The sequence below is a fragment of the Chenopodium quinoa genome, unplaced genomic scaffold (assembly GCF_001683475.1).
Source record: "Chenopodium quinoa cultivar QQ74 unplaced genomic scaffold, ASM168347v1, whole genome shotgun sequence".
Taxonomy (NCBI): Eukaryota; Viridiplantae; Streptophyta; class Magnoliopsida; order Caryophyllales; family Amaranthaceae; genus Chenopodium; species Chenopodium quinoa.
The window spans coordinates 168,853-240,941 of record NW_018743906.1 but is presented as its reverse complement, the minus strand read 5'-3'; the positions used below and the strand labels follow the sequence as shown (position 1 = coordinate 240,941).

The following is a 72,089-nucleotide window of genomic DNA, read 5'->3' as shown; positions in this document are numbered from 1 at the left end:
TACAACAAAATATTATCACAAGGCTAAACATTTTTAAAAAAAAGGATATATGCAAAATAACAATACAACTTTATAAACTTCTATAAATTAAAAACAAACTTTATTAATAATATCAAACTATTATAATAATACTAATAAATCATCCACTACTAATATCCTTAAATATGTGATTAACACATTTATTTCACTCTAAAGTTCCTAATGACTTTTATTGCATTATATAAAATAATAAAACTATACTAATGCTATTACGTACTAAATTATTTTCTTAAGCACTAGGAGGATATGCAACACCACTAGAGCATGCTTGGTTATAGATACTCTTGACTAAAGGACTAGGGTTTTTTTCGAGTAACGAACAACATTCATCACTCAAGGAACCTTGTTGACGATTGATAAGATAATTTCCTACTTCATTCTTGCAATCAATGCCAGCAGGCAATGGTGGCAAATCGGACAATGGTGGCAATGACCACTTCCATCCCGGGAACATGTGGCGGTGATGAGGTGGCTTAAGGAGAGGGTGTAGGCGCGGGTGTAGGAACCCCTTCGGTTGCACTTCTTGGGCAAAGGAGCCTCCTATGAAAAGAGCTAGTAAACCAATGAATATAATTGTCTTCATTGTTTTTGTTTTGGTTTGTTTTTTTTCTTCTGAATAAAGGTTGTGAAAGTTGTTAAGTTGATTTGTGTAATTTTGAAGCTAAGGTATAAGGCCAATAAGAGGGTTTATATAGAGTATTTTTAGGATTTGTTACATAAACTTGGACTCTCTAGGACTGGATATTATTAGGCAATGATATTACGAGATAAATTCTTAAGAGTTAGTATTTGATTCAATCTCAAACTCTGTTTTTACAAGCGTTTAATCATATAAATTTTATCATGTACCAAACTGTTAGTTGAGACGATTAATACAAGAGGGGGGTGAATTGTATAGAGTTCCTAATGACAACTTTTGCGGATAAACAAACAATGCGTATAGGAACTTAAGAAAACACACAGATTTTACGAAAAAACCTTCCAGGGCCCAACTAGAAGTAAAACCTCGACCCTACCTTAGGGATTTCAAACACAAAACACTTCACTATAATAGGGCAAACACCACGTTACAACCTATTAGACACAGACCTTAATTTCACAAGTTCCTCACTGGACTTGCTACTTGATAGGACCCTATCCTACCCAATCTAAGCACCACACTTAGATTCACTTGTACCACCAAAGCACTACACGTACTGCCAAAGCATAAAACACTCGTACCACCCCAGTACAAAACTAACAGCCTCACCAAGAAGCTAACACAAAACTGTATGTAATACAAACTATAGATATCACCCAAATAACCCAACCAATACAAATATAAGACACCTATTATGATAGGTAAGCAATGCACGAAATCCGAAACTAATATAATAAGTTAAAAGCTTGGTAAACTTACTCAGTTAAAGCACTGTGATTTCTCCATGCATAAACTCACAAAAACCTAATTCATTTTGTTCTCTACTATCCATACAAGTAACACTTGTATAGAAAGTAGGTTTTCTAAAAATATAAATATGTAAACTTAACTTATCTTTTAAACACCGTTTTAGCAAATCAAGTGAAATAAAATCTTTTCCGAAAATAAGTATAAAAAGATATTTATTAAGAATACTTATCTTTCTTAATAAACCGACTTTAGAGAAAAATAATATTTTTAGAAAATCTTTTCCTAAAATCTATATTTTATTATTCTCCATATTTATTTTATTTACCAAGCAAACTTATCACGTTTCTAGTAAATTTCGTGCACTAACCTACTTACCATATTAACAATAATTTCTAAGAATAAAACCTTAACTATTATTGCTACGCCGCACTCTGATCAGGTAAATTACTTGGGCTCCAAGCATATCAAGTTCCACCAAAGAACTTAACTTCCAGTCTTCAAGTTCCTGTTAGGGAACGTTCCTGTTAGGGAACTTAGCTCTTGTTAGAGAACTCTTCCTCTGATTTGTTTAACTTCTTCAATAAAGATCTTCTTCATGTCTTCTTACACTAGTAGAAAATAAGTAATGAGAAGCCCCAAATGGCAAGCGATTTTAAAAATCCGCTTGCCATTTACCCAATTTTTTTAAAATAAACCTGTAATATTAAATGGCAAGCGGTTTTGGCGCGAGCCGCTTGCCAATATATATAATGACAAGCGGTTTGGGGTTGAACCGATTGCCATTAGATATATTGGCAAGCGGTTAAACCCCAAACCGCTTGCCATTTAGGAAAAAAAAAACCGGGATCACAAACCCTAGATGCGAGCCATGGGTTTTCGAGCAAATTCGTGTGGGTTTAAATCGTGGTAGTCCGGTGGTGGTGCGTGTGGGTTTTTATGGTCGAATTCGACAATAAAAACTCTAGATCTAGAGTTTTTATGGTCGAATTTGACCCATAAAACCCAAATTTAAAGCCAATTTCTATTTTTTGGTGGTATTCAAGGTATTTCCTTTTTTTAATCTTTTATTTTGTTTTTTCAGTGTTTTTTTTAATTTTATTGTGATGGGGGTTGAATCGGTTTGTTTCAGGTCAATTTGTTGTTGGTGGGGTGTCGTGGTGGGTGGTGGTGTTGGCCGGTGTTCTGGTGTTGGTGGGGGTCGTGGGTGGACGGGTGGTGGTGGGTGGTCGTGGCTGGTGGGTGTTCTGGTATTGGTGGGGGTCGTGGCTGACGGGTGTTCTGGTATTGGTGGGGGTCGTGGTGGGTGGACGTGGCTGGTGGGTGTTCTGGTATTGGTGGGTCGTGGTGGGCCGGTGGTGTTGGTGGTCGTGGCTGGTGGTACGAAGCAACATGAGCTTGGTTTTTTTTTTTTTTTTTAATAGAGCTGATTTTTTTTGTATTAATTGTATTAATTTTATTACGTGTATTTTTTTATGTAAATGTAATATTACAACAAATAATTAATAAAAATATTAATGTTTTTACATATGTTTGGTTTGTGTATCAATTTATGTGAAAAAATCCAAAAAAATTTTTTTTTTTTAATTTTTATACCCATAATGGGCAGCGGTTTGGCGCCAAAACCGCTGCCCTTTCTCTAGTAATGGCATCTGAACCGCTTGCCATTTAAATGGAAAATGGCAAGCCCCCTAAGCCCATGCGGTTCAAAACCGCTTGCCATTAGGGGGTTTGAACCGCTTGCCATTACGTTTATTCTACTAGTGTTAGTTTCAGATGGTTCTTCAATCACCAAGATTATTTTGCACCTTGACTAATCACACACTAGAGAATCTTTATTAGTTGAGTTTGCTTTTAGTTCAAGTTCCTCATCATCAAAACCATTATGCTTCAACAATTTCCACCTTTTTGATGATGACAAACTTAAGAAAACTCTTAAAACAAGTTAAACAAAATAGAAGGTCGTATTTTTTATTTTATTTTTTTTTATTAACAAAAAGTAAACTAAAAACAATAAAACAGAGAGAAACAAAAAAACAAACTAACTAAACTACTTAAGCATCATATCAGAGAGATTTCTGATACTTTATTAACTAAAACCCAGAACAACTATAGCCTCCAAGTTTGCTTCATCTTTTCCCCCTTTAGGCATTATCAAAAAGTCTTGTTTTTCAAGTTATTAAACATCTAGCCACAGCCCCACAAGCAATTCATCGAGTGTGGGAAACTGAAGGCAGTGCTGCTAAGCAACCTCAAGCAAGGTCTACCTTTCTGCATAAGTGTTCAATACATACATAAACACACAAGAATAAGCAAAGTTCCAACTAATCATTGAAAACCAAAAGATTTATCATCCAGTTGAACAATTTTAGAAAATTTACAATCAAAATTAATTGTTCAAACACTAAAAACAGAAATTAAAGATGTTCATGACTGAGACAGAGAAAATAGGCTAGGCTAAACAAAGATTGAAAAGGAATAGGGTAGGCTAGGTTTCAAGAAACTCCAGAATTTTCTTGTAGTCTTCATTTGTCTGTTGTGCAGAAGCTTCCAGATTATCTTCAAGACTATTGAGTTTCACCAGGAACTCCTCCTTTTGTTCCTGTAGAGCCTTGTTCAGTTCTTGCTCTTGAAACTTCTTTTGCTCTTGAAGTTCCTTGTCCTGTTTAAGCACCAGCTTCTTGAGTTCCTTTAAATCCTTCCCCTGCTCCTGCACCAGCTTTTCCAGGGTCAGCATCTGAAGTTTTCCAGCAGAATCCTTCACTTGATTCTCAACCCTTTCCATCCTGTCCACCAATTCAGCAACTTGCCCATTGAGGATGCTTTCCTCAACATCCAACTCCGGTGGTTGTTCCATACTGGTTTGAGGAACAGCACTGGCAGAAATTCTCCTGCTCTTTCTCACAGGCTGCTCAGACACGGCCTTTTCCTTCCTCTTCCCAGTCACTTTCTCTTTCTTTTTCTCTCCCTTCTCAATTTTTTGAATTTTTCCTTTCACAACCTCCAAACTCAGTCCAGCCAGAGTTTCCTCATTTATCACATTTTCAGGCTTCTCATCCAAAGCACCATACTTACCCTTCAGAACTACTCCAGCATTCTCAAACACGGTAGACAAAATGGCTCCATACCCAACTTTTGTCCTACTAGGAACACAGTGTGCTAAATGCTGGTACATTAAGGAGGGAAAGTTAACCTTAATCTTCTTAGAGATGCAGAAGATTACTGCCATATCCATCAAACAAGCTTCCCCTTTCTTAGCAGTTCGAGGCAGAATAGTTTTCTTAACAAGATTAAACAACAATTTATTCATGGGACTTAGATCATTATGACTCATGACCTTCTTCCCCCTTTGACCACCTAGAGCTTCAACAATATCACCTGTTAAGTAGTTTCCTACATTGACACTGCCCTTCCCTTTGATATATGACTCACAACCCTCAGTAGGCGTTTTCAGAATTTTACCTAGGGTTTCAATATTTAATTAAATTTTTACCCCATCAACTACACTCGAAATTACCCCTAATTTTGCTTGAAAGTTTTGACAAAACTCAGTCATAGCAACAGGATACAGATAATTTGCTGAAACTCTTGATAGCAAAAATTCCCAGCCTTGGAACTTAATTAAATCAAGAAATTCTAAAAACCTTGCTTTCCTACACCAAACTAGATCAATGCGGTGTCCTACAACATACCTTCCTGCCTATGACTCAAGTTCCGCTTGACCAGTTACCTCCTCTTCTTCATCTTCCTTTTCTAAATTGTTCTCATCTTCTTTATCTTCTTCTCCCTCACTCATCTCTTCTTCCTCTTCGTTCTCCTCTTTTGTCTCTTCTGAATTTTTACCTTGAGCAAAATCGTCAACTTCCTCGATTTGCTCTTCAAGAGACTTCCCACTTTGTTTCTTCTCTTTCCACTCTTTTAGTCATAGAAAAATACTTGAGAAAGAGGATTCTCCTTGATCACTCTTACTTTCAACTTCTTTAGGTTTCGGAGGTGAGTTTTTAAGGTTTGCAGGAGTTTTGGAAGTAGAAGATGACTTGTAGTTCACCATGGCTAAAGGAGATGTTTCTTCTTGAATGGTATTTTCGGATTGTTGAGAGTTTTCTGAGGAGATAATTTCAGCAATGATGACCATTGTTGATCTGGAGAAGGTTTTAAAGTTCAAGAGGGTTTTTTTCTTTTTTTGTTTTTTTTTACTGAGAAGAAGTTAATTGATTTGACAGTGAGGTGAAAGAAGTGGATGAAATTAGCTTTTATAATTAATGAAGCGGTGTGAAGGAATTTAAGGGGTTTCACTGTTTCAGTCATTAATTGAACAAATTCAATTAATTTTCCAATTTCGAAATTACTGGATGAATCTATCTAAAAATTTTATTTTCAAATTCATTAATTTAAAAGAAACTTTCTATAAATACACAATTGGAACACGCTTTTTACATATTTGCAGTGTATATATTTAATAACTAACACAGTTAAGCAATTTAATGAACTTACCTTTGGTAGTTAACAACGGTGACACTTCAGCTATGCTTATCACACCAAGATTGTGTTAAATGCTCTTTTTGCTCTATATCCATTATTTTGACTTTTCCATATCTAGGAACTTCAGAAGCAATCAATTCAGCTTGATCATTCCAAGTTCCAGTCTCAATTTCTCAAATCTTTCTCTGTTCAAGGGTTTGGTCAAAATATCTGTAAGTTGATATTCCGTATTACAAAATTCTAATTTAATATTCCCTTGCTCCACATTATCTTTTAGAAAGTGATGCCTAATGTGGATGTGTTTTACCTTAGAGTGCTGAACTGGATCTTTAAAAATACATATGGCACTTGTGTTGTCACAGTAGATAGGTACACATTCAAAAATAAGACCAAAATCTCTAACCTGTTGTTTTATCCAAAGTACTTGTGAGCAACATGCTGCTGCCACGTATTCAGCTTCCGTTGTAGATAAAGCAACTGTGTTTTGCTTCTTGGAACCCCAAGAAACTAAACAAGGTCCTAAGAATTGTACCATTCCTGAAGTGCTTTTTCTATTCACCAAATCACCTGCATAGTCAGCATCAGTAAAGCCATGTAAATCAAATGAGTCACTTCTAGGATAGAAGAGACACAAGTCATCAGTTCCTTTCAAGTATCTAAGGATTCTCTTTACTGCTTTCAGGTGAGACTCCTTTGGGTTTGCTTCGAACCTGGCACACAAACCTACACTAAAAGATATGTCAGGTCTACTAGCTGTTAAGTAAAGTAAAGATCCTATCATACCTCTGTACATAGGTTGATCAACACAAGTTCCAGATGGATCATCATCCAATCTGGTTGCAATACCCATTGGAGTATCATTTGTCTTAGCATATTCAAGTTTGTATTTCTTGATCAGTTCCTTGATATACTTTTGTTGATGGATCATGATTCCTTTCTCATATTGCTTTATTTGCAGTCCGAGGAAGAAATTTAATTCTCCCATCATGCTCATTTCAAATTCTCCACTCATAAGGTCAGCAAAATACTTGCACAAGGATTCATTAGTTACACCAAACAAAATATCATCAACATAAATTTGTACAACTAAAATGTCAGTTCCATTTGATTTTAAAAACAAAGTTTTATCTATTTTGCCACGTTTAAAACCATTTTGTAATAGGAACTTTGACAATCTTTCATACCATGCTCTAGGAGCTTGCTTCAGCCCATAAAGAGCTTTGTCAAGCTTGTAAACATGGTTTGGGAACTCTGGGTTTTCAAATCCAGGAGGTTGTTCCACATAGACTTCTTCATTTAGAAAACCATTTAGAAATGCACATTTTACATCCATCTGGAACAACGTGAATCCCAGCAAAAGCAATAAGTAAACAAATAGCCTCTAACCTGGCTACTGGAGCAAATGTTTCTTCATAATATATTCCTTCTTGTTGATTGAAACCTTGTACAACCAGTCTTGCTTTATTTCTGACAATAATACCAAGCTCATCTAGCTTGTTCCTAAACACCCACTTTAGACCTATTGTCTTCTTATCTTTGGGTCTAGGTTCCAGATGCCATACTTTATTCCTTTCAAACTCATTTAGTTCAGCTTGCATAGCATTAATCCAGTCTGCGTCAGTTAAAGCTTCAACATAATTCTTAGGTTTCATAGAAGAAAGGAATGCATAGAATGCACAGAAGTTCCTAAGTTGAGATTTAGTCTGAGTTCCTTTTGTAATATCACTCATGATTGCATCAACACGATGTGATTTCTGATGTTTCCATCATTTGGGTGTAAAGTCCTTCACTGGATACAATCTTTCCTGATCATTGTTGACTGGTTCTTCTGTAGGAACTTGTTCTTGAGTCTCAGTTGGAACCTCAACAGGATTCTCCTCATTCTGATTTTGATCTTGTTCTTGAGAAGGAGTTCCTGGAGCATTCTCTGTTTCTGTTTCTTCATTTGCTTCCAGATTCGTTTGCTCACCAATTTCCACTTGTTACTTCTGCAATGATGTTGATTTTTCATCTGAATCTGTCTTGCGAACAAGTCCAATTTTGAAATCATTATCACACTCATGTACATCATTTAAAGACTGTTCAGTTTCACCAAATATAATATGTACAGATTCTTCAACACACATTGGCCTTTTATTATAAACTCTATATGCTTTACTATTAGAGGCATATCCTAAGAATACAGCCTCATCACTACGTTCATCAAACTTTCCCAAGTTCCTTTTACCATTATTATGAACAAAACATTTACAACCAAAAGATATAAAGTAAGAAATATTAGGTTTTCTCCCTTAGATCAGCTCATAAGGAGTTTTGTTGGTAATGGCTCTAACTGATACTCTATTAAGAATATAGCATGTTGTATTCACTGCTTCTGCCCAGAAGTTCCTAGGCAAGCTACTTGAGATCAGCATTGTTCTAGCCATATCTTCAAGGCTTCTGTTCTTGCGTTCCACCACTCCATTTTGTTGAGGGGTCCTAGGGGCAGAGAAGTTGTGATCCATTCCATGTCCAATGCAGAATTCATCAAATTTTAAATTTTCGAATTCTGTGCCATGATCTGATCTGAGGGGTATCAATAGATTGCTTGTTCTTCTCTGTTCTTTATTTACAAAAGCTACAAATTCATCAAACGTTTCATATTTACTCACAAGAAAGAAAACCCAAGTAAACCTTGAAAAGTCATCAACAATCACCATAACATATCTCTTACCACTTCTACTTTGGATTCTCATAGGACCACATAGATCCATATGAACAAGTTCCAAAGGTCTTTTGGTACTTACCATTTTCTTAGACTTAAAAGAAACTCGAGTCTGTTTTCCTCTAACACAAGCATCACACACTTTGTCATACAGGAACTTGATACATGGAAGTCCTTCCACTAGTTCCTTAGATCTCAGTTTATCTAGTAGAGTAAAGCTTGCATGTCCAAATCTTTTGTGCCATAATAAAAGATCATTCTCAATGACACTAAGACATGTTAAGCTGCTATTAGGAACTTCGTTAAGATCAACAACATATGTGTTTCCTTTACGAGTTCCTTCTAAGATGATGTTCCCAGTGTCATTGTGAATGATTCTGCACTTATTAGAAGTAAAGCTTACGGAGTTACCTTTGTCACAAAATTGTGAAATACTCAACAAGTTGTGTTTGAGACCCTCGACCCAAAATACATTATCAATTGCATGGGAACTTGACCTTCCTACCTTGCCAATAGGAACTATATCTCCTGTCATGTTATCACCAAAGGTCACAGTTCCTCCATAGTAGGCATCCAGTGAGACAAATCTAGATTTGTCTCCAGTCATGTGCTTAGAACAACCACTGTTGAGGTACCAAGTGTTATTCCCCCTCACTGGAACCTGCATGAGGTAAATCAAGCATTAGGTTTAGGAACCCAGGTTTCCTTGGGTTCTTGTGTAACAACAGTAGGTTTATTCTTTTCGATCCAAATCTGTTCTACATGCTTTTTGTTTTTCTGTGTACTCTTTTCTTTCTTAGGACACTTAACTTGTTTGTGTCCAGTATTCCCACAGAAATAACAAATTATACTACTAGGCAGGTCAACATACTTCTTTTCCTTTTAGAACTTCTTTTTGAAACCCAAACCTTCTGTTCTTTTGGTTTGAGCTTTGGTGATCCAGTCAGGAACTCTGTAATCTACAGGTTGTTTGCCTTTCCTGGCTTTCTCAAGTTCCCCCTCAAGTCTTGCTTTCTCCGCTTTTATATTTTCTAAGTCGGATTTTAGTTTTTCAAAATTCGGATATTGAGCAAGTGGAGGAACTTCATAATCAGGGGCATTAAGACAGAGTTTCATCAAGGATAGTTCCACATTCAACATTATGTTATCATGTTTTAACCTGTCTATAGTTTCTTTTAAATAATTATTATCATCAAACAGACTAAAGAATCTATATTGAATATCAAATTTCAGATTATCAACCCACTGATTGTTTTCTTTAAAAGTAACCAAAGCTTCATCACTTTTATGTTTAGCTTTATGCAAATCTTTAAGTTCTTATTGAATTTCCAAGACAGCTAATATTAAGTTTTCTTTAGAGAAATGTCTAAGTTCTTTTCGAGAAAACCATACCTCAGACTCTAGTTCCTTCAGTTTTGCATTCTCATCAATTTTGGCCATCAAACATAGATGGGCAGTTTCCTCTGGTGGTTGTTCTTCCTCTTCCTCAGAATCTGAATCTCCCCAAACAACTAACATGGCTTTCTTCACGTTGTCCTTGGTGAAGTAAGGCTTGTAGACTCTTGACTCTTTGGATTGCTCCTTGCTCTTAGTCTTTCCTTTCTCACCGTCTGGTAGTGGACAATCTTTAATGAAGTGATCTTTTAAGCCGCACTTGAAACAAGTTGTGTTTCTGGAACTTGCATATTTCTTGTTCCTATCAAACTTCTTGTAGTTCATCATCCTTTTGAACTTTCTGACTAGCATTGCCATTTCTTCCTCATCAGCATCTGATTTCTCTGAGTCTTGAGCCTTAAAACCAGACTCTTGTTTTTGGAACTTTCATAATTGGAACTCATATGTAGTTCATGAGTCATCAATGATCCAGCTAGTTGTTCCATATTGAACTTTGTGAAGTCCTTAGCTTCCTACATAGCAGTCACCTTTGATCTCCATCGTTCATCTTGTGGTAGACTCCTCAAGATCTTCCTAGCATGTTCATCAATCGGAATGTGCCTGCCAAGGGAATTCAGTTCATTAATAATATCATTGAACCTAGTAAACATTTCCTCTATAGTTTCCTTTGATTGCATTTCAAACCTTTCATATCTAGACATCAACAGATCAATCTTAGAACGTTTTACCTCATTTGTACCTTCATGAGTTACTTCTAGTAGATCCCAAATTTGTTTAGCAGGCTTGCATCCCATGATACGATTATGTTCATGAGGTCCAAGTCCACAATACAAACACTTTATGGCTAAAGCATTTAATTCAAGTTTCTGATAATCTTCTTTATCATAATCAGAAATAGGTTTAGGAACTATCTCTTTCTTTTCATTTGTTATGGTTATTTCAAAATCACCAGCTTCAATAACACGCCAAACCTGGTAATTTTCTGCCTTAATAAAGATCTCCATCCTGTTCTTCCAGTAGGTGTAGAACTTACCATTGAACATGAGTGGACATTGGGTAGAATGCCCTTCTTCAAGTTTCTCTTTGTAATTCATCTCTCCAGGACCTTACTCAGCAAAGTTATTCGCTTATACGAGAGTACCTTGCTCTGATACCAATTGTTAGTTGAGACGATTAATACAAGAGGGGGGTGAATTGTATAGAGTTCCTAATGACAACTTTTCCGGATAAATAAACAATACGTATAGGAACTTAAGAAAACACACAGATTTTACGAGAAAACCTTCCAGGGCCCAACTGGAAGTAAAACCTCGACCCTACCTTAGGGATTTCAAACACAAAACACTTCACTATAATAGGAAAAACACCAAGTTACAACCTATTAGACACAGACCTTAATTTCACAAGTTCCTCACTGGACTTGCTACTTCATAGGACCCTATCCTACCCAATCTAAGCACCACACTTAGATTCACTCGTACCACCAAAGCACTACACGTACTGCTAAAGCACAAAACACTCGTACCACCCCAGTACAAAACTCACAGCCTCACCAAGAAGCTAACACAAAACTGTATGTAATACAAACTATAGATATCACCCAAATAACCCAACCAATACAAATATAAGACACCTATTATGATAGGTAAGCAATGCACGAAATCTGTGTTGAATTATTTTGAGAATTGGAGACAAAATTCATGTAATTAATTAGATTACTTAGGATATGGTGTTGTAGATTAATTAAACAAGATTATTAAAGCAAATAACAAGAATAATTAACCTTGGTAAAAAGGTTGAAAGAAGGTAGAACACTTCACGGTTTAGAGAAGTAATAGCTGTTGGCCCGGTTCACCGCCCGATCTGGGTGGTGCTCGCCCGATCGGGCGCGAGGGTTAGTTCTGGAATCATCTCTGCCGCCCGGTCGGGCGGTGGCCGGCCCGATCGGGCGCGAGAGGAAGATAAATTCTGACGTTCCAGTTAGCCCGATCGGGCGGCGGTAGGCCCGATCGGGTGTGCGAGTCAGGGAGGACGTTTGAGGCTGTCAGTTTTCTGACAGTTTTGCTTGGCTTTTGACAGTTACATTCGTGGCTGTTGGGATGTTTTTGCTTTAATATATATATGTTCAACGAACATATGTTGGAGAGAACTTGAGAAAAATAATTAGAAATTTATTTTTCTTGAAACCTTTTTGCAACTTATTATCATCATCATAAATCCAAAGGCTTATCTACATTGAATTGTAATCATCCTACTTGTGATTGCAATTGTTCTTCGTTGTATCTCCTAAGTAAATTTCCGTGAAACCCGGTTATAGTATAGGGTCGGAATTATACTTTTGGGAAAGTGATTCCGTTCACGCCTCGAAGATTTTACCAGTTTATTTTATTTGCTTTCTTTGTGACCCTTGTTAAACACAAAATCCCCAAAAATCCAAAAGTATAATTTCTACAAAGATGGCAAATATGAAGGGTATAATGACGAATTTCCAGAAATTGAACAAGTTCGAGGGTGAAGATCTTGGTATGGAGATGGAAACGAAGATGGTGATATTTCTTGTGGAATTACAAGGAAAAAGGTTTGATGGAAGGTTTTCTCTAGTCAGTTATATGATTAAAGTCACTCCATTCAAGTAAGAGGTTTCTTATTTGTGATTAATATATATTTATATGTTTGATTATTTATCTCTATGGTTAATTCTTGACATGTTTAATTTATCTAAGTTTATTGATTGTGTCTCGATTATTATTAGAGATATGTTGTAATGTAATTATGCCCATCAAAGATGATTGGTAAAAATCATGATGGTTGGTTAAGACCATGTAATTTAACATTGTTAATGGATGAACTAAGTATTATTATAGTTCATGAAATGGGTGTGAATTACGGTTTGTTAAGACCATGTAATTTAACATTGTTAATGGATGGTATTGTATATCATGGCAAGTATAGTCTTGTGATTAATATGTTTTAATTATTAGGTTTATTAATGCCTTGTTGTCTTGATATAAAAGTAATAATGACATATGTTAAATTGATGATTAATTTGATTCAAGTTATTATTCTATGGTATAATAGAATAATGAAACTGCAATGATAAATTATGTTGTAGTTATAGTGAATTAATCATGAATTTATAGTTCCTTGGTTTTGAGGGTTATGAGTTATATGTCAAGAATGGTTGATCAATTAATAATAATGAATATTCTATGGTGAAATAGAATAAAGGTATGCAATGTGTGTCATGGTCTATGACATGAGGATTTTGTATTGAATTATTGTAATTGATCTGATTAAATCAATGTTTAATTTAATTATTGATGTTATCTTATGCCTCTATGATGATAACAGTATAATGAAGTGTTTGTTGATATTTTTGTGAGTTTATTCAAGTTATATGGATAATGATAATCTCTTTGTGATTATAAGTTTATACTCTTGGTTACAAAAGGGTATATATGCATGTATCAGACAAAAGCTATGTAAGTAGGCGAATATCACTTATGTGATTGGTCAATTGAATAGGTTCACTAGTAATTCTAGAATGCTATGTTAATGTTATGTTGGCAAACGGTTTATTGTTTGTTGTAGTATTTGTTTAAAATCATGGATTATGGCTAGTGGTTTAGTGGGTTTCCTTCGGTTATTGAAGGATATTCGGATGCAAGTTGGATCTCAAATAGAGATTGTTCATTCACAAGTGGATGGGTATTCCCATATGGGGGAGGTGTCATGTAATGGGCATCAAAGAAGAAAATTAACTTGCATTGTGCATTCTATAAGACATTGAAGGTCATTGCATTACATTCCGCTGGTAAAGAAGCAAAATGGTTAAGGGTTTTAATGCATGATGATATTTCTTTGTTGCAAAAGCCAATATCACTAATAGTAATGAATTATTGGGATAGCAATGTAAATTTGGCCAAGGAATATAGCCAAGTGTAAAATTATAAAATAATGAGTTAAGGTATATTGGTGTAAGGTATAGTTACATCAAGGACTTAATAAGGATAGTGTAAAAACTATTGTTTATTTTCGTACGAAGTTTTATCTCGCCAGTTGCTTTAAAAAGCATGGGTTAGAGATGTTAATAAAAGGATGGCAATCGGTTTAGGATTGGAGCCCCAATGTAATCACAATTAGGAGAGTCTCAACTTAACGCCCAATAAGACATTGGGTCTTAAGTTCAATGAGATCAATTCTCTTATTTGATGATTGGGTACTTGTTTATTCATCCAAGGTTAAGTTCCGGTTTTACTGTGATGAAAAGAGGTTGTTTTAACTTAATAGAATTCCTGATAGACTGCTCGGTCACAGGAGCATGTTTGGAAGTCTACCTATATAAGTACGAAGTTTAGCCGCTTCAAGAAGCTATTGGGGCATAGCTTTGATGTGCTTATGAATAGATATGGACACATGGCTTATAGTGTCAAGCTAATATGTATTTAAGTAATTAATCTTGTGTGTGTAACATCTTCAAGTTTCCAATATGTGTCGTTTTGGTTCAAATGTTTTACGATACCAAATGGATACGTATTCTTGAATTGTATGTTGCACTAAGTGGAAGTTCAAGTCTTAGTACACTTTCATTTATGCACGAGATTTTTTTGTGATGATGATGTTATTTTTGCAATGAGTCTAGTTTAATTCTCAAAATGGGGGAGGATTGTTGAATTATTTTGAGAATTTGAGACAAAATTCATGTAATTAATTAATTTACTTAGGATATGGTGTTGTAGATTAATTAAACAAGATTATTAAAGAAATAACAAGAATAATTAACCTTGGTAAAAAGGTTTAAAGAAGGCTGAACACTTCACGGTTTAGAGAAGTAATAGTTGCTGGCCCGGTTCACCGCCCGATCTGGGTGGTGCTCGCCCGATCGGGCGCGAGGGTTAGTTCTGGAATCATCTCTGCCGCCCGGTCCGGCGGTGGCCGGCCCGATCGGGCGCGAGAGGAAGATAAATTCTGACGTTCCAGTTAGCCCGATCGGGCGGCGGCAGGCTTGATCGGGTGCGCGAGTCAGGGAGGACGTTTGAGGCTGTCAGTTTTCTGACAGTTTTGCTTGGCTTTTGAAAGTTACATTCGTGGCTGTTGGGATGTTTTTGCTTTAATATATATATGTTCAAAGAACATATGTTGGAGAGAACATGAGAAAAATAATTATAAATTTACTTTTATTGAAACCTTTTTGCAACTTATTATCATCATCATAAATCCAAAGGCGTATCTACATTGAATTGTAATCATCCTACTTGTGATTGCAATTGTTCTTCGTTGTATCTCCTAAGTAAATTTTCGTGAAACCCGGTTGTAGTATAGGGTCGGAATTATACTTTTGGGAAAGTGATTCCGTTCACGCCTCGAAGATTTTACCAGTTTATTTTATTTGCTTTCTTTGTGACCCTTGTTAAACACAAAATCCCCAACAATCCGAAACTAATATAATAAGTTAAAAGCTTGGTAAACTTACTCAATTAAAGCACTGTGATTTCTCCACGCATAAACTCACAAAAACCTAATTCATTTTGTTCTCTACTATTTATACAAGTAACACTTGTATAGAAAGTAGGTTTTCTAAAAAGATAAATATGTTAACTTAACTTATCTTTTAAACACGGTTTTAGCAAATCAGGTGAAATAAAATCTTTTTTCCGAAAATAAGTATAAAAAGATATTTATTAAGAATACTTATCTTTCTTAATAAACCGACTTTAGAGAAAAGTAATATTTTTAGAAAATCTTTTCCTAAAATCTATCTTTTATTATTCTCCATATTTATTTTATTTACCAAGCAAACTTATCACGTTTCTAATAAATTTCGTGCACTAACCTACTTACCATATTAACGATAATTTCTAAGAATAAAACCTTAACTATTATTGCTGCGCCGCACTCTGATCAGATAAATTACTTGGGCTCCAAGCATATCAAGTTCCACCAAAGAACTTAACTACCAGTCTTCAAGTTCCTGTTAGGGAACGTTCCTGTTAGGGAACTTAGCTCTTGTTAGAGAACTCTTCCTCTGATTTGTTTAACTTCTTCAATAAAGATCTTCTTCATGTCTTCTTAGATTCAGATGGTTCTTCAATCACCAAGATTATTCTGCACCTTGACTAATCACACACTAGAGAATCTTTATTAGTTGAGTTTGCTTTTAGTTCAAGTTCCTCATCATCAAAACCATTATGCTTCAACACAAACTATAATTCATGTACCAAACTATAAATCATACAAAGTATAATCTTTCTTGTTACGTTTTCGCTTCTTAATTAACTTTATAATTCATTTTCAGTTTCATAATATAGTTTTGGGGTAAATAATAACACACTCCCTCCATCTCTAAATATTTGCCCCATTAATAATATTGGGGTCACATTTTTTTTACCCTTAATTGTCATTAATCTGTAACTCTATAAGAGATAGTATAATCATGTGGGATATTTATCTAATTATATATTTTATTAATATCGTGTTTTCATAATTTTTACATTTATGAAAATAGAGATAAACTAGATTAGGTCCCGTGTCATGCACGGTAATTTTTAATAACTATTTTTAAATAAATAATGAATTTTTCTAAAATATTATACGGAGTAAAAAATTTATTATAAAGGACCCTATAATTAATTATTATAAAAAAGCCTATTAGCCAGATAACTATTTTTAAAACGCATTTTGACAATATGTGTATTATTATATATTTAATTTCATCAAAAATTGGTTTAATTTTCTTGTTGTTAACCAAATGGATTTCTTAAAATGTTGTACATTACACTCTGTAGTAACTAATTCACTATATATGTCACAAGTTATGTAAAAAACCTGATTTTTTTTCTCTTAAATTTATAGTTGTTAATATTTATTTGTAGAAGGATACATCAAATCTTTTATTTTATCTATTTTTTAATATTTGAAATTCAAATTACTCTCTTAGAGCTTTTTAACATATAATAAATAATTAAATAAAAATAAATATAATTATTGTTGTAATTATGGCACAATTATGTTAAAATCTGATTTACTATTTTTATTTACTTAAGTTTATATATCTGTCAATGTACTCCACTACCCCATATATATTATGGAAAGACATATCAATTCTTTTACTTATATATTATTTTGCTATCTTTTTATTTATTTACTACGTATAAGATTTGTCAAATCTTTTCTTTATGTATTATTTTGCTATCTTTTTTATTTATGTATAAGACTTGTTTACTAAAGATTATTTTTAAAAAAATAATAATAAAGGACACACCAGAAAAATGACACATGTCATTGCTGGTGTGTCTTTTAGTATATATTATTGAATTATTGATGATGATTCGATTTGAGATGCATTTTTAAATGGGCAAAAAGAAATATTATTCATCCACTTTACATTTATTTTTTCACAAACTTTAAAAAAAATCGGGTGTACAATAATTATTGTACATCCACTATAAAGATAGACTAATTTGATCAAAAGTTACCCCTGAAATAAATAAAAGTTACCCTAATATGCATAAAAGTAATCCAATACAAATAAAAATTATTAATAAAGAATCACATTTTAAATGACTAAAAATCAATTATTAGTGATTGAATGTAATTAAATTACCATTATAAAACTTTTCTTATTGTCTATATATATAAAAATTGTATTATGTTAAAATTTACCCAAAAATAGGCAAAAAGTTACCCTAAAATTAGGTAAAAGTTACCCTTATACTACTCGATGTACAGTAATATTAGTGTAAACCGGGTGTATACAAAAGTTTTTGTTATTTTTTTAGGTAAGAAGAATTCTCTTACAAGTAAGGGGGGGAAATTGGGGATCCTACTTGCTTGGGGTGAGAATCAAACTCCTCTCACAGGGATGGAAGGAGAGCCTCCAACCAATTAGACTAACCCTCATTTATAGGTCATATTTTGTACACGTGGTAAAAAATGAGCGAGAGAAAAAAAAAAGTTCAAATTGAAATTAAAACCAATTGAATTAGAATCTTGATGTTTCCATGAAGCTTGGATAAATGGTAATCCTAAAAAATGCTTGACGAATTGTTTTATTTATTTTTCTCAAGTTTGTTTCTTATTGAAGTTCTCTCTCACCCTCTCAGAATAAACCTTGACAAAATCATTATACATTTATACCTAAGTTAAGATTCAAAAATACACTTACAAATTGTCATCAATTTTTTTTTTTTTTTTTTGATGAAATAGAGAAGTAGAGCTCCAAAACAAAGAGGAAAAAGCAACAAAAAAAAAAAGAAACAAAACAAAAGCAAAGGAAAACAACAAAACTACTAGCCTACGCAACACCTCAAGCTCCTTCCAAAACTAAGGAATTGGAACAAGCCTAGCCCTTTCCACCCCACTTAAATCCTCCAATAAAACGGTCTGAAGATCCCTTGGGACCGCCTCAAAAATCACTATCTTTTGATTGGAGCTTACTCCGAAATTAGCTAACCAATCAGCTGCTCGATTAGCTTCCCGATAGCAATGGTCGACACTAACCTCCCATCCCTGCCTCGAGATAAGAGCCTTACATCGACGGATAATATGAATAAAAGGGGAGTTAGATGGGCAATCATCTAACAAAAGTCGAACTACCACCTCCGAATCTACAGAAAGTTGAACCTTCTTATGTCCGCCATTCCAAGCTATTGCAAGTCCTCTCATCACACCAAGAAGATCTGCCTTCGTGTTAGAGCACGACCCACAATTCACAGCAAAGACCTCGAACAATTCACCATTCTGTCCTCGGACTAAACCACCAGCTCCTGCTCTTCCCGGATTGCCTTTCGAGGCTCCATCCGTGTTCAAACGCACCCATCCCACACTTGGAAATTGCCACCTGATGAAACGTTCCTCCTTTCTCTTTTTACCTTTTCCCAACTGTAAAGGGGACTTATCCAAAGCTCTAACAATGTCTCCCACTCGAGTTTTAATAAAAGTAACTTGATCAATTGGAATGTTAGGAGCCCTATTGAAGCATCGCTCATTTCTCCGCCTCCACAACCACACCTCCACAACCACCAACAAGTGACAGCAAAGATAATTGGCCACTGATCCTCTAACTTAGTCTCATCCTCGTCCAGATTAAAAAGCAACCAATCTTGGAGAGTTTGTTCTCGCAGCAAATCTTCATCCCTCCACCCCAGATCTCGCCACACCACCCTTGCAGCCGGACATCTCCGAATAATGTGCTCCGAATTCTCTTCGACCTCCCCACAAATATAACAACGAGGATCATCCGTAATCTTGCGTAAAAACCTATTAGCATTGGACATTAGCCTGTCTTGAATTGCAAGCCACAAAAAGAGCCTAATACGCTGAGGCACACTAGCTCTCCATATTAATTTCCACCCACGAACTTGTTTAACAGTAGGAGACGAAGCATTTCTCACAATATTTAGTGCAGATTTAATTGAGAACCCCCCTGATTGGGATCCATTCCAATAAATCTCATCAAATTCCTCTGCATCCATCGATAATTCATGAGAAGCTATATCACTAAGAACTTGTTCTGGAAGATAATCAGCAAACACTTCATATCTCCAACCTCTATTGTGATCCCATAACTCCTTGACAGTAAAATCCAAAATTTCAGGAAGTGGCTCAAGTAAGACCTTCGATATCAAAGGTTCTTTATCCACCCAACGATGATGCCAGAATGACGTTTGGCTACCATGACCTACAGCCATTCCAATCCCTTTCTTTAAAGTATCAATGTTCTCAATGATTCCCCGCCAGGCATTGGACGCATCACAATTCTCTTTGAACATTTTAATGTCACACCGACCTTCACAATATTTATATCATAGCACACGAGCCCACAAAGAGTTAGGCTCAGCCAACACTCTCCACCCCAACTTAGTGAGGAAAGCAGCACTTTTCGATCAATTTCATCGCAAGTGGTTCTAGGAATCTTGGTTATTTGCATCGTGTAACAAGGAATCAAAGCAAGACAAGCTTGAGCAAGTGTGTTCCTCCCAGCCATAGACAAAGTTTTTGCTTTCCATCCTGCTAGTTTAGCGTCAATTCTATCCAGCAAATATTGATATTTTTCCTTAGACGCCCTACCATTAATAGTAGGAACGCCAAGGTAAACACCCAAATCCTCTGTCTCCTCAATGCCCACTGCAGAACAAATTGCGCCCCTGATATCTCCATGAGTATTTCCAGAGAAGAAAACTCGAGATTTATCATAGCTGACCTTACTGCCAGAAGCATTACAGAACCTATCTAAGCAAGATTTCATCAGATGCGCCTGCTCAACACTCGCTTCACATAATAGGATTAAGTCATCAGCAAAAGCAAGGTTAGAAATAGCTGGCCCATTTCGACTTGCTCTCACAGGCTTCCAACCTCCAAAGCGCACTTCATGTTCAATTAAATGCGCAAGTCTTTCCATGCATACTACATATAAATATGGTGAAAGGGGATCTCCTTGTCTGATTCCACGGGTGGGGGAAAATTTTTCTGTTGGCTCACCATTCCACAAGATCTGCAAATTAGCCGAAGTAATACATTTCACAACTATTTCGACCATGTATTGAGGTAACCTCAACTCCATCAATGATTCCCTGATAAAACTCCATCTAAGCCTATCATAGGCTTTTTCGAAATCAATTTTGACCGCCATATATCCTTGCTTTCCTTGTTTTCTCCTCATCGTATGCAACATTTCTTGGACAATGATAACATTGTCTGTAATTTAACGCTTCGGAACAAAGCTGCATTGGGTGGGAGAAATTACCTTTGGTAAAATCGACTTCCATCTATTGACAATAACCTTGGTAACAATTTTGTAAATTATATTACAAAGGCCAATCGGACGAAATTGTTTCGGAGTTTGTGGAATATCAGTTTTCGGGATTAGGACCAGAAACGCGTCATTCAAACCCTCAGGGAAATTATTTCCTTCAAGCACATCCCTTACTAATCGAATCACACTCAGGGCAACTAAACTCCAATAATTCTGGAAGAAAAGCGGCTGGAAACCATCTGGTCAGGGAGCCTTAAAGGCCTTCATACTCATCAAGGCCTTTTTAATCTCACACGCAGCAAAAGGCCTGGTAAGGCAATCTCTATCAACAGCCTCAATTTCAGGAAAATAATCTACAAGCAGTCGATCCCCTGTAAACTGATTCTGTTCCTCTTAGAATAAACTACTCCAGTAATTCACTACCAAGTCTTTCACTTCACTCGGATCACTTATCCACTACCCATTAGGATCTTGCAAAGTCGAAACCTTATTCCTCTGCCTTCTAATAACTGTTACCAAGTGGAAATATCTCGTATTTCTATCTCCATCCTTAATGGCATCCATCCTGGATTTCTGGAACCACAAAAGCTCCTCTTGATCTAGAACTTCCTCTAACTCCTTTCTCAATCGACTTTCAAGCTTTAATAGGTGTCGATCTCTTCCTGTAGCCAAAATTTTCTGGATTCCTTCTATCCTAGCCCACAACTCTGATTTTTTGCGGAAAATATTATGGAAGGATTCTCTATTCCATTTCACCAGGTCTTCAGCAAGCTTCTTTAATCCTGGAATTAGAGGAACCGAATTACTCCAAGACGAATTAAGCAATTCCTCAAAACTAGCATTATTAGAGCTGTTCACAATTCCTCAAAACTGAATCAATTAAAGACCTGTTTACATTTACTGAACTGATTGGAGCTAAATTGAATTGAACTGGATTGAATAGAGCTGAAATGAATATTTAATGAGAGAAGGAAATTAGGGGCTGAACTGAACAGAAATAAACTGATTGGATCTGAACTGAACTGAACTGAACTAAACTAATTAGAGCTGAACCGAACTAAACTAAAATTAAGCTGAAGTGAACAACCCTAACTTTGTGACTCTTTAAGCTTAAAATTAGATCAAGGAGTTTGGTGGTACGGTAACCACAATACTACTACACTCGTTTTTACTTTTTGGCTTCCTTTTGAACCAACAATCAAGTATGCTTACATACAATCACAGTGAAATTAGAACTTGCACCAATATCCGGCAACCGAACTTATCATTAATCAGTCTTTTGTGTTCAACTCAACTACCTTTGGATTCGGATTCTGCATACACCTCAAAGTAATGATTTTTTTTTTTTTTTTTTTTTTTTTTTTGAGGGGAAGTAATGATATTATTTTACTTTAATTTTTTTTTTTCTAATAATTAATTAAGTTGATCTGCGATGTTTGCATCAATTGCATTGTTGATTTATTGTCAACAAAGACGGTGTCACGCCAGGACAAGTGAGATTTATGACATGCTTAAACTTGTAATATTAATCTTTTTTGTAAAAATTCTAGAAAATTCCTTTGAGTTCTAATAAGATATTAGTCATATTACAGATTATTAATATACAAATTTTTAAAACAAAAAAAAAACATATATATATATATATCAAGATGAGATGATATACTGCAGTTTCAATTTAGGAAACATATAATTAGATACCTACTTGAAAACAAACTCTACTCCAAATCAAATTTGCTTCGGTCTTGTATATAATAAATATATAAATAGTTACATGAATAATTATTATATACATACATTATAAAGTGTAAGGTGAAGCGAGAGAAAGTAATTAAATTAAATCAACGAACAAAGATGAATATAAATTTCTCGAAGCTCTATGAATGGCCTATTTCGGATGTTGAATTTTTAAAGGAAATAACTCAAAGAGAAGAGAGAAGTCGCGACAACGAAAAACATTACTCTAAATTTTCCATACCATCACTACCATCGCCGTCACAATCGTTGTTGTTGAAATTGCAATATGCTTCTAGACAAAGGTATCTAAGAAGCTACACTTTCACCAAAGAAAACGGGAATACAAAGAGCAGAAGCATGAATAAGAGGTGGTTAAAGGTTGATAATATGAAGAATAAATGGAATAAGTATTTACAAATAATTAATGGTAAACCATTCTTTAAAAAGAATGGTAACAAGGGATGTTTATGTGGGTTAGATACAATTTTACGTATGAATTTTTAAGCTTTGATCTTGATTGTTTAATTAGTGTTCAATTTTCTTTTTTTATACTCGAGTAGATTATATATCAAGAGTGTATTTTTCAATTGCATTAAAATTAATAAAGTTATAGAAAACATTAAATCAATTATATTATAGTACTATTTTTTACGACGTATAGAGAATAACAACTCGCACGTAACATAGGCATTCAGTCCTAACCCTAAAGATATTAATAAAATTTACGGACTTCTAATATGAATCCAAGTCGCAATTTACTATTGTTCTTAGATAAGATGGCCCTAAACTATCCACGGCTCCACCGGTAGAGTTCTTGCTGAATTCAATTTGGATTATTGTAGTTTCTAAATCAGGCAGTCCAAAACATACCACTTAGAATAGAGTTTGATTGGCCATGCACCGTTGATTCAAAATTGTCAGCAATCAAGAAATTGGATAAAATATACGGAGTAAAGTTTCTGTTCAGCCTTTTTTTTTCTTACTAGCTAGGGGCTACTATCTTTATCTTTACTTGTATAAAGGGCGTAACCGGCTGTCGAGTAGGGGTGAGTAAAAATTCTGGGTACCCAGAGTTAAAACTGGAATCGGTTAGGAAATTGGTGGGTTCGGATCTGAAATTGGACCCGATGGTTTCAATTCCGGGTGATAAATTTAGGAACCGGTTGCAACCGGTTTCATTCCAATTTTCAATTATGTGGACCCGAAACCGATTGGGTACCCGCTTACTCAATATATATTAAACTAAATATATTTTTTTAAGAAAAAAAAATGTTAAATGTATCTAGTTAGTAAAATAAAAATATATATATTATTAATATCTAACCTAAATGAAATAGCTCATGCAATCATTCATATATAAATATAAGTATTAAACGCTAAAAATGAAAATGGATCAAAATAAGTATTAAATTTGTATTAAAATTTAATAATTATGTATATAAGTGGGTACCCGGAACCGAACCCGGTACCCGGCACTTCTAATTCCAATACATAAAGTTTAGAACCCGGTTGAAGTGGTTCCAATTCCAATTCCGAATTTTAGGACCCGGTATCAACCAATTTCGGGTCTGGTCCTAAAAATTTGATCGGATACCTGGTTTGCTCACTCCTAGCGTTTAGTGGCTTGACTTGTCTAAACCATTAATTAGTAAAAAAAAAAAAAAAATAGGAATATTTATTAATAATGTACAGTTTTTGTCAACATTTAATATTATATTAGCTTCTATGAAAACATAATATGATTAGCCTTTGTGAAAGCTATGTAGCTGTTTGAATTTTCTATTGTAATCGTATTTTTTTAAAATAAATTGTGATCTTCCTCTCATTTGTTATATATTTTGATAATATTCCTAATCTCAAAAGATAAAATTTAATATTTAATTACACTTGAAAATCTCATTCGCCAATTATGCTTATGGGACATTTGAATTATTTAATTCTAAAAGAAATTATAAATTTGTTATATAATTGGTTATAACTAATATTTATAATCCTACATGGTGTGTTGAAAATTTTTTACCCTACGTGACTCTATAAAAACTCAGGAAACAACTCCCCTTTATTTCTTTAAACAAGACACAGCTTGTACCTGGCTTGCTACAACATGTTACGCCTAGGTTACAAACTCTTAAATGGACCTAGCCCACCCTAATTTATTATGGACTATTAGTATTAGAGACACTATGATTATTTAATTAATTAAAAAAAAGTCACTATATTAAAATAAAGGTTATTAGGTTGAAATAAAAGTGACAATGACTTTTTTTTACAAGTTATTAGGGAATTATAAAGGCTCTAAGAGGTATTTTATTCAATGAAATATTTTATATACTGGTCAATATGTATAATAAAGGTCGCCATGTTAAAATTAGGGTCATTATGTTCAACATAACGTCACGTTTTAGGTTCACAATAATATTAAAGGTCGCACAAGTTTTAATAAAGGTTACTATGTTAAAAATAAGGTTGATATATATGTTCATATTAGTGTTACTATGTCAAATATAACGTGAACTGCGTGCATATAAACCTCAAGTCCATAATAATATTATTGTGGATAAGGTCCACGCAAGTTTTTTCCCATATAGGTTATGTGTATTGTAATAAATAATCATCCTAATTAGCTGACTAACTAATACACAATTTTACCTAATGTTTTAAATAAAGTTTAATTAAATCCTTAATAAAACCTAACTAACACAACTAATCAAACTATTTTAAAATAAATAAATAAATCTAAAATTACTCATGAATAATAGAAAGTATGCTAAAGGTACACTTGGTGTAAAAAAAAAACTATGTACACCAAGCTCCCAATTAGTTAAAAGAGAATTTTATTTTGAAGTGGATCATCCTTCTATTCCTTTCCTTCTTGTACATCAAGTGTACCCCTATATTTTCTTGTAAATTTTTCCTATTCGAAATTAAACTTAAATTCAATTGAAATTGGAATCATCGATGTTCCCATGAGGCCATGAAGCTTGGATTAATAGAAACCTGTTAGAGGACCAACTCAACCAAAAGCTTAAGCTGATGGTTGAGGCCCAGAAATATGTTTTATACTCTATCACTCCCCCTCACACGAGAGCCCGTTTGGGCTAGAAGTGTGGATGCAGCATGGGCCCTCCTCATACCCAACGCTTAATATTCCACTTGAAAGTGGGGGTGGATGAGATTCGAACCTGTGACCTTTGTGTCACCCTCCTCTATCCATGGCCGACACTAGCAAAATTCACCCAGCCACCATTGTGACAAATATCAAAGCTTGCATTCCTGTCACGCTTGATTATGAAGGCAAACAATACAATAGCTGGTCTACCCTCTTTCAACTGCATTGCCCCGCCAATTTGGTGATTGACCATATTCTTCCTCCGACAGTTGATCCCTCAGCCAAGGTTTCCGCTCCGACGGAAGCCGACAAAGCCTTCACTCAGCGCCTTGATGATATTGTCCGTCAATGGATTTATGGGACTATCTCCTATGACCTACTCAATTCTATTCTCGACCCTGATGACTCGGCCGCTGATGCGTGGAACCGGTTGAAGAATTTCTTCCTCAACAACAAATCTGCGCGAGCCCTTCAATTTGATGCGTAATTTACAAACACTCGGCTTGATCATTTTGATGGAGTCAAGTCTTATTGCACACATTTAAAACCCCTAGCTGATAATTTGAGAAATGTTGGTGATAAGGTCTCCGACAATCGGATGGCTCTACAACTTTTGAAAGGTCTTTCGGAGGAGTATAAACCCTTTCGTACGTCCGTCCGTCATCTCAATCCTCTGCCCTCTTTTGATGCACTTCATTCCATGCTTGAATTAGAAGAACAAGGGAATGCCACTGATCTCTCTCTTGAGTCTCAAGCCGAGGCTCACATCACGCAAACCCATACTGCATCGCAAAACCATGCTGAAATTACCCAACAATCTTCTCGTGGGTCAAATCAGCGCGGTGGAGGAAATGGCCGGAAATCCACCAAGGGTAAAGGTGGCTCCGGCAAGGGCAAGGGAAGCGGTGGTTCCGGGCAGCAGCGCGGTGGCTCAGGGCAGCAGCCACCCCAGCACAGACCACCGTCGCAGCAACAGCAGCAGACAGGGTGGATGTATCCTCCGCCTTGGGTGTACTGCAGCAGCAGCAGGGCCCTTGGGCTCTTCCTCCCTGCCCCTATCCGTCAGCAGGTTCGGGCTCCTCTCCTTGGGCAACTCGACCACAGCAGCAGCAAGGCAACCAAGCCGGTGTTCTTAGACCACGACCACCTCAAGCCTATTATATGTCGGATCCGACTTCCTCGGGGTACACGCCTACTAACATTGATCAGGCGATGCACGCTATGAGTTTGACTGATCCGAACTACTACATGGATACGGGTGCTACTTCTCACATGACAAACTCTCAAGGTAATCTGTCTTCCTATTTTCCTTTGAGCAATGGTCCTCATAATTCAATTATTGTTGGTGATGGTAGGAAAATTCCAATTTATGGTTATGGTCACAAATCCTTAAACCAAAACACACTCCACCTCAAAAACGTTCTTCATGTTCCCAAATTAGTCAAAAATCTCATTTCTGTTAGGAAATTCACTATTGACAATAATGTTTCCATTGAGTTTGATCCTTTTGGGTTTTCTGTGAAGGACTTGCAGACGGGGAGCAAGCTAGTGAGATTTAATAGCAGTGGTGATCTTTATCCCTTCTTCACTGATCGTCAAGTCCTCTCAAACTCCATTCCGTCAACTTTTACAGTCATATCTCATAGTGTGTGGCATTCCCGTCTAGGTCATCCGGGACATGCGGTTCTTAGTTCATTGCGTAGTAGTAATTTCATTCAATGTAATAAGGCTAAACATGTCTATCATTCTTGCCCTTTGGGTAAATTAATAAAATCGCCTTTTTACGATTCGATGTCTCATACTACTATGCCTTTTGATATTATACATAGTGATTTGTGGACCTCTCCCGTTCTTAGTTCTCTTGGACATAAATACTATGTCCTCTTTCTTGATGACTACACAAATTTTTTGTGGACTTTTCCGATCTCTTCTAAATCTCAAGTCTTCGATCTTTTTAATCGTGTTCGCACATATATTCGAACTCAATTTGAAAGAGAAATTAAATCTTTTCAATGTGACAATGGTACAGAATTTAAAAATGCTCCATTTCAAAAATTGGTCACCAACATGGCATGGTTTTCCGTCTCTCTTGTCCTCACACCTCTCCTCAAAATGGCAAAGCGGAAATAAAAATCAAAACGATCAATAATATTGTTCGTACTCTTCTTTGTCATACATCCATGCCACCCTCTTTTTGGCATCATGCTCTCGAAATGGCCACTTACCTTCACAATATCTTACCTACAAAGCTCCTTGGTTATTATTCTCCGACACAAATTTTGTATCAAAAACAACCCGATTACTGTCACCTTCGAGTTTTTGGTTGTTTATGTTATCCTCTATTTCCTTCATCCAAAATTCACAAGCTTCAATCTCGTTCATCTCCTTGTGTCTTTTTGGAATATCCATCTAATCATAGGGGATATAAGTGTTTTGATATGTCAACAAGGAAGATTATTATAGCCAAGCATGTATGGTTTGATGAGTCGGTCTTTCCTTTTGCTAATATTCACACTACGAAATCTCATTCTTATGATTTTTTAAGTTATGATTCGGACAACCTTGACAACCCTCATTTTTTGAGTCAAATTATTGCGCAACAAGAGCTGCAGCAGCACCCCGATGCTTCTGGTCAGCCCAATGGCTTTCCAGCGGCCGAGGGAGAGCTACGGCCTGCTGCTACTGCTCCTTTACAGCCCACACCGCAGGCTGGTTGTGGTGGGACTGCTCAAGCCGCAGCCACCCTGCGGTCTTCTCTGCCTCCCCCTAATCTCGAGCAGCGCACTCCCCCGCTCTCTCTCATTCCTTCCCACTCACCTACGCAAGGGTGTGACACCCCCCCTAGCACTCGGCAGCCTGGTAATTTTTCATCAACTGCCATCCCAGCTGGGTCACACGCGGGTGATGGCGTGGGGGGTGAACCCTTTGCCGAGGTTGAGTTGCCTATCCCTCCTCCTCCTCTCAATCCCGTGCCCTCTCATCCCATGGATACTCGTAGTCACCATGGGATTGTAAAACCAAATCCGAAATATACCAATCATTCCCTGCTTACTACCACCTCCATATCTCTAATTCCAAAAAATCCCGTACATGCCTTACGTGACCATAATTGGAAAGTTGCTATGCAGGAAGAATTTGATGCTCTTATTGATAATGGTACTTGGGAATTGGTCCCGCGACCATCCAATGTGAATGTGATTCCTTCGCTCTGGATTTTTCGGCATAAAACGAAGTCTGATGGCTCCTTTGAGAGACATAAGGCTCGTCTGGTTGGTGATGGGAAAACTCAAAGAGAGGGGATTGATTGTGATGAGACTTTTAGTCCGGTTGTGAAACCGGCAACTATACAGACGGTTCTTAGTATTGCTTTGGCTAAGGATTGGTCTATTCATCAACTTGATGTGAAAAATGCTTTCTTACATGGTAACTTGAATGAGAGTGTACATGTATCAACCTTTGGGGTTCAAGGATCCGACTCGACCTGATCATGTGTGTCTTTTGCGTAAGTCTCTCTATGGTTTGAAGCAGGCACCCCGGGCTTGTTATCAACGTTTTGCTGATTTTGTTGCCTCCTTTGGTTTTGTTCACAGTAAATCGGATACTTCTCTGTTCATTTATCGCCGTGGTAAAGACACTGCTTATATTCTTCTTTATGTTGATGATATTGTGCTCACGGCCTCTTCAAAGTCCCTTCGGAAATATGTCATTTTTTGAGTTTGCCATGAAGGATTTGGGTCCTTTGAGTTATTTCTTGGGTATTGCTGTCACTCGGAGCAAAAGTGGTCTATTTTTGTCTCAAAAGAAATATACTCATGACATTATTCACAAAGCAGGTATGACAAACTGCAATCCCTTTTAGACTACGGTAGATTCAAAAGGGAAAATGAGCACTCAATCCGGCACTCCCTATTCTGATCCTACTACTTATCGCTCATTGTGTGGGGCGTTACAGTACTTGACATTCACTCGTCCGGATATCTCTTATGCTGTGCAACAGGTTTGCTTATTTATGCATGCTCCTCAGGTTGCTCACATGAATGCTTTGAAACGAATTATTCGTTATCTTCGAGGTACTTCTGATTATGGTTTAACTTTATATAAGTCATCCGTAGCTTCTCTTGTCTCTTATACGGATGCCGATTGGGGCGGGTGTCCTAATACTCGTCGCTCTACATCAGGTTATTGTGTTTTTCTTGGTGATAACTTGATTTCTTGGTCCTTTAAAAGACAACCCACTTTGTCGAAGTCTAGCGCCGAAGCAGAATACAGGGGGTTGCAAATGTTGTCTCGGAGTCATGTTGGATTCGTAACTTATTGTTAGAACTTCTATGTCCGATTAAGAAGGCAACCTTGGTTTATTGCGACAATGTTAGTGTCGTTCACCTCTCTAATAATCCGGTACAACATCAACGCACTAAGCATATTGAAATGGACATTCACTTCGTTCGTGAAAAGGTTCAACGAGGCGAAGTTCGTGTCTTACATGTCCCATCCCGATATCAGATTGCAGATATTTTCACTAAAGGCCTTCCTAAGGTCTTATTTGATGATTTTCGGGCCAGTCTCAGCGTTCGCAAAGCTCACGTATCGACTGAGGGGGTGTGTTAGATTATGTAAATAATCTATAGTATTTAGTTTGTAATTATCTTGTAATTTATATAGTTAAAGGGCTGTCAATTAGTTCCTATTTTGTAGCCTACAACTATGCCTAAGTTAAGGCTTATAGCTTGTATATATTTGACAGAGGTGATCAATACTAATCACGGCAAATATTCTTATAAAACCCTAATAAATGCTTAACCAATTTTTATTTATTTTTCTCAAGTTTGTTTCTTATTAATTTGATTATACCTTATTAAATACAACCAGCTATATGGTACGAGTACATGACATTATACTCATGTTGTCTTTTTTTTTCGTTTTTTTTGGAAACATGGCTGGTATCTTAATATCCAACTAAATTGATTTACTTTGTGACATCTTAAGCTTTACACACCTTAAAATTAGATCAAGGAGTTAGGGGTATGTAGCCCGATAATTTATAGCAATGTTGACAGTTGACACCAGCAAACACATGAAACAACCACGGACCACACAATTCCACCATACTGATGCATTCAAACCAGGCTCCACCTCTAAAAACTATCTTAAATTACTGCTTAACCATTGTTACTATCTTTATTCTTTAGTAGTTTCGAATTTGTGGAAGGCATTATCAAAAAAAGGCTCTTCCTTTTTCTTATTTCCCCTTCTGAGAAGGGTTAAGGAACACAACTTTCGGAAATCAAATAACTACTATGTACGACATGAGGGGAAGGAGGTGTAAGGAAGCATAAAGTTCATGCTGAAATTGACTGACACAAGACGTACAGTAACCACAATACTACTACATTCGTTTATACTTTTAATTTCCTTTCGAACCAACAATCAAGTAAGCTTGCATACAATCACAGTGAAAATAGAACTTGCAGATGGATGTCTGCCACTAAAGAAACTGAAGTTTAATCAGTCTTCTGGCTGTGCAACTCAACTGGCTTTGGATTCGGATCTGTCGTTGAAGATTCGGATTCTACATTCACCTGTTAAGTTCAAAGTAATGAGATAACCTATAGTCCAACTGAATAAAGTTGATAAACTCAAAAGCAGCATGCTCCAAACAGCACTAGATGATAACAGAAGATTCACATATAAAACAAAACTTAATTTAAGATTGCAACTAAATTTAGTCTTCCTACAGTGCACATGATCTCATATAGGTAAGACCATAACAGCATAAGCCCAACCAACCAAACACAAAACGAAAACTTAGCAGCCATTTAAAAGTAAGCATCACCATTAACTTTGTAAAACATATCCAACTTCGAAAAAACTTTATACTTAGAAATTTAATTTGCCTCCTAAAGTAAACTTTTGTAATCTATATTTATAGCCTGTGTATCTTGTTGAAGACTAAATCTCACCGGCCAGAACGTAAAATTGCTACTCCAGTACCTCAAGGCACATTATCAAGAATATCAAAGCTTCTTCCTGCATGAGCTTGAAAGCTTCGTCATCACAATTTTCATGAATAATTCATTTTGTGTTGCTATTGCCTCCAAGGAGGGAAACATCAACTCATTCAAGGACACTAGCTCATATGACCTCTATAATAGAAATTCAAAGGAAAGCTACAAACTACAGTAGATCAGTTTACTTATCTATGAGGAAAGTTATAGTAGGAGATTTTCTTCCATAGGTAAAGAAAGTATATAACGATAAGTTCAACTTATTCATAGTAACAGATATGGCCAGCATTGCAAAGGAAGATACATTAGATACTAAGAGAAATTCAGGTTTAAAATCTAAGCCACACCTTACAAACTAAAGTGGAGAAGCTTCACTTTTGCATACATCTGATTATGTGAAAATATGTGGGTTATCAAGCATGAAACCTTGAATAATTTCACACTCTGGGCATCAAGCGGCACAGGGATTGATAAGATAGGATGCCATCTTTTTTTTAAGCTACTGCCTACCTCTTTCAAAAGCATACTTCAAAAACCCCTAGTCACAATAGACTATTTTCTTGACATCACAATGTCATTCATAGCGCCCTTATCAATTTCACCATCTCCCAAGCAAACAAACATATTTTTTTATTACTGATTAGCTTTATGCTCTAACTACTGGCATTACCACAACAAATAAAATGATGGTAGCATCACATCAGAAGTATTGACAGCCTATGTTTCTGGCATGATGCTACACTATAATCCAATAAAATGGTGTCATATGCAGATTATATGCATCAAAACAGAGATTAAAGGCAGCAAACAAGTTACTCATAGGCCATATACAAAGTACGAGGTAAAAAATTAAAAACTTGGGCAGTCACGTAAGTTGGTACAGTTTGAGAAACCAGTCAACTCTAATTCACATTTAAAATACCAAATTTTAAATCCAATTGGTTCTTATGTCATAGCTCATTACATCTCATTAAAGCTATTCCACCAAGTCACCAACCTTTTGTAATAGTTTAAACAAAATTTTGTAACTTGCATGCATAAAAGGCTTCAAAACCAGATATCTCTCCAACATCCAAATAACTGAATAAACGCAGACATAATTAATGGATAAATTGGTGCAAATATTTTCTTGATTAATTAGCCTTAAAACTACAGCAGAACAAGGGTAAGAAAGGAAGGATTCATGTAATTGTAATTTCTCTTTTGGAATAAGTACACCATTTGCCATAAATGATCCCACCTTTTGAATGCATATAAATCATCTCAACTTTTTAATCATTCCAAAAAGCAGGGCATCAATCCTCCCTAATGCCAAAATCTCAACATTTTTTTCTAAATTTTTTTTTAAAAAAAGTATTGATAGCAAAAACAAATCAATTAAAGCCTCTATGGAGGAATTACTCGATTTTGTTGAAGAAATGCAGTCAATGGAGTACATAGCCAACTAAGTATCAGTAATTACATATTTACATGTACAAAAAAAAGTGTTTTAAGCCCAAGAAGATAGGGGTCAGGCACTAAGGCACTTTTAGAGAGGTGCGAGGGAGGCACACAACAGCATTAATTACACCAATTGTTTTAATTAAAATAATTGTGCCTCAAATCTGTGAGGCAAGTACCACACTGGCACACCCTCCGCTTTGCACAATGACTCTTAGACTCTAATCTCCTAAAATTAATAAACTAATATGTTCCAACAAATTAGTTTAATTTAGCAAAAATAAGTAAAGTTCACCAAAAAGATTGAGTCTAGATAAGTCAACAGTTGAACTTCTCAACAAACTGTGATATACTCAATATCTAGCTTATAATATTAAGTGAGCGACTTCTTAATCCTATCATTCAATCTAAAACTTCAAAATGGATTAATATGATTCACTTATATTACCAAAAGGGTATAAACTTTACACAGCTATTTGGTCAATTGGCTTTCTAACGCCAAATAAACTGTATACATAATACATGTATTGAAGAAGCTAGCTCCCAAACCACCCCGCCGCAATCAAGAGGCTAAGATTTTGCAAACAATTCGACATTGGAACAGCCCAGAAGTTAAGTAATCCTCAAAACACCTTCCACAGTTCTTTCCTAAATATAAGCATATACCAATAATACCATCATCATCATACAATTCTACAAATAAAGAATTCACACCAAAAGATCACAAATTTATAGACAACCATCATCATTGGTATATTGGTTTACAAACAATCATCACTCATAACTTGATTTTAAGATCCAAAAACAACAAGATTATTAATTCATACAGCAAAAAAAATCATAAAAATTACTTAAAAAATGTAACTTACCCCAGATTTATTAGTGTTGTTGGACATTCCTGGCTTGAAAGGGCATGCTGGAGGAACCCTCTCAGGTTTCCTATATTCCCAGCCTAATAATCGATACACTCTTGCCTGAAATCCCCAAAATTAATCAATTAACACAATCAAATTAACCTAAATTCAGATTAAATTCATAAAAAAAACAATTTTTACAAAAACCCAGAAAAATCAAGAACAGGAGAAAGGCTTACCATGAGAATATGATACAGAAGAGGAAGAGCATTAACAACTGGGATCAGAAAAAGAGGCAACAAACATGCCAAACAAACCTACAAATTATATTCAAAAAATCACAAATTAAATTAGAAAAAAATCAAAGAAGATACAAAATTCAACCAAGTATGATAAATTAAAAGGGGTTAAGATAAATTTACCATTTTTTTCAAATTGTGTAAAGTTGATAGAAGTGAACAAGTTGGATTGTTCTGGTTTTTAGGAAGAAAAAATATGAAGGAGATGGAAATGGTGCGATGCGAGGCTGTTTTTTTTAAAGTATTATTTGGATGAAATCACACGATTGCGCACTCGTTGAATTTTATTGATGTCGTTAGAGTTAGTACCTTCGGGTAATTGGATCTGGTCTATTCTAAGGGTGATAAAAAAAAATCAATCCGTGTCGGACCTTAACATCATATCTCGTGTCTAAATCCGTAAAAAAGTAACGGCCTTGTTACGCAAAAATTTAATTTTATTTTTATTGAGTTCAGATTTTTAACTAAAAATGCGTTTTATGCATGCCCAAACTTGACCTATTTTCGAGCCGGGCTAACGGGACGGACCGATATTGATCACCTCTAATCATTTTCAAATTTAAGTCACTCACTTCATATTTTTTTTAAGTGTTACATTTTTTATCGGCATATAATTTTTGGCATTTTTTTAAACAATAGTGTTAGACAATTTTCTCCTTAAAGCATCTCCAAAGTTGGGTTAGTTTTTTACACCTTTATAGCATCTCTAATGGTTGCAGAGACTTGCTATAAATTAGCTTAGTGTTAGCTATTTTGACTTGATGATCATAATTAGTTGTGTTGTGTTAAAGTGTTATGTAAATATTTGCTAATATTGTTTTAGTGTATAAACAACCAAAAGAGTAAAAGGCATTGTCTGGCAATTAGCTTATATTGTTAGTTGTTTTGACTAATTGCTAGCCGGTAAATGTTTGCATTAACTGTTTTGACAAGATGATTGTAATTAGTTGTTTGTGAAAAAGTGTTTGGTAAATAGTTGTCAACTACTCCATATTAATTATTTCAGTATATAAGCAACCAATAGCAAACACTTCAAGCTTTTTGATATGTTCGAACAACATTTTTTTTACTCCTAAAAGCTCTTAACCAAAAACCATCTGTATTACTCCCTCCGTGTTTTAATAAGTGTTACACTTACCAAATCTGGCCGTATTCTAATAAGTGTTACACTTCTTTTTTTTTTGGCAAAAAGCTATATTAAAAATTTATATATCTCTCCTCTCATGGTCCCCACCTAAACCGACTACTATTTTTTTTATTATATCTTTCTTCTCACATTCATTGTTTTTCAATAAATTATTAACCCCAGCATCTTTCTTGTACAATTTTTAATACTCCAACCACCCCACTTACCTCTTAATTTATTTAAGTCAATTAAATTGTCTAAAACTATGTGTCGGTCAAACTATGACACTTAAAAAAACACGGAGGGAGTACAAATTTTTTTTTATTACCAAAACCAAACAATAATTTAATAATAAAACCTTTTTGACGCAGTCTTACAAAGAGAGTGTTTGATTAAGAGTTTGGAGCAAAAAGGGCTTTTTAGATTAAAAAGAGTCATTTGTCCTTTCTAAAAAAACTCTAAGATACTTAGTAAAGAGTTATAAAGTATTTGAAAACACTTTTTTGGTCTAATAAGCTCTTTTTTCAAATGAGAAAATACATGTTCGCAAGCCTGATATACTAACAAGGGTATATAAGATATTTCACTTATTTATCTTGAGGCAAACTAGTACTTTCTTCCTTTTCTTACTCCCTTATTCAATTATCCCTCCTCCATCACAGTCCATCCCAATTTCTTCCTCCTCCATCACAGCAATGCCATCACCACCTATGGTGATTAAAAATTCTGTTGCGGAGAAGATGCTTCTCCATAGGGAATGATATGGTCCTATTTGACACTCTTTTTACTAGGGTTTTGTTCCGTCACAAATCAGCTTTGAGGCCATTATTGTCGGGGAAGGAAGATAAAGAGGACGACAAGGGTTAGAAGAAGAGGACGACGAGAAAACAAATAGATTGATGGGAAGACGAAGAGAGGATTTCGGCTTGATATGGTTGTGATGATATTTATGGCTGTGACGATGATTGAAGAAATGGTTTATTTTCATTTTTTTTTTCAAAAAAAGAATAATAAAAAAGTATTACCCCCCGTTTCATAATACAATGTCACTATTTCTTTTTTGGTAAACCAAAATACAATACCACTTTTTATTTATTTATTTATGAATAGGATGCCTCTTTTTATTTAAAGTTTGTACTTTTTAACCTTATTACTCTTATTTTTGATGAGTTTAATTTTTTTTTTTTTTGTACTTTTAACATTAATTTTCAACCCTTTTTATCTCTATCTGTTCAATTATTTTCAAAGGAATTTTCAACTTTCTTAATTTTTGCATAAAAACCTAAAGAACATCGTATAATGACGGAGAGAGTATAAAATAATTTAGTGATCAAGGCCCACAAGAGTATTGGTTTGATCATATGGGCACTACCGTTTCAAATTGGTAATTTCTTAAAGGGATTTTTAATAAAAAGGCTAAAATAATAATAATACTACCTAATAAAAAAAAAAAAAAAAAACACACATTAAAAAATCCTTTTTTGTTTTGATGCAATCTACATCTAACAAGAGTGACAAATATCAACATAAATAACCCCACCTTTCTTCTATCGCCTCCCCCATTTCATTTTCGACTCTTTCTTCCTTGCTTCCTTCCATTTTCTCTCTCATCCATTTTTAACCTGCAACAATGAGGTCCCAAATCCTGAGATCCGTCCAATCAGTTGCTCGCAAATCCAACTACACCCGCAATTATGCCTCCGCCGCTAGTCCCGAGCGCAAAGTCACCATCCTCGGCGCCGCCGGTGGCATCGGCCAGTCTCTCTCCATGCTTATGAAGCTCAACCCTCTTGTTTCCACCCTTTCTCTTTACGATCTTGCTGGTACTCCTGGTGTTGCCGCCGATGTCAGCCATATCAATACTCGTGCTCAGGTTTACCCCTCTTTCTCCGTCATTTTTTGATTTTGGATTCTGGGTCGTGTTTGTTATGGTGAATTTGTTCTTGTTTGTATCTGATCTTGTACATTTTGATGGTTTTGATTGTAGATTGATGCATTTTCAGGGTTTTTTATTTTTGATTTTTCTGGGTTTATGTGATTCAGTTTTAGGGTTTTGGTTTAATTACTTATTTGCTTGATATTTATGGAATTTTTTAGTGTTGTGGTTTATTGCATTATACGAATTTAATGGGGTTTTAAGGGTCATTGTTATATTTCTAGGGTTTTTGTAAAAAATATTTTCTGGGTTTATGTGATTCATTTCTAGGGTTTTGGTTTAGTTGCTTACTTAATTGCTAATGTTTTGGATTATTGGTGTCATATTTTTTTATAACGGTTGTTGTTTTGAAATTGGGGTTTTGTCAAAAACTCAAAAACCATTTCATTTTGTTTGTTCAATTTTGGATGAATAGGGATTTTGGTGCTTGTATTTTTTAATTTTAGTTGTAGTTAGAAATGATTCTGGTAGCTAGGTGGTGAGGTTGTGTATTATCATTGGGTACCATTAATACCGGTACAATGTGTGCATGAATTGTTTTATTGAAAGTTTGATACTTTTTATTTCTATTACATGGAAAGAATGATACTTTGATTAGCTTGAATCTTAGCTTCTCACTTCACTGATACAGCGGAATGTAATGGTACAATGTGTGCATGAATTATTTTATTGAAAGTTTGATACTTTTTATTTCTATTACATGGAATGAATGATACTTTGATTAGCTTGAATCTTTGCTAAAGCTTCTCACATCACTGATACGGCGGAATGTAATGTGATAGATAGTTTTGACATGGTAGCTTTACATATTATCTGTTAATACCATATTTGTTCCTAATTAATGGTTCTGCAGTGTAGGATGTGTAATGGAAATTTAATTTGTAGATGTGATTTATATTTTGCACAGGTTTTTGGTTATGCAGAGGACAAAGAATTGGGCAAGGCACTTGAAGGATCAGATGTTGTTATAATTCCTGCCGGTGTGCCTAGGAAGCCTGGTATGACTCGCGATGACCTCTTTAAAATCAATGCTGGTATCGTGAAAAATCTCTGCAAATCTGTTGCCAAGTACTGTCCTAATGTGAGTTCAAACTTGCTTTTCATTTTTTTTTTTCATGTTTAGTGTATTCTGTAATCTGCTGAACGAATTATGCATCCTATATCTTACGTAGTGATCTTTCTGGTGACTGTCTGAATTAGGCTCTTGTCAACATGATTAGCAATCCCGTGAACTCAACAGTTCCTATTGCATCTGAGGTTTTCAAGAATGCTGGAACTTATGACCCCAAAAGGTTGTTTGGTGTGACAACCCTGGATGTCGTTAGGGCTAAGACTTTCTATGCTACAAAGGCTGGCCTTCCAGTTGAAGGTATGCCATTAAAGTCACATTGTAACATTGCTTGAGGGTCCATGTCCATGTGTGCTGATTTACATTGTAACATGTTATGCTGGCCTTTTCAATTGTCTCATATCCATGTAGAGGTAGTTGGCAATATATTGATTGTTTGTCAAGTGGCCTTTTGTTCAAGTGATATGATTTTGCTAATTTATATTGTCTGCTTACTTGCAGAGGTCAATGTGCCTGTTGTTGGAGGTCATGCTGGCATAACCATTCTTCCATTGTTTTCTCAAGTATGTACATGGACTGTGTTCATCCTTTCCGCTTAACCTCACTTTTTTAACAATGTTGTTTACAGGGCAGTAATTGGCTCATTTAATATGTCTTTAAACTTCATTGGTTCTAAGTTTTCTTGTTGCCCTGTTAGGCTCACCCACAAGCCAATCTTTCCAACGCTGACATTCAGTATCTTACAAAGCGAACACAAGATGGAGGAACAGAGGTGGTTGAGGCTAAGGCTGGAAAGGGTTCAGCAACATTGTCTATGGCGTAAGTCTGATCTTCTAAGAAACCTCTTATGCTTAATTACTGAGGATTTAGGAACAATATATCGCTAGTTTTCATTCTAGAGATAGGTTTTACTTGAAATATCAATGTCAAATCTAGTTGTCCCTTTTTATTGCAAATGGAGTGAAAGTTATGGCAACTTGACACAAGTATGATTTCATGTGAAATCAGTTGAGGTCAGGCAGAAGTCGCAGAACATTTCTGACCCTTCATATTAGATACACAGAATATTTGGAGGCCAATATGTGGCCACTTTGTTAATAATAATTCTGATTTAATATTCTTCTTTTCTCAAAATATTACAATGACAGCTGTTCTTTTCGTCTATATGATTGCTGATGCTCCTGGCTTAAATTCTTATCCTCTGTAGTTATGCTGGAGCCATATTTGCCGATGCCTGCTTGAAGGGACTTAATGGTGTGCCAGATGTTGTGGAGTGTTCTTACGTAGCATCAACTGTCACTGATTTGCCCTTCTTTGCTTCTAAGGTATTAAATGTTACTGGTTGAATATCCAGCAGTGGTAGCTTCAATTCTGTTTTCCCTCTTTGCGTACTTGTAATTTTTCGTAGCTGTCTTTGCTCTTTCTTGTTACTGGTCTGGTCTGGTCTGGTCTGGTCACTCAACAAATCTACTTGTAGAGTTCTAGTAATAGCGTGTGTCACCCTCTATTTGGTTCCACTAAACTACTCAAATCCCTTTATTTCTATTTTAGAATGTACTGACTGTTGTAATGAGCAAGATATGCCTAGCTGTTTACGTATCGTCTTTGTAATTTATGTTCTCTACTGCATAGTTCCAAGTTAAGGCTGATGAAATTGGCAAATAAAATTCTTGTGTGATACATATTATGTATGTTTAAGTGATGAAGTGGCTGCTGATTGTCATTGATAAAAAATAATATGTAGACTTGTTACTGGCAGAAAATCAGAAACCTTTGCCATGTAGGGATTGGATGGTGTTCTGTTACATTTGTGTTTCCTTACCTGTGTCGGGATTGGATTACTGTACACTTGACTAAATAGCTGATACATTTGGAACTTGTCTGTTTGCTTTATAATAAGATTTGATTATTTTTTGTTTAATTGGTAACAAGAAAATGCCATTGCAAACTATTCTCGCACTATTTTTTCCAGTCAATTACAAATGTTAAGTTTAAGGCTCAAAAATGGATAATGTGTGGTTGTATTGGTTTCGGTGGTTAGATGATCCTGTATTTTTCGCATTTCTTTGCTGTGGTTATTTTGGTGTCGTTTTCAGTCTTGTGATTGGATGATTCCTTCAAAGTCGACTTCCTCTGAATGATTAGCATTCCCATTTTGTTTTTTTTCTTTAGTCTATAATTTTACTAGTGGGGTGGTAAAAGGTATCTTTGTGAGTTGTGATGTTGAGTACATGTAACTCCTCTGTTATTTAATTTTGGTTGAAAAATACATGGAATCATGAAGTGCTGATACATCATTCTAGTGGCTTTCCTTTTGCTATATACATAGTCACATAGATCTAGGTTATGTATATGTTTATATACAATTTTTCCTAACATTGCTCTACTTGCAGGTAAGATTGGGGAAGAATGGAGTGGAAGAAATATATGGATTGGGCACTCTATCCCAGTATGAGCAAGAAAGTCTAGAAAAACTCAAGGCTGAACTTAAATCATCCATTGATAAGGGAATTGAGTTCGCCAGCAACGAATGAGAGTTGCGAGAACATCCCTCTTTTGTGTAGAGGTGAATATAAGTCCTTGTTTTAGGAATTGAACCATTTAAGATTTTTAGTTGGTTCCGGCTCTTTAAACTATATAATTTTGCTCGCTGCCATGTTGTATTGAGTGTGGCACTATTTGAAAATCTCCCAAATGCTCGCCGTTTTTTGTTTCGGCTGGATTCAAATGTCAATAAAGAATCGTGAACCTTGCCATTTGTTGGGTTTAGTTCTACTATCAATAACCTTCTAACAAAATCATTTTGATCAACAAACTTTATTTCTAGACCTGTGAAAATCTTTCATGCTTACCAATGCATATTTTAAATACAATTGTACATGGCTAATTTATAAAAGTTAAAAAAAACATAGTAAGTATGGGTAAGACAGGGTAAAATTTCCAGATTAAAACAGAACGAAGATCATTATTATTTTGTATAGTTGAAATTTTATATCAACTACCGTACAGTTTGACAGCAAGTCCAGAAAGAACAGGAGGCCACAAACCCAAAACAGAAAGAGTTCCACTCTTTCACGAATTGAAAAGGCGAATTGAACTACAGATAACACCCCTAATATAGCTAAACAAGATGGATGAATGGATCTTTAAACTGAGAATGAACATAACTGCGAACAATCTAGTCACTGAAAGAATTCCATCTATCCTCATACAACAAAATTAAACTGTACAACAGCTAAAGCTAATTCAAAGATAGAAATTCAACTCCAAGCCTAACCACCTACACGCTACAGCGAAATCCTGAACTTACCACCCTATATGTACGCCAGTGACAATCAAGTATAGTCATTTGCTTGCCTATCACATACTTAGGCAGAAATGTGAGTAACAAAATCTAGGGAAAAATATACAATTGCTACACCAGCATCTTGAAACTGCCAATGTATAGATTATGATACAGATACAGGTATTATAGAGCCATCAAATAAAAAAAGTTCTATTTATGAGGGGCAAGCTGAAATCCCCCAGGATGGGCAGCAACTTCAAAAGGAAGGCTTCATAATGCAAAGGCAATTCGGCTATCCATCAACTGCAGCATGCACCATTTGCATCTAACTACCTAACACTGTCAAGTAACAAAAGAAAGTTCATATAAGAATCACATACATGTATCACTATTAATAATTTATATAAAACCTAAGCGAAACATGCTAGACAACTTGTCAGTTGTCACAAAAAATTTCAAACTAACACCTATACTGGAAGTATTCCTTCAAGAATATCAATCTCAGATGATTGCCATGAACTACTCTCACTTCCACAAAGGGAAATATCACATCAAAACAGATAAAATGACCCTCAGAAATTCAAAAGACAAAGCCAAGCAACTTAACAAGATGCCAAAAAAGTTCTACATGCATTATGTTTTACTTCATCACTCTAGATGTCAAAAAATTCAAAATTACATATGCACAACAATTCCAATACTGACATCAGTCTATTTAGTAGAGGCTTAATTCAAGAAATTGAATGCATAGGCAGTGCTGTAAAAAAGCACAAGAAATACAAAGATCATTAAGGCCCCTGTAACTAAGCAAAAGTAAAAGTACAGTGACACCTTTTTAATAATTAAAAAGCTTATAGCATGGAGTACAATATAAGCTAAATAAAACTCACTAAACTTTCAAAAAGAGGCACCAAATTATGCATTACAATATCATGTAAAGTAAAAAGGATTTGTGGTTTTCATTATTATGGAAAACATTAATTAATAAATACTCTAAAGATAACCAATTAGGTTGAAGTGCCTTAAGACACCTTACAGGCAATCATCTCCAATTAATTCAGTGCCTTAAGCTAGGCCGAGGCATGCTTTCATATAAACAGGGTCCAGATTGAACTGTGTGCCAGGATCACAACTTAATTACGTGGATTTAAGCCAGATGCTAAAACATAGTTTATACAAAATATACTAGTTACAACAGAGACCCCAAAGGTAATTGTGTCAGTAAATAGATGAATGCAAAGTAGGGTGAGCCCCTACAAATCATTCCCTTTACAAGAATGGCGAGGCCAATAGAATTTTACTTGGGGTAGGTCTTACACATATTTGGCATGCAGGTTATCAAACTATCACAATAAGCAAGTAAAATATACAAAGTACAAGCTAGCAAACCAAAATTAGCTTCTCAAATGCTAAAAACTCGAATTATATGAAGAAAGGAAGAGGAAATTACTCAAAAGTAGTTGCTACCCACCTTAACAAACATTAGATCCTATGTTAATGGCCTCCATCTGAATCAGAGCCAGAAGAGCTATCACTATCTGAATCTGCAAGAAAATAATCAGGGTAAGATTGAATGTTTTTTTATTTTTTTTCTAAAGAAAGGAGGGTGGTTTGGCACTAGAAGTTTACCACTTGAAGATCCCGAATCACTACTAGAACTGCTTGAGCTACTTGAACCACTTTCATTATCACTGCGCCTCTCTTGCTGAGCAGGAGGAGAAGCGGCAACATTTCCTTTATCTAGGAGACATTCATTTAAACCAATTATTCATAAGAAAAAATAATAATCAAACTAGTGAAACATCCTGATCCAAATCTTTTAGCTAGTTACCTGCTGTGGTTTCTCTAGGCACTTCAACAGTGGCAGGAACTTGAATCTGTAACAAGCGAACATACAATTCATTTAGCATACAAAGATCCACATGATAATTATCGATCTAAGACTGCAAGCTGAGGATTTAAAAAAAAAAAAAACTCACTGTTTCTTGAACAGCCTGCGCTGCTGCTGCTCTAGCCTGAGCAAGTTCAGCTCTCCTCTTATGCTTGCTTAGGCTCTTCTTGTAATTAGTCACAAATCTATCCAGCTCCCAAAGTGTCTCTGCATCAACACTGTCAATATCCACTTCAATCTCATCATCATGTTGTGATAGAGCTGAATTCCTCTTCTTAATGATCTGCACTATAGCATCAAGCTTCTCTGAAGGCAAGCTCTGAAGATGAGTGCTAAGCTTTTGCTTTTCCTCAAAGGTCATGTCCCTTTTGTGGGGATCCTTGGCTTTAGGCTTCTTTGGAGCAGGCTTCCTTCCTGCCGAATATGCAGGCCTTGGCCTAGATTCCTGTCTAACAGGCATAGATTGAGACCTCTCCAGATTTCTTATCTCTTGAATGGTTGGAGGGGGGTGAAGAAGCGGAGGTGGAGCAAAGGACATAGGCACTGAAACATGAGCAGGAGCATATGTCTTCTTTGATGTTGGGGTTGGCAAATCACGAATCATTTCGTACCTCAACTTACGATCATATTCACTCTCAATAGCAGGCCACTTATCTTCAAAAATATTTAGCAACTCTGTAGCCATGATGTGAACATCCTGGCCAGGAGGATTATAGGTAAGAGCATTATGAAAAGTAAGTCTTACATCCTCGGCAAACTCCCTCGGAGTTTTGTACCAATTCTTGGTCAACCTACCCTTCACTGTACCCAAATCCATTGGATGCTTTATAATATCGAAATAATCACGAAGACCAAGCCTCTTCACATCCACAGGTTGATTAAACACCCACCCATGCTTATGGTTCATTATCTGCTTCAGCAAGCTGCTACATTTGCTAAAAAATTTCTTATCAATTCTGTAAGCAAAATCCATTTCTCCTCCCCCATGCTTCTTACCGCCACTTGACTTTGTTTTCCTATTACTCTCAGCAGGTGGGAGCCGATCTTTACCCAAAAGGAACTCTGAATTTCGATAGTATTGATTCGCTTTGGGAGTCCTCTTTTCTTTCTCGACAATTTCACCTCCGACTCCATGGTGATTGTTATCCATCACAGAAACTGACAGTTGCCTGAATGACCTCGAATTACTATAACCAGCAGAACCCGCTTCTGAATGCATTCTAATACTACCACCCACCCCCTTTTCAACTCCACCATTAACCGGAAAATGCAAGCGCCCAACAACAGGAGGTGTTGTTTCAACAACCATACTTGAATACGTACTAAGCTGATTCTCTTTGTCCTCAAGTTTCTTCGCCATTTTCCTAACTTGATCAAGCTCATCCACTAACTTCCTTTTCAACCCTTTAACCTCCTCTTTCGACCTAGCAGCCGAAACACTAATACTCAACCTATCATCTACTTGAGTAACCAACGGTCTCAGCACCACCCCATTTTCCAAATTCTCATCATGCCCATTCGGAACAGGAGCTGCCTCGCCTGGATTAAGACTCGATGAATCCCCCGACAAAGTCCCCAATCGCGGTGAATTCTGCTGGGGTTGCGAGGAATTTGCTCCCTCAGCCGGCAATTCAAGCGGCAAGGACACATTTTCCTGACCATCCTCACCATTCTTCTCATTTTCACCCTCCTTACCATTGTTGTCTACATTCTGACTGCTGTTGCTGCAGCTACTGTTGTTAATAGCCGCAACACCATTACCATTACCGTTGTCAACACGATCATTTTCGATGTTATTATCATTCAACGCATCATTATCGATGTTGTTGGTGGCAATGACAGTATGTTCCGTTTCACGGCTTTCGACAGCGGCAGCAGCGGCAGAAGTTGTGGTGGTGGTGGTGGAATCATCAAGATTTTTGACATCATTGTTTTTCTTGATGTTATTTTTATACTTTCGAGTATAAACCTTATAATTCTCACTCCAACGATGTCTTTCCCTAGGAAGCTCATCAGCTCCTAAAGTCTCCGAAGCCATACATGTACGGTTTGCTTCCTTAATTTTTCCAAAACCCCTAAAAACTTTGGACACTTCTTAAAAACCCTAAATTCTTCAATCCCTTCGAACAAGATTCCAACTTTAAGGGTCTGAAAAAAAAAAATAGGGTTTTGGATTTGAAATTGGATAGGATTTCATGAAAACCCTTACCCCTAAAACATTCATACAAAAGATAAGAACTTTACACCAGATCTCACCATAAACCCTAAATTCAATAATACCCAGATGCAGAATTAAATTTAAAAAAGCATAAAACAGAATAAAAAACGGATCTTTCTGATTTTTTTTTATCTCCCAAATAAAAATAATAAATAAAAATCAAAACTTTATAATAAAAAGTACATCAAAATGAAATTAATTTACAAACCTTAATCTTTGATTGATGAAGATTCACCCAAGCAATTGAACAAAGGGGTGTTTGTGAATTTGGGGATTTTTTTTTTTTTTTTTTTTTGAGAGAGAGAGAAAAGGGGCCGAAGGAGGCCGTCGAGGAGAGAGAAAGAAAAAAATTAGGGTTTGCGAAATTGCGAGAATATTTGCAAAGAAGGCCCTTCGAAAACACAGAAATTGAATTAATTTCTTTGTCTAAAAAATTTTCAAGTGTGTATTTATAATTTTCTCCCTCTTATTGTAGTTTTTTTCTCCCACGCACCGACAAGGATTTCTTGTGTTGTTGTTGATTAAGGTTTTGAGTTTGAAGATCACCTACTCATAGTCATAGTTAGTTGGTAACACTAACTAAAAGATTTTAAGAGTTGTACTAAAGATTCTAAAGTAGTGATATAAGGGAGGAGTTTAAAAGATTTCAAGCTTTTGATATTATCATTATTGCTTTTGCTTTTTGAGAATTTGTGAAATAGCTATATCGTTGTCCGAGTAAGATTCTAAAATGGTGTTAACAGTTCAGAAGTGTTTAACCTTTTGGTAGTGTTTCTTTTGTAGACCATTGAAATGGATTACTATTGTCTGAAAATTAGATACAACAACTATTTTATGCTTTTAATTTTGATTTTTTTTTCCCTACTCTTTCGTGAACCAGTGAAATAGTTACACCGCTGTCTGAAAAATGAAATTCTAAAGCGGTATAAAGAGTACCAAATATTCAAGCTTTAGATATCTCTCTTTCAGAAACCACTAATGTAGTTGTACATCTGTTTGAAAATAAAATATATAATTACTGCTAAGATAACCAGTGAAATAGTTAAATCGCTGTCTGAAAAGGAAATTTTAAAGTAAAGTGTATAAAAGATTTCAAGCTTTAACTTGTATTTTTTTCTCTTCTGGGAACTAGTGAAATAATTGTATCATTGTCTAAAAAGATGAGAAATGGTCAAATAATTGTACCACCTTATGAAAGTGGAGATTTTAAAATAGTGTTTAGAGTAAAAAAAAATCTTCAGATATTGCTCTTCTAAGAACTATTGAAATAATTTTACTACTATCTAAAATGTATGTGATTCTTAAATAGTAGTAAGAGTATCAAAGATTTCAAAAATTTTGATTTTCTATAAAAAAAAAAATTATCCTTTTGAGTGCTAGTGAAAATGAATGAAGCTGAATTGAGGCATTTATGATCATGATCAGATTAGGCAATATGAGATATTCAACCCTGGAAGTATTAAACTTTAATGATACAATTTTATTCCATATTGAAACATTGATAATTTATTCATGAGATCAGAGGTGAGTTAAAAAAAGAGATAGGAATAGGAAATTGTAGACACCTGATTATGTCTTCCCAAAAACAATACTCAGTGACGAGTATCTTTCACGTCTTTGATTATCGAGTCAGGTGAAGAGTTAAAGAGTCTCGTGAATTTCCCTTTAGCCTTAACTATCTATAACATTTCTTAAAATGTTTTATTCTAAAATCATTCATTTCGTGTTTTTAAACCCAAAATCATTCATTTTGTGTCCCTTGAAATCATTCATTTCATGTCAAATCATAAAAACATCCAAACCTGATTATTTTGGTCCATAATCTCGGTCCAATTATTATTCAGTTGGATGAGGCTTGAAAAGAGCTTTCTAATGATATATTATAAGTCCAAATCCGTCTTATAACGAAGAAGTTATGGCCAAATCACTAAGCCAAGCCCAAACCGGACCTAGCCTACTGTTTCTCAAGAGGCTAGTAGACCTGCTGATCCACCTATCTCTACTCCTGCCCCAGATCATAGTAATGTGAACTTTGATAATGGTTGTAGAATGGTTGGGAAGAAGACTAAAACTCATAACACTAGACAGACTCAACAGGTACTTACAAGGGTGAATGCTTACAATTCTCTAATGGCTGATGAGGTGGCTGCTATTCCTAGCAAGGGTGAAGGTAATCCCCCTCTGGTTCCATGATTATTACATCTTGGAACATTAGGGGTCTCAATGACCCTAATAAAGTAACTAATGTAAAGCAGGTACTTAGAGATCAATCAGTTGATGTTTTAGTTATCCTTGAAACTAAGGTTAAGGTGCATAATTAAGCTTCCGTCCAAAAGAAATTTGGTAGAGCTTGGGAATGGGTTTGTAATTACTCTTTCTCTCTTAAGGGTAGAATTTGGGTAGGGTGGAAACATGATGCTATTTCTTCTGAGGTCATTGTTGTTACTGAACAATTCATTCATGCCATCATCACTCCTAAAGACTTGCAGCATCATATTGCTTATACTTTTGTTTATGTCCTTCGTTCATTTCAACATAGATCGTCTATGTGGACTGGTATAAAGGCTTTACGCAACATTCAGCTTCCATGGCTTTGTATTGGTGATAATTCTGTTTTATCTGCTCAAGACATTTTTAATGGGAATCCGGTTATTGATTTTGAGATCAGAGATTTTCAAGATTTTATCCATGACTTAGAGCTGGTTGAAATCAAGAGTAAAGATTCTTTTTATTCTTAGAATAATAAAGGTCATGTCACTAGTAGAAAAAGATAAATAGGCACCGACAAATACCCACCGGTATTGAAAACCGGTGGTAAAAATGCAAGACTAGACAAAAAAAATAAAACAAGTTTAATAACCGGTGCCCTTTTCCCAAATATATAAATAACCCCTAAAATTAGAACACTCACGCTCTCTCTCCTCACCTCTCTACTCTCGAACTCTCTCGTTCTCTCTCCTCACTCTTCACTCTCCTGTTTCCTCTCCCCTCTCTCCTCTCAAACTCTATGTCTCCTCTCTCTTCTCGCGCCACCGCAGCCACCACCAACGCAACCATCCTCTCTCTCCTCTTTCTCCATCATAGCTTCCCACCACAGCCACCACCAGTGCAACCCTCCTCTCTCTCCATCCTAGCTTCCCACCACCAGCCACCACCACCGCAGTCGTCACTAATGGAGATGTTAAAGCAAGCCCTTAAAAAACTAGGAGAACGATGCCTAGATCTCTACTGGCAACGCTGCTCCTCACAAGGTTTATCCCTCCTTTTTTTTTGTTAATTTTGTAAAATTTGGGTTAGGGTTTCAATTTCGTTGAGTTTTTGGATTTTGATTTTGGATTTTGTGATTTGGTTGTTGTTTTTTAGTTTGAATTTGTATGTGATGTTTGATTTTGTCCCTTTTTTTGATTTTGAGTTTTCGCGGCATACTCAAACAAAGGTATCATCGTCAAAAAATCATCGCTTAATGAGTTAATTCTAATGTTATCTAGTTAAAAATGTGTTGATTTTGCTTCAATTTGGTTTAATCTTTTAGGTATTCGGATTTCATTGCAATTGTGATGAAGTTGATTTGGATGGAAATGTTGTGCATTTAACTTCATTGCATGTTTCTCCTGAGGTATTTACCTAATTAGTACGAAGTATTAGTTTAAGTTTAGGTGTTCTTCAATTTTCGGATTAGTTTGTGATTGTGAAATTTGAGTTTTGTTTGATATTGTTAGTCGGCTGAGAATAAGGAAGATATTGTAGCTGAGCAATCAGATGAAAGTTACACTGAAGAGTGAAGAAGGTGAGTCATTTCGGTTGTTAATTTTATTTGTTGATTGTATATTGTATTATTTAATTTATGAATTATTTAAGTTAATTTAATTTAATTTGGTGATTGGGGGTAGGCTTGAGCAAGAGTCAGGGTTTTTCTTCAATATGAAATACTTTGAGGAGAAAGTGCAAGCAGGGGAGTGGGATGAGGTTGAAAAGTATTTATCTGGGTTTACCAAAGTGGATGACAACAGATATTCAATGAAGATATTCTTTGAGATTAGGAAGCAAAAGTATCTCGAAGCTCTTGACCGGTATGTTTGATTTCGGTTTTGTTTTCATCGAGTTTGATTGATTTGCTGTCATTATATGGGGGAGTGAAATTGGTATTAAAATTATGGTGTTTGTTTGAATTTGTTAGGCAAGACAAGTCCAAGGCGGTTGAGATACTTGTTGGTGATTTGAAAGTATTTTCGACATTCAATGAAGAGCTCTACAAGGAAATCACATAGTTTTTAGCTCTAACTAACTTCAGGTATACTTTACAAACCCCACAATGGTTCGTTTAATGCTTTATAGGATATAACACATGTGGACAATTGATAGACTGTTTTGTGCCCTTGACTTGTGTCTTTTGGATTTTGGAAAATTAGTTAGTGAACACTGGGGTATTCTCCGGTAGTTTATCGAGCTATTGCTCCCTGGTGATGGTAATAATTTAAGGATGGATCCTTGTATCCTTTTAATTTGTACGGTTGTACCATGCCAGTTGGGAATAGAAAATATTGCATGCACCCGGGGAGATCTATCGTGCAAGACCTCAACTCCCAAAGTGGAGTGGTCACAAGAGCTATAGTAATAATTTGGAAAATTAGTGTTTCTAGCTAATGTGGTAATAATTTAGTTCTTGTCATGTCAGTTGGGAGCAGGAAATCTTGTTTGCTCTCGATTTCAAATGTTTTATCTAATGGGGAGATTTCCCTGAAAAAACATTTCTAGTGTGCGATGTGATCTGCAGTCTTCCTTTGATTGCCTTTTATAAAATTGTTACAGTTCTTAGAACTTTTTTGGATACCTCAGGGAAAACAAGCAGCTTTCAAAGTATGGTGACACCAAAACTGCTCGTAACATAATGTTGGTAGAGCTTAAAAAGCTGATAGAAGCAAACCCGCTTTTCCGTGACAAGTTGGTGTTCCTGACTCTGAGATCGTCAAGACTGCGTACACTAATTAATCAAAGGTAAAAGGCCCTGCTGTCAGTTTGTTTGTTGGTTGAATGGTTTTATGTTCATGGTGATATTTATGTTCATAAATTCTGTCATACACGGCAAGAGTGACTTATTATGTCTCAGTCTCTTCAAACTTTAGATAAGGCCAATGTCTAATAAATGAGTGAGGTAGTGTGTTTGTTTGATTTGCTGAAAATTATGAAAAGCACGTAAAATAAATGGAAAAGATTAGGGTGAGGAATAGTGTTATCTAAGTTGCTCTCACTTACCCAGTCACCCCCCATGAACCGTGAACTGGAAAAGCATATTATAGTAATAAACAATGTTACTTTGATTTTTAATTTAGTCTTCCTTACTTGACACGTCAATCATCTTGAACCACATAACCGTAGAAGAAAATTTAAAATCAGAAGGATCAGTGTTTTGAAAAGCACACCTAAGGCGCGTCTAGGCACTAAGGAATTAGGGCAAAGCGTATTTTTTTATCTAGGCTTGAAGTATTTAATAGGCGCACCTAATGCGCACCTAATTGTCATGTATATTCTTAAAAAGACTTGATCTATTTGGTATCTGATTGTTATGTATGACTGCATTTGTTGTATCAAATAAGATTGTGTATATATGTTTACAGATTTTTTAACTATCTGATTTGTGCAGCTTGAATTGGCAGCATCAGCTTTGTAAGAATCCCAGACCAAACCCTAATATCAAGACGTTGTTCACTGATCATACGTGAACTCCTCCAAATAGAGCTGTTGCACCTGCTCTTGTAACTCTTCCAGTTGCTGCTGTTGCAAAGCCTGCTGCTTATACGCAGCTAAGAGCTCATGGTGTATGTTGTCTACAATCATTTGCTAGTTTGTTTGTTTGTTTTTTTTACTTTTTTTTTTCTTTTTGAAGTTTGCTTTGGATTTGTAAAATAGCTTATGGTGATATGTAAACCTGTTGTTCATGTGACCTTTAAATCCCAAGGCCTAGAGGTTTAAACCTGCTGCTGCAACTGCTGCCTCGCAAGGCTTTAACATTATGCAAGGCTGCTGCTGCCTCCGCTGCCTCGCAAGGCTTATGCAAGGCTGCTGCTGCTGCAGCCACTGCCTCGCAAGGGGGCTGTTGTTGCATGCTTCTATGCTCCTGCTGCTGTTCTGGTCTACGCTACTGCTTCTATGCTCCTGATGCTGCTGCTATGCTCTACGCCACTACTGTTCTACTCTCGCTGTAGCTAATCTGCTCTACGCTACTGTTGTAATATTATTACAGTCTGTCTATTGATAATATAAAACTATTTTCTGTAAATTTTTTTTTGAATTAAAATTGTCATGTACTCATGTTACAGCTTTATATTAATGAAAATAATAAGTTTATATATATGTAAGTGTTTATCTATCAATTTAAGTAAAAAAAATGCAAAAAAAATTTTATTTTTTATTTTTTTAGGGCATTTAGGGCACCTGTTCTGAACTGAACTGGTGCTAATAATTGTGTTATTGCCACTGATTCTGAACCGAACCGGTGCTAATAACTGTGTTATTGCCACCGGTTCAGAACCGGTGGCAAAAACTTTCACTTATGGGCATCCCTCAAATGAACACCGGTTCAAAACCGGTGCAATAGGGGGGTTTTGAACCGGTGCTCTTTTACATTTTTCTACTAGTGTGTTATGGATAGGATTGCTACCAAACTAGATAGAGGGATGATTAATGAGGCTTGGCTACTGGCTTATGGTCAAACTGAGGCTCTATATCTTCCTCCTTCTCTTTCTGATCATTGTCCTATCCTTGTGGATATTTCTCATTATGCTCCTGAGAAGGGTATACCCTTTCATTTTCTTAATTGCTTAGCTTTTCGTGATGAGTTCCAAGATACTATTTGCTCTCATTGGGACATTCCTGTTTCTAGTAACTCTATGCTGCAGGTATGAAAAAGTTGAAGTCTATTAAGATCGGTCTTAAAAGTCTTAATACTAAGCATTTTTTTAATATAACTGATAGGATGGAAGCTGCTAGACCCTCTTTGCATTAAACTCAGGCTAAACTTGCTGATGATTACACTAATAGTTCTATTCATAATCAAGAAGCTGCAGATATTGAGAAGGTGAAATATTAGATGATACTCATGAGAGTATTTTGAAACAGAAGTCAAGAGTTGATTGGATTAAGTTAGGTGATTCTAACTCTCACTACTTATTTTCTGTTCTAAAGCAAAGACAGAAGAGGAAGAGAATTGATTCTATATATATTGATGATGATGTGTTACTTAAGGAGCGTGATCTGGTAAAAGCTGAAATTCTTGGTTTTTATCAGAACTTGCTTGGCTCTGCTACTAGTAGTTTACCTGCTGTTGATATTACTACTATATATGAGGGCTGGGATATAGGGTTTTAGGTACTATAAGAGGAATTGCATGAATCATATTCATAAGCACCTAAGCAGGATCTACAAGCATGCATAACACATAAAGAACCACATAATTCATACCTTTAATGCGTGATTTCCACGAGCGATCAACCACGAACAATTAGGAGAATAATAACCCCAAATGTGATTCCTCTACTTGGTCCACAAGCAAGGACCGAACCTCCATTAATGCTAATTAGTTGTGATTGAACCTTTCAACCAACCTTCTACAGAGAGGAGAGGAACGAACAAACCACGAACCACCACCACCTCCGAGCAACCACGTTGCGTCAGCGTCCGTACTGTACGAATATGAACAATGAGGAGGGGAGAGGCGTGTGAGATAGAGAGGGGTTGGGAGTTAGTTGCTTGCTTCACAATCTACTGCTTAGGTTAGTTATGATTTGTATCCATAACCTAGGCAAGACCTCTATTTATATATCACATATATAATTAGAGTCCATGTGAAGCATAAACCCCTAACCCAATCCAAACTACTCTAGCCTTACTACTTATGTGGCTTGTCATTACCTCATGAGGCCCATTAATGGGATTCATACTTTGTGCAATCCATAACCCTTGTGTGTGATGACCTCATAGGATTAGACCTAACAAATGGGTCATTCGGGTCGGGTCTAGGTCAAGTCACTTTCAGGTCGGGTATGGGTCGGGTTGGGTCTATTCAGGTTTCGGGCATGACTCGGTTCAGGTATCAGGTCAAGTTCGGGTCGATTCAATTTTGGGTCGGGTATGTTTGGGTGGGCTCAAGTATGTTCGGGTCATACTTGGGTCAGGTCAAAATCTGGTCGGGTCATGTTCGGGTTGTTTCATTTTTGGATCAAGCTCAAATCAATAATTTTATACGGAGTATATATTTTGTTATAATAAAGACTGTCAATCTTGGCTAGGGTTGAAGATGAACATTTTGAGTTATTTTTGGCACAAGACATTTTTAGTTCAATTATAAGGTAATTTTAGTTCGGTACATTTCGGGTATCGGGTCTGTTTGGGTCAATTTTGGGTTTCGGGTCTATTCGAGTCAAATACTTCAGGTCAATTTCGGTTCGGGTCAACTTCAGGTTGTGTTAAGTTGGGTGTCGGGTTAGGATCAGGTCAACAAAATTTTCGGGTCGGTATGGGTCAAGTCAGCTCAATTCCGAGTCGATATTTTTAGGTCAATTTTGGGTCATTCAGGTCAGGCCATCAGGTTTAGGTTAGGATTGCTAGGTCTAAATAGGATCTATTCTATTGGGCTTTGAACTATTTGACTAGCCCAAAGATTATTTATCATATCTAGCAACAAACAATGACGATCCAAAAGAATGAACTAATTATCTCCATAATAATAATCCTTGATATATCTAGTAATTGCACTTGATGAAGACATAAGTCCTTCATGGGAAGCAACATAACTTTGAAGATGTTACTTTGTTTTCTGTTCCTGTTACTCACAATGAGATTGATCAAGCTCTTTCTTTAATGTTGTTTTTTATAAGCATGCCTGGAGCCATGTAAAATTTGATGTGTACAAGGCTATTCTGGAATTCTTTGATCATGGTGTTTTGGCTAGGAATGGAACAGTACTACCATTACCTTGGTTCCAAAGGTTTAAAACCCTTCCTATGTGAAATAATATAGACCTATAGCATGTTACACTCTAGTTTATAAGCTTAATTCTAAGGTCATTACAGCTAGATTGGTAAAAGTTATAGGTTTTGTGGTGAATGATCTCAGGATGGGTTTATCCCAAGCAAACATATAGGTGATAATATATTGCTTACAACAGAGTTGATCAAAGGATGTTCTCATAGATTTATCACTCCTATATGCTTGTTAAAAATTGATCTCAAGAAGGCCTAGGACTTTGTTAAATGGAAGTTTCTAGAGGTTGTTCTTGGTGAATTGGGGTTCCCCAACAAGGTTATTAGTTGGATTATGGGATGTATAACTTTAGTTTCATATTCAGTCCTGATCAATGGCTACACCACTGTTCCTTTCAGGCTAAGAAAGGGTTAAGGCTAGGTGACCCTATGTCCCTTTTCCTTTTTGCTATCTGTAAGGTTGTTTGCTAAAGTTGACAAAATTAATGCGTACTTTAATTTGGTGGCATATCTGAACATGACCAATCAATTTTATAGCAGGTGCTAGGAATGACTAGTGGCTCTCTACCCTTTAGGTACCTTGGGGTTCCCCTCTCCTCTAAGAAGCTTACAATTTCTCAATGTAGGCCCCTTGTTGAAAGGGTAGCCACTACAATTGATACTTGGGTCGCTAAGAATTTGTAATACTCCGTATTTTGTAATATTTTTTTTTATATATAATTATTTATTTTATTTATTAAAATGATTCGTTTCATTTTAAAAGAATTTTTTTTGGTGTTTAGAGAGCCACAAGGGCGGGGTGAGAATCGATCCTAAGACCTCCTGGAATCGAGAGGGAAGCTCTAACCACTTGAGCTATCCCTTAATATCAAAAGAAATTAATTATTTAAAATAATATGTAAGTGTGTATAAAATTAAACGAGTCATGAATTGAGGCAATCGAAATATTTTGAATTGGGTCAATCTTGTTTAAATGATTTGACCAACCTATTGGGAAATTAAGGAAACTTTAGAGCCCAATAAGTTGGCCCCTAAAGGAAAAGTTAAGGGGAAGTAGGATTTAATAACAGTTTTTACACCACATACCCCTGAGTTTTTTGTTTATTTACCATATACCTATGAAAATTTTCAAATTCACCATATACCCCTAAGTTGTTACAAAAATTCACTATATACCCCTAATGAAAATAAGATGAGTGGAATTTGGTTAATTAAACCTTGAAACTACCTTAGATCTCTCCCTCTCATCCCAAAATCACCCCTCTCCTTTTTCCAGCCTCCGAAACCACTCCAAATCTCTCAAAATCTCGATAACCATATCCGTATGATTGATTTTTAGGATGAGAAAAGGAAATTTAAGATGGTTTTGGGGGTGGGAAAAAAGAATGTGGGTGGTTTCAAGGGGTAGGGGAATGTATTTAGAGTGGTTTCCTTTAATAATTAACTCTAATGATTAACAATATTAACAATCATTAGTCATCAAGGGTATATGATGTATTTTAATAAAAACTCGGGGGTATATGATGAATTTAAAAAAGTTCAGGGGTATATGGTGAATAAACAAAAAAATTAGGGGCATATGGTGAAAATCCCGATTAATAATGGCAGTTTTGTAATTATTAGTTTTTGTTTTAAAAGAGGAGTATAAATACTTTAAAACCTCAAAATTTTTCCACTCAAGAATCATTATTGTCAGATTTCACAAAAACTTCAAAAGTTCTCTCTTTATTTTTCCTCTCCTTTTTCTCTCTCTTTCCCACGCATCTCTCTCTCCTCTTTTCTCTCTAACTGGTGACCACCAGCGCCACCACCTACTTCCGGCGATCAGCAGAAGCACCGGCGACAACTGCTGGCCACCGTGCTCCCTTCTCTCCCCTTCTTCTTTTCGATTTTGGTAGTTATAAAAAAAACTCTTTCTCTTCCTCATTTAAATTAATTGTATTGATTTATTGTTTTCAAAGCATGATTTTAATTATGTTTTGGTATTGATTTGGGATTAAAATGTTAAATTATTCTCATAAATTTCAGATTTTTATTTAATAAAAAAATCCTAAATTATGAATCCTAGAAATTGGGGATTTTATGTAATTGGTTAGGGTTTGATGTTAGGTTGTTGTTATTGATTAATTCATGATTTAAACATGTTTTAATGAGTTTAAAGCCCTCAATGTACAAATGTAATTTAATTATACACACTACTTTTTAATTATTGAGTTAGGGTTTGATTACCCATAAAAGGGAAATAGGTTTTAATGATATAAATATTATTTCCTAGTCTAAAAGTGGTGTTTTATATTAAATAAGTATGCTAGAATTTTATTTAAGTCATAAAAACTAAGTCTTTTTATTTGAAAGGATTTAAGGTACCCACTTAAAGAAAATGTTTTAGGGCTTTTATGTCATTACATTGGGTTGAATATTAGTAAGGTTTAAAGAGTATTATAGTTGCTGGAAATTTGTGAGAATAGTGGATTAAATATAGTTATGTATTTTATTTGTAGAAAGCTTCGAGCTAAGTGTAGGGAATATTTCAAGCCATCCCAAAACTTGAACCCCACCGTGATCATACACTTAAGTATGGTGGCGTCCAAAGAGAAGAAAGCTAGAGCAGAAGAGTCGCCAATAAGTTTTAGAAACTTGTAAACCGTTCACAGGGTGAAGGTTACACCCCTTCACGATCCATGAGATCGCTAACTCCATAGTGGTCTGGAACCATGACTGGATATTTGGGGATAGATGAAGGTACGAATTCAATCTAAAAGAGAAAGAACTCGCCCTAAAATAGGCCTCTACTTTATTCTTCTCATATTCATGTGCGCTTTCTGACTAACATGCAATCAATAAGTTAACCCTAAACCTGTTTAATCTATCTATGTTGGTTTAATATTAATGCACAAACAAAACTATTACTGGCGATCACTTGAATTAAAATCATATTAGCCTAAACAAGATTATTAATTATCTTATTAAGCATGATTACAAGTACAAATTCCCTTTAAACATGCATAAAAAGCGTGATCAAGCAATAACAACAATATATATTAAGCAACATGATAAAACAATCATCATCATAATAATTATAAAGCTTTATAATAATAGCAAGATCCTAGGCATGATACTAACATGATTAATACCAAATCCTAGCATGTCACTGAACATAAAGATCAAAACTTTATCCCTAACATGATATTAACATGATATTAGAAAGATTAGGAAGCACCCTAAACATGATACTAGAAAGCAAATAAAGCATCCTAAGATTCCTAACATGATATTAGAAATTAAAATAATATAAACATGCTTTTTATATCAAAAGAACAATAAATAAATGATTAGATTACATACTTTGTTGCCTCGTATCTCTTTTTAATAACAAAATACACGCGTTAGTAACTTCAAAGAAAATATTAAATCGAATAATTAAATAAAATAATTGAAATAGGGATTTGGGACCAAACCCTCAGAAATTATCAACCTTTCACGTCTAGGGCGAAAGCAACTTCGAACTTGGCTAGGTGTGTCAAGAACTTGTGAATGCGGAATTTTGTAAAAAAGGTAGGCTTAGAAATAGAGAGAAAGAAAATATCTTAGTTTAAGAGAGAGAAGAATAGAATTAGATGATGATTGTTGATTGTGAATTGTTGGTGATTTGAAAACGGGGGTCAAGGACCCTATTTATAGAAAAATAGTCCGGAAACGATAAAAAATACTCCAAATTCTATACGGAATAAAACTGGCATCTATCGCCAGGCGACAGACATCAGCGCTAGGCGACAGGATTAGCGCCATGCGACAGACATTAGCGCCATGCGACAACTCTGTCGTCTGGCGACAAACTTTGTCGTTTGGCACTAATAAAAAGATAAGACGCACTTTGTGCGGAATCCTTTTCCTAATATAATTAAGTAATTGGAATCCGCGTAAAACAGTTTTAAGATCAGATTACCAAAAAACACTTACTTTATCCCAAATAAAACTCTTTAAAATATAATTATCAATCCTAATTCCATTAGAATTTAAAAGGACCTTCTAGATTATTCTAGAAGACTAAATTCAATCTTAATAACTTTAGGAATAATAATTAATAATAGGCCCTCCTCTAGATCATTGGGCCGCATATAGAAATCATTTCGGCCCCAACTTAGTATTTTGGCCATAACTTCCTCATTATTCATCGGAATTGGGCTTATAATATATAGTTGGAAAGCTCTTTTCGAGCCCAATCCAACTACACTATTATTGGACCTTTATCATGGACCAAACTAAATTGGACTGGCTATTTTCATAAATAGAGTACATTTTCAAAAACAGAAAGAAGGTTTTAAATAAAAACAACCGCGTCACTAGACTTTTCACACTTTCACTTCGTTCGATAATCAAATGACGTGAAAAATACTCATCACTGGGTTTGGTTTTGGGGAGACACATTTGGGTGTCTACACTAGGTGATTTCTAGTGAGTGTGCCGATTTTAGGCAATATTCAAGATACATATATATGTGCGCAAAAATATTTGTATATGCGTAGTATCATGTTTGGTTAAAGTGATGGTTTAGTAGCATGTTTGGTTGATTATATGCTTGGAATCGATGTTGAATGAACATGATTTATTATGCAAGTATGTGAATATGTTATTTGAAGCATGATACAAGTTGAATATGTACGAATCATGAAAGTATGTTTTATTTTCAAGTATCAAGAAAGCATGAAATTAATAAGCAAGGCTTATGTATGTTTTAAAGAGCTATGATTAGAATTATTGAGCATGATTCATGAATTTAATTCTCACCCATTTATTATTGGTATTGAGTCAAGAAATTAGTTTATATATTTACTCGCTCAAGTAAGTTGAGATTGAGTCAAGGAAGTTAATTAGCGCATTCTATGCACCAAGGTAGTAATCATGCAATTTTGTGCACAAAACTAGACAAGAAACCTTAATTAAAATAAATAGTATGTGCTCACTAATTAATTCAAGAATGAATTGGAAGTGTGTGTGTGTGAATGTTGTTATGATTATTCTTGATTGATTGGCTGGAGTCTTCACATGTTAAATTGGTAAATCACGTAAAGTGTAAGAGGATTCGCACTAAAACTCTTGGAATGTATATACCTTGAGTATGAACATATGGGGGGAGTTATGGGGACGCTGTACTTTCTTTGTTCATTAGTATGCGCTGGAATTCTGTCACAAGGTCACACTAGTTGGTACTCGCTTGGTTAGCTCCTAAGTGAGGGGTCCCTTATTATTTTAAGGGATAGTTAAGACAAGGAAACTCGTTCGATGCGTAATTCAAAGCTATTAATAATAATTAATATTATTAGTTATGAGTCAAAGGTAAGTTGACGTGTGATTGAATGGCAAGCATGTTTTAATTATTTCTATTGATGTTAGGATGTTCATGTTATTGTGGTGCATATGTACTCAACTTTTGTTGATTCGTACTCTTGTGTTTGTTTTTGGCTTATCTTTGGTTGGTCCTACTATGACTTATTTATATGGTGAGTAGAGGGTTGAAATAAAGGGGAAGTGACAGGTACTTGAAGCATGAAGAGCATGATGGGAATTAGTGCGGAAAGTTACTTGTTATGCTTTCCTAGTTTATGTTTAGATTTATTGGATTGATTATGGACTAACATTGACGTGTTTATTTTTAAGTTGGATTTTAAAAGGGCCATCTTTTGAATTGGTTCCAACTTGTGAACTATTTAATACTACTTTGTTGTGAGGTTTTGAACTCAAGTTTTATTTTAAAAGTTGGTTTTTATTTGAGTCTTCCGCTATGTGTCTTTGAAAAATATCCTTAGACGTTATCACGGTGGCGGTAATATTTTGGATATTTCCTAAAAAAGACTTTTATTGCCTGGAAGTTCTTGTGTTTGCCTAAGTCTTGTGGAGGATGGAATGTCACCTCTCTTGAGGACTGGAATAAGGCAAATATTGTTAAGATTCTCTGGGACTTGGCTCACAAATTCGATAATCTATGGGTGAAATGGGTGTATATTTACTATTTTGCTAACAAAGACATGTGGACTGCTTCTATTCCACAGAAATATTCATGGATCCTAAAGAAGATCCTTTCTTGCAGAGACATGGTGAATGATATTGGTGGTTGGGCTAGTATTAGTGTAAATGGCAAAATGAAGATCAGGAAGCTCTACATTATTATTTAGCCTCAATGTCTTGGAAGAGAATTATTTGCAATAACCAGGCTTCCCCAAATAGTGTCTTTATTACCTGGTTAGCATTGTTAAACATGTTGGTTACTAAGGATAGGCTTCTATCCAAACAAATCTCTTGTGATCCTGGGTGCTTTCTTTACTCTGATAATGATGAAACTGTTGACCACCTATTTTTTTACTGTAAGTATTCTAAAGAGGTCTAGTCAGTTGTGCTGCAGACTCTTGGTTTCTCTAGACATATCTTTGGCTTCTCTGAAGAACAACAATGGATTTCCAAATGCTGCAAAAATTCTACTATAAGAAAAAAAATTGCTGCTATGTGTTTTGTTGAATGTCTCTATAATATTTGGCTTTGGAGAATTTCTATGATGTTCACAGGAAGTTGCAAGCCTATTACTGCTCTATTCAGAGATATAATTTTCTTAGTAGCTTGTAGATGTAATAGTAGTGATAGACACTTACTGTATTTTCTGTAGGCTTTATTGTCTTGTCTTGGCTTCTTAAAAGGTGGCTAGTTGCTTGAGTCAAGTAGCTATTCATGGTTTAGTTTAGAAACCTTTCTAGAAGGTGGTGAACTTGATTGGTCTTGTGGTGTTTTGGTGTTTGTTTGTTGCTGCTTCTTTTGTAAGTTGTAACTCCTTATTCTTTGGTAATACAATCTCTATTTACCAAAAAAAAGATAGATCTATAAAACAATACACTAGTTAGCATATGAGATATTTAAGGAAAAGCTTAATTATGTTACCAAAACACATGCATGACTTATTGTAGACACCTAAAATGTCATACCCGTCCCGCTAAAATAGCAATTTCGTGGGACGGGACATGGGCCACACTGTGCTTATCTCGGGTACCCAAATACCCGGTAAAAAATAAATAAAAAAAATCGTTACTCTCTTACCTAGCCCAGCCCACTTAGACCTAGGGTTTTATTTTTCTCACTCCCAATAAAATAGAACACCGTCTTCTGTCGGAACTCTCTCTTGCGCCGCATCTCCTATCTCAAAAAACCACCTCACTCAATTCCTCAAGCTTTCATTCAGTCGATTCATCCTCACAGTTCACTCATCTCAGGTTAGTTTAATTTGTAGTATTTTCGTGGTATTTTTGTAGTATTTTTCATGGTATTTATTTTAGTATCTATGAATCTAATTATTTTCTTTAATATCAATTGGTAGATCCAAATCATTTCGTGGTCCTCATTTTCTTCAGTTCACTCTATCTTCTTACCACCTCAGGTTAGTTTGTTGTAATTTTTGTTCATTATAATTTGTTATGTTGCTGATTATGGATGGGTATTTGCAATTTTTCATGGGTAATTGAATATTGATTGTGAATGAGTTGTTGATTATAGTATGAAACTAATTTGGGTCGATTTTGTGTTTGTTTGATTTTTTTAAAACTTCCTATTTTTCGTCCTAATGAGAAATTTGCATGGGTTGTTGATTTTTTTTACTTCCTGTAATTGTAAGGAAAAATTGAATTTTGGTACCTCGAAAATAGTGGGTCTTGAATTTTGGTCCCGTTTAAAACTTTACTTTAAATTGGTACCTCCAAAGACACATAACTGTAGCTTTCAGTACCTCTATCCAACTTCTGTTAAGATTTCCGTTAGTGGGGCCCAGCCATGGTCATGCCACCTTCCACCCACCCCCTCCTCCTCATCAGCCACTACACTGCCAGCCTCCCTCCTTATACCAGCTGCCGGCAACCACCAAGCTACAACAGCTTACAGCTGCGGACAGGCCGAAGCCCAGCCACAGCAGCTGCCGCCGCGGCCAGGCACGAAGCCCAGCCACAGCAGCTGCCGCCGCAGCCAGGCATGAGGGAGAGAGGGAAGGTGGTGATTGCGCTAGGGTTTTAGGGAAGGGGATAACAGGGGTTCTAGGCCCTTATGGTTAAGATTGGAGGAGGGAAAGGGAGGGGGTGGGGTGGCCGGCGCCGGTACCCGGGGAATTCGACCACCAACAACCGGAAGTCGACACAGGGGAAGGGTGGCAGTACTGGTGTTTTTTTTTAATTATTATTTTTTAAGTTATTTTTTTTTATAAAAAGTTTTTTCTTTTTTTTAATAAATTAAATTATTAAATAATTAGATAATGGGCCCCACTAACGGAAAACTTAACAAAAGTTGGACGGAGGTACTGAAAGCTAAAGTTATGTGTCTTTGGAGGTACCAATTTAAAATAAAGTTTTAAACGGGTACCAAAATTCAAAATCCCCTATTTTTGAGGTATCAAAATTCAATTTTTCCTAATTGTAACTAATTTGTTTTTGTTTGACTTTTATTTTTAAGTTCCTGTTTTTGCTTTTTCTTTTAAAGTTCCTGTTATTGCCTTTTTTTTTTTAGTTTCTGTTTTCGTTTACTTCTTATAATTTTGTTTTTGTTTTTTTATTCTGTTTTTATTTATTTTTTAAACTGTTTGAATTTTTTATATTCTATTTTTATTACTACGTATTTAGTTTATATTATTCAGTTTTTGTGTGTTCTGTTATATGTGATATTTAATTATTTTATTGCATTATTTTTGTTTTTGTAGGAATGATTTGGCTTGGTTTTGGAACAACCGACGAATGTTATTGAAGAGACAATTGAAATATCGGATCTCACAAGTGAATGAATCGATCCCCTACCATTTTGTTTGTTGTGTGACTTAGTGCCATTATTTGTGCTTTGTATGTTTTGAAGTTGTAACTAAAGACTTAAAAACTTTGTATTCCCGTCCTACTTTGATTCTTAGTTTATAACTTTAAGTTATTAATTAGTATGTCATCAAATTTAAAAAAAAAACATTACAGGTATTTTGCAGGCTATATCCAGGCCTACAACAAGAGGTTGTCTTTTTTAAAAAAATACAATAATTTTTTTTATTTTAAATTCGACAAATATATATTTTTTTAAAAACACAGCAGGTTTATTAAAAGAAAAATTTGCAAATTGCAGCCATTTAAAGTTCGTATTTTGTAAATTACAGCCATTAATTTTTTTTTTTTTTACAAATTGCAGCCCAAAAGTTCGTATAAATTGTAACTTGCAGTCCGATTTAACTTTTTTATCGGTTTATATGTCGAAAAATCATTGGTTAAGCTTTTAGGGGTCATTTTAGCCATTAGGGGCCTGAATTGATTTCGAAATTAGCAAAAAAATAACATAAGTGTCTTATTTTTACAGTTTCCCACAAATCGATGCATTTTTGTTACGCAAAACGAGGCACTTGTGTTATTTTTTTGCTAATTCCGAGCTCAATTCGGATTCTTAAGGGCTAAAATGGCCCTAATACCTTAATCGAAGATTTTTCGACTTGTAAACTGATGAAAAAGTTGAATCGGGCTGCAATTTACAATTTGTACAAACTTTTGGGCTGCAATTTGCAATTTTTCTTTAAATGGCTGCAATTTGCAAAATACGCACTTTAAATGACTGTAATTTGCAAATTTTCCTTATTAAAATGAAAACAACACAAAGTACAACTTGCCAAATAAAAAAGATTTTAGGTACAAACTTATTTATAAATAAATAATTTAAAAAAATCCGGGTACCCGTGTCCCGTCCCGGATAATTCGGGTACCCGGACACGGGCCGACTTATTAACTACCTAAAGATCCGGGTACTCGAGAATTTGGGTACCCGAACATCCGGATACCCGGATTTGAACAATCCTACACCCAATCGAGTAACCGAACCGAAAGGACGAATTCATCCGAAGGATTAAATGAGTCATTAGAGTATTACGAACATAAACGTCGAATTTTGAGTTGTGTTGGAACCGAGCGTCGGAGGTCGAGTCGAATTTAGAAATCGTCGAGACAAGAATCAAACAAACAAGTTACAAATATACCCCTAGCCTCGGATCGGAATGCCCCGAGCAATCCGAGGGCCAAAGGGTAATATTGCTACCCAAAGCTGCTAGCATGCAAGGCATGACCGCAAGCCCAGCCGAAAGCATTCACATGCTAGCTGGGCAGTCGCACCATGCCGAGATGTGCTAGCAGCATGTGCATGCTAAGCATCGCAAGCTAGAAGCAGCTGGCGCAACATGGCAGTATAGCTAACGCGCCAGCAAGCTAGCATGCGAGTAGCTAGCAAAGCATGCTGGGCCTCTCTAGCTGCTGCTAGCAGTACTCGACCAGTGGCTTGCAAGCACGCGCAGAGCGTTGGGTCGAGTATGTTGGCGCGACGAGCTGACAGGCCCAGCCAAAGGGCCAGGTCGCCAGCAAAGGCATCCTTGGCGCCCAAAGTTGGCCATACCAGCTGGCGCGTGGTGATTGGCCGCGGGTGTTGGAAGCCGGTTTGTGTGGGTTTGCTTGGGGAGCAAGGGGAGGGTGGTCCCCCCCTTTTGGTCCTCACCTAACCCCTTGCTCTCCACTTGACACTTGTTGTTTGTTGATTCATTTGCATTTTAATTTAATTTTAGATTTAAAATTAAATTGAATTATGTCTTTTATCAATTCTCCCACATTGATTAGAGATGGGAATTTTTGAGGGGATTCCTATAAATACCCATCATGGGGTATTGGGAAAATCACTTGAGTTGTGAACTTGAAAGGATCTCCAAAAGCGAGAACACTTTGGTTTAATACTCTAAGTACCTTTTTGTTCTAGCCCCGACTAAGCTTCGGGGTAGGGGCCGTTCGGGCCGAGTCTCGAGGGTGAGAGTCATTGGAGGCTTGGGAATTGCAGGGCTCTGCACTTTTAAGTACGAGCTCTAAGAAAGAGTGAAGCACACATCAAGGGTATTATTGTCTTTTTCTCTTTCTCCCTCTTTGGTTATTAATCAATTATGTGATTATTAATATGCATGTTTAGTTACATTGATTTGTGTGCGGATCATGGGCAGATTTTTATTTCGCGTGATGTTGGACATTATGAAACCCAACAGTGGTATCGGAGTCGGGCTCATTTAATTATTGTAACTAATAATTAATTAAGGTGATTTAAATGGAGTTAAATTTCTGCTTTGCTTTCCAATTAGATTAGAAGCTCGTTTTTAATTAGTTTTAATCTCGTTTTTATTATCCTAATTTTGGCTAAAGAACCCATATTTCAACTCAAAAGTAGTGAATTTTGGGTGGAATCGATGTTTTAAATCAGACTTCGAGGGTGCTCCAGGAGCCAAAATCCACCTAGAAACATGTTTTTCGAGGGGTTTTTCGTTTTTGACGAAATTTTTTTAAAGTTTTAAACCTTGATTAGTTATGGCATGTTAATGTTAGATTATGTGTGTGGTTACAACATTAATCTAAGCCTCATTAAGCATGATTATAAAGTTATAATAGGTGCTTAATTTATTTGGTGGCTCTTTTTTCACATAAACTTGCAATTTCACATTTTTGCAAAATTATTGCTTTGAGTGTGAATGTTTGTTGTGAAAATGCATTTTTGAAGCTCTAAAATACTAAAGATCTAATCTTTAATTGTTTATTTGGTTGGATCTTGACTTTCTAAATTCCATATTGAACTAATTTTGATTTAATCATTTTGAGTTGATTAAAGTCTTAAAAGTTCGAAACTTGTGATTGAAATTTGATTACTTTTCATATTGGAAGATGTACTTTTTCAAGTTTACACAAGTTAGTGTTGGAAAAATTTTCATTGGATGATTGTGTTCATATTTCCAACTCCTTTTATTTTGTCAAATCTCATTATTAATTTAAGTTTGGTTCAATTAATTGTGAGTATAGCCCTCATTTTTGTAGCATCAAGTTGAGCCAAAATTATTTAAAGAATGGTTCTTGAATTAATTTTTTGTGCACTAAAAATTGAAATTATTTAAGTTAGACTTGTTTTATTTTCATTTTGCTCAGGCCCCTTTCTGAGATTTCGGTGGTGTAGACACCTAAAAATGTCTCCCCAAAACCAAACCCGATGATAAATAACCTTTCACCGCCACTATTGGTCGGGTTTAGTATTTAATCCTGAGAGTGCTTGAAAAATCGTAAATTCATATTTTCGAAAGGTCTATGGATCAGTCTTGGTGTTTGGTAAAAGCATAGTTTTAATTTTAGCCCAAACTTGTTAATTAATTTTAAGCCCAAACCTTTTTATTTTATTATTTTATTATTTATTTTTGGCCCAAATATTTTATTTATTTTTAGTTTATTATTTTCTTATTTTAGCCCGAATAATAAAGTAAAAAAAAAGCCCGAAATTATCAATCGGCACTTAAAAAGCCGAAAGAAATTAGCGTTAAAAATGAATTTAGACGGAAAAATGGACTGGAACTGACCATGTCACGGTACAGTTTGACCGTGTCACGGGAACTGTTCCCGTCTGACGGTAGGACTTTCCGTGACTCGGGAGGTCTGCCGTGACACGGGAAGTTCCGTGTCCTTTCCGCGTAAACCCTTAACGCGTTTTTCGTTCCGTTTTCTGAAAATTTCCCGTGTCACTCCAAAACTGTACCGTGTCATGGGAATGTGTACCGTCTGACGGTACTGTCTAACCGTGTCACGGTACAGTCTGACCGTGTCACGGGATACTTTTTTAGGGTTTTTATCATTTTAGGGTTCCGTGTGCTCCCTCAGCACATTTCCCTATAAATACCCCCTCATTTCTGATGTACGGGGCAACCAGAATTTTATTATTCTTATTTTCTCTCCTCTATGCTATTAACCTAAACACTAGTCTACCCTTTTCACTTCAAAATTCCTTCTTCAAGCACTCAAAGGAGTCCATATTTTACTCGAGGTTCTGTCCTTAAGCCAAGGCGTGAAAGGTAGAATCGTTTGAGGGTTTGGCCCCAAAATCAACTTTAGTTTTATTTAATTTAATTTAATTATTGTTTTATTATTTCTTTGAAGTTACTAACTCGTTTATTATTTTGTAGTTGCAAGAAAACAGATTCAAAGTAAGGATCATGCTCTTTTATTGTTATTATTATTTTTCTAACAATTTTATGTTGTTGGGATTGTGATTAAATTGGTATTAATGTTGATTCTCTTATTGTTTTTATTATGATCACCATATTGCATGTTTAAAGGGAATATGTAATTGAAAATCACGACTAATAAGATAATTTGGACGACCGGTTTAGGATCCTTTTTAATCTTATTATTAATTGAAGTGATCACCAATTTTTAGAATTATGTGTGCATAATTTTAAACCAATTTAGTTAAATAATAGTTTGGAGCAAATTGAATTATTGTTTGTATGCCTTTGAGATCACAGGAATGCCTTATAATATAAGAATCGAGTAGAGGACAATACGGGCGAATGTGACTCCATGACTCACTTCGTACCATCATCCCCGATCCTCCTTTCGTGGTTCCGAACCATATGGAGTTAATAATCTCATGGATTATGAATGGGGTGTAACCTTCACGGGTCAATCGTTGTTGCCTATCGTTGTCCCTTATCGTGGTTGCCTTCTTATGATCCGTGAACGATTTACAAGTTCCTAAAAAAACTTGTTGGCGGCTCCCTACTTTATTTGTCCCTAATCGTATATGTCAATTCCCACTTCCTATGAGTGCCAAGCATATTCACAACATGCTTTTTAACGTAGGCGCACTTCGAGCGATGCCTACAATTTGGCGACTCCACTGGGGAGGATTCTTAATTATTTATCGATTTGAGTGATCGGTATTTAATTAAGATGAGTGGATGAGACTTGAAAGATTCTTGAAAAAATATTCCTGTGATTAATTTGGCATTTTTGCATATGCATAGACGTTTTAACGTCGCATTCAAGTCTGTCCCGTAGGAAAAATTGGATAACTTGGTTGCGCGCAAAAGTAAATAGGGCACCAGTCAGATTTTCGGACTGTCGTGTCACGGTAGAGTCTGCCGTGTCACGGTACAGTGTACCGTCTGACGGCACACTGTACCGTGACACAGGAATTTCTGCTGTGTCACGGCAATCCTAAAATCTGTCTGGTGGCCTATTTTCTTTTCTCACAGTCGACTTCCTTCGATTTTTCTGAAAAAAACGTATGTGTTCTACATGCGTCTTAGCCCCGAGGGATTTAAGCTCTATCAACCTAAAAACGCTCATGGCAATAAGGGTTCATCCGAGTCATTAAATCCACCAAAACCATGGAGTCGAGTTCGATTTCATCACGAACTCGCGGAGCCGCCCGTTGGCATACACCCTCAAGGGAGGCTGCCTTGCTAACGCGTCCAAACTCTTAACCATGGTATCCTTTTGACACCCAAAGCTTGACCAATAGTTGAACATAGATCTTTACTTTAGGTTGCGAACTTTTTTTTTACATCATCGTGCCTAAATGCTATGTGTTTGTTCGGTGCTAACCCTAATGTGTTTGCTCTTTTTGTTTGACCCATGACCGAGGGTTTTTATTCTCACATAGTAATTAGTACGGACTTAAAATCGATTAAAATCTGAAAAAAAAAATCACAAAACTGACCTGGAACTGCGCACCGTGTCACGACATTGTCTGCCGTGTCACGGTTAATAGTGCCGTGACACGGGAGAGTCTACCGTCTGACGGTAGGCTTAACCGTGTCACGCCAGTCTGCACCGTGACACGGTGCCCAGGAAAGTGTCCCGTCAGTCTTTTTTCTCGATTTTTGTGTCCAGTATTGAGTCGTGTCTATCTATACGGTCAAAACACGCGTCTATAACCTCACCTAATCACTCACATATTATGTCCACACTTTTTTTTAGTCATGCACCACTTTTGACCGTATTTTAGGGAAGTTTCGTTTTTTTTTTGTGTCGTTTTTTTTTTCGGAGTAATTCGGATGGTATCCTCCCATATTTTCTTTTTTTTAATAAGTAGAGCTTCAATAAAAACAATAAAAAAAGTTTTTAAATTTTTTTTTTCTTTAATCCGGATAGGTTAAGGTCAAGTTTGGTCATTAAAGGTGTGTTTGTTTCGGTGTCACAGCACTTGGGCAAGAAGCAAGGGTAGATTGTTACGGTTCGAGTCTATACCTCAACAACCTCTTATACCAAAGAGGCGAAAAGGAAACCACCTCAGTCATCTCCACAAGATCCGTCTCCAGTCTACTTTCAACCAATGGCCACTAAGGAAGACATCGAGAACCTCAACAGGACAATCGAAAGATTGTCTGACATGATGCAGATACTCACTACTAGAGTTAGCACTGTAGAGCAAGACAAGCAAAACAGTGTCAATACTGCTGCAATGGATAAGATCAAGGAACAGATGAGCAAGATTTCCGAAGAGTTCACTTATGTGGAACAGCCTATCACCTCCTCGTCTATAAGAGAGAAGCTTCCTGAGAAGTTTTCCACTGCTGATATTCCCAAGTTCAAGCCTACTGATAATCCACTTTTCCATTTGAAGGCTTTTTCTGCAACTATGGCTCTTAAGGGAGTATATGTGACACTCTTCCCTACGGTGTTTCCTCTTTCCTTAGAACATGCCTGTCAACAGTGGTTCTATTCTATGGAATCCAAGCATGTCGCGACCTGGGAGGATGTTACTGAAAGCTTTATGAATCGGTACAAGTGTAACATCCAGGCCAAGACTTCTGAACGTGAACTCTCCATTCTCAAATAGAAAGAGAATGAAGGCTTCACCACTTACCTAAGCAGGTGGAGAGAAACAGCTGCGCTCTTGGTGGATCCTCCCAAGGAGAAGGAAATGGTTCGCTTGTTCATTGCCAACCTGACTCATAAGTACAAGCAACACCTGAAGTTTCTGCCTCTAAGTACCTTTGATGTTGTATACGATATTGGAATCAATATCGAAGACGAACTGATGAAGTCTGTTGGTAGCAACAATAACAACAGCACTTGGAAAAACAAGAAGAACGACACTCCTTCTTCTTCGTCTTCTAAGCCCAATAATGCTACCAACAATATCAACATCAATGATGTGCTGGCCCTTAATGCTCCTCCTCAAAGATTCCAAAGGCAAAGGAGGGTTTATACGCCTTTGGGAATGACTTATGATGCTGCTTATGACCGTCTTCATGGTCAGGGATTGATTATGCCAATCAGACCATTTCCAGAACCTCAACCTGAGAATAGGACCGCTAACTATGACCCCAATGCTTATTGCAAGTATCATCAAGGCAAGGGTCATAACACTGAGAAGTGTTGGAGGCTGAAAGACGCAATCCAAGACCTGATTGATGCTAACCAACTTCCTGTCCCTCCAGGGGGCAAGAAGCCTAACATTCAAACAGGTCCTATTTCTGATGCTTTGGCTATCATGGGAGATGAAGTCTCCTTTGATCCGTCAAAACTCATTCAACCTGTGAATAAACCTCTGCCGGAAGTTGTATTTATCTCAAACACTGAAGAAGTGAATGGGATTTGGGATAGTGATGATGAAGACGTCTATCTCAAAGACATAGCCTGTTCATCTCTCAGCATCAGTGAAGATGTTTGGGGGGACCTTGAGGTCAAGGTTCTCACCAGAATTGGACGGTTGCAACAACCTAACCCACCTACACCTCCACCACAATCAAATCCGATAGTTGATCCCGTCGACCCTGTGAATAGCGATGTGGTCAAACAGCTGCAAAAGACCAAGGTGGAGATGAATGTATGGAAGCTTTTGGCCACTTCCCACGAGCATCGAAAGGCTGTAATGAATTCTCTGGTGAAGATAGGAGTTGATGACGACATGACTCCTCAAGGATTGGTCAACTTTCTCACTACTGAGCTGCCGAGTACCAGCAATCTGATCTCCTTTTCTGATAAGGATCTACCCCCGGAAGGGGACCAACATAATAAGGCCTTACACCTCACTGTAGTGTGTAGGAAGATGAATGTTCCTATGAGCCTGGTTGATAATGGTTCTGCAATCAATGTGTGCCCACTCCGTACTGCAAGGAAGTTGGGTATAAAGAACGAAGAGTTGACTCCCTTCACTCAAGGGATTCGAGCTTACGATAATACTCGCCGTCAAGCCGTGGGTACTATCGTACTGAATATAACTATTGGGGCTATTGAACGTTGCACCAAGTTTCAGGTGGTGGACATTAAGGCCTCTTTTAATCTGTTATTAGGACGCCCTTGGCTTCATGAGCTAAAGGCGATTCCGTCGTCGCTTCACCAGAAAGTGAAAGCCATAGTGGGAGGGATTCCGATTACTATCGATGCTTCTCCTATGCGCATTCAAGTTATTAATACCCCTATCGTCCATGTTGAACACGATGAGGAAGATGAAGATCTGTGGGGGTTTTCTATAGATGATGTTCTTGCGATCGAAAAAGAGGAAAAGTGTCATCTCGACTTCGATCCTTATTCAAACACTAGTAT

General features: G+C 36.2%; 5 protein-coding genes and 1 long non-coding RNA gene across 9 annotated transcripts; 4 read left to right on the top strand and 2 right to left on the bottom strand.

Annotated features, from left to right (window-relative positions):
• The first annotated feature begins 25,706 nt into the window (after positions 1-25,706).
• On the top strand, positions 25,707-26,090 carry LOC110686984. The gene has a single exon (XM_021863617.1). It carries the CDS (start codon positions 25,707-25,709, stop codon positions 26,088-26,090), a length of 384 nt encoding a protein of 127 aa, XP_021719309.1.
• Positions 26,091-29,486: 3,396 nt separating this feature from the next.
• Positions 29,487-29,924, top strand: LOC110686983 (uncharacterized mitochondrial protein AtMg00810-like). Its single transcript, XM_021863616.1, has one exon. It carries the CDS (start codon positions 29,487-29,489, stop codon positions 29,922-29,924), a length of 438 nt encoding a protein of 145 aa, XP_021719308.1.
• A 1,000-nt stretch (positions 29,925-30,924) lies between these two features.
• On the bottom strand, positions 30,925-34,484 carry LOC110686904. The gene is made up of 4 exons (XM_021863514.1): positions 34,325-34,484; positions 34,142-34,219; positions 33,918-34,022; positions 30,925-31,182 (listed from the first exon to the last, which is right to left on the bottom strand). The coding sequence occupies exons 1-4, from the start codon at positions 34,325-34,327 to the stop codon at positions 31,105-31,107; spliced, it is 264 nt and encodes an 87-aa protein (XP_021719206.1). The 5' UTR covers positions 34,328-34,484; the 3' UTR covers positions 30,925-31,104.
• A 2,378-nt stretch (positions 34,485-36,862) lies between these two features.
• On the top strand, positions 36,863-41,130 carry LOC110686902 (malate dehydrogenase, mitochondrial-like). Its single transcript, XM_021863513.1, has 7 exons — positions 36,863-37,200; positions 38,171-38,344; positions 38,464-38,632; positions 38,834-38,895; positions 39,030-39,151; positions 39,540-39,657; positions 40,726-41,130. Exons 1-7 carry the CDS (start codon positions 36,958-36,960, stop codon positions 40,864-40,866), a joined length of 1,029 nt encoding a protein of 342 aa, XP_021719205.1. The 5' UTR covers positions 36,863-36,957; the 3' UTR covers positions 40,867-41,130.
• Positions 41,131-41,473: 343 nt separating this feature from the next.
• On the bottom strand, positions 41,474-46,268 carry LOC110686901 (transcription factor GTE4-like). Its single transcript, XM_021863512.1, has 6 exons — positions 45,936-46,268; positions 43,598-45,657; positions 43,450-43,495; positions 43,248-43,358; positions 43,090-43,162; positions 41,474-41,957 (listed from the first exon to the last, which is right to left on the bottom strand). The coding sequence occupies exons 2-5, from the start codon at positions 45,545-45,547 to the stop codon at positions 43,113-43,115; spliced, it is 2,157 nt and encodes a 718-aa protein (XP_021719204.1). The 5' UTR covers positions 45,548-45,657; positions 45,936-46,268; the 3' UTR covers positions 41,474-41,957; positions 43,090-43,112.
• Positions 46,269-48,397: 2,129 nt separating this feature from the next.
• Positions 48,398-52,063, top strand: LOC110686900. 4 transcript variants are annotated; one of them, XR_002504359.1, is made up of 7 exons: positions 48,398-48,978; positions 49,260-49,343; positions 49,447-49,514; positions 49,618-49,797; positions 49,905-50,018; positions 50,564-50,722; positions 51,369-52,063. It is a non-coding gene; the product is annotated as an uncharacterized LOC110686900 (long non-coding RNA). The 4 variants fall into 4 exon arrangements; XR_002504358.1 differs by having other exon boundaries at positions 48,398-49,163; XR_002504357.1 differs by having other exon boundaries at positions 48,403-49,343; positions 51,369-51,543; positions 51,684-52,062.
• Positions 52,064-72,089: the final 20,026 nt, after the last annotated feature.

Coding starts and splice junctions, on each gene's coding strand:
- LOC110686983 (XM_021863616.1), top strand. CDS start 29,487: ATGAGCACTCAATCCGGCACTCCCTATTCTGATCCTACTACTTATCGC.
- LOC110686984 (XM_021863617.1), top strand. CDS start 25,707: ATGGCCGACACTAGCAAAATTCACCCAGCCACCATTGTGACAAATATC.
- LOC110686902 (XM_021863513.1), top strand. CDS start 36,958: ATGAGGTCCCAAATCCTGAGATCCGTCCAATCAGTTGCTCGCAAATCC. Junction 38,345..38,463: donor TTGCCAAGTACTGTCCTAAT/GTGAGTTCAAAC, acceptor TGTCTGAATTAG/GCTCTTGTCAACATGATTAG. Junction 38,896..39,029: donor TTCTTCCATTGTTTTCTCAA/GTATGTACATGG, acceptor TTGCCCTGTTAG/GCTCACCCACAAGCCAATCT.
- LOC110686901 (XM_021863512.1), bottom strand. CDS start 45,547: ATGGCTTCGGAGACTTTAGGAGCTGATGAGCTTCCTAGGGAAAGACAT. Junction 43,496..43,597: donor CGCAGGCTGTTCAAGAAACA/GTGAGTTTTTTT, acceptor CGCTTGTTACAG/ATTCAAGTTCCTGCCACTGT. Junction 43,359..43,449: donor GCCTAGAGAAACCACAGCAG/GTAACTAGCTAA, acceptor AATGTCTCCTAG/ATAAAGGAAATGTTGCCGCT.
- LOC110686904 (XM_021863514.1), bottom strand. Junction 34,023..34,141: donor TTCTGTATCATATTCTCATG/GTAAGCCTTTCT, acceptor TGGGGATTTCAG/GCAAGAGTGTATCGATTATT. Junction 31,183..33,917: donor ACAACACTAATAAATCTGGG/GTAAGTTACATT, acceptor TGAACTTAACAG/GTGAATGTAGAATCCGAATC.